General features: G+C 44.5%; 3 protein-coding genes, 1 long non-coding RNA gene, 1 other non-coding gene and 1 pseudogene across 5 annotated transcripts in view; 4 read left to right on the top strand and 2 right to left on the bottom strand.

Moving 5' to 3' along the window:
• Positions 1–11822: 11822 nt before the first annotated feature.
• LOC149461631 (NACHT and WD repeat domain-containing protein 2-like) lies at positions 11823–25489 on the top strand. Its single transcript, XM_089678031.1, has 5 exons — positions 11823–12009; positions 14714–14802; positions 19310–19426; positions 21189–21392; positions 25361–25489. The coding sequence occupies exons 1-5, from the start codon at positions 11823–11825 to the stop codon at positions 25487–25489; spliced, it is 726 nt and encodes a 241-aa protein (XP_089534157.1).
• Positions 25490–29312: 3823 nt separating this feature from the next.
• On the top strand, positions 29313–37322 carry LOC149461630 (NACHT and WD repeat domain-containing protein 2-like). Its single transcript, XM_089678028.1, has 2 exons — positions 29313–29567; positions 31683–37322. The coding sequence occupies exons 1-2, from the start codon at positions 29328–29330 to the stop codon at positions 35388–35390; spliced, it is 3948 nt and encodes a 1315-aa protein (XP_089534154.1). The 5' UTR covers positions 29313–29327; the 3' UTR covers positions 35391–37322.
• A 4524-nt stretch (positions 37323–41846) lies between these two features.
• On the bottom strand, positions 41847–48653 carry LOC149461629 (uncharacterized; annotated as a pseudogene).
• A 6895-nt stretch (positions 48654–55548) lies between these two features.
• Positions 55549–71911, top strand: part of RPS3 (ribosomal protein S3) — an 18228-nt gene continuing 1865 nt past the window's right edge. The window contains exons 1-5 of the mRNA XM_089678008.1: positions 55549–55640; positions 58055–58185; positions 59607–59700; positions 60669–60763; positions 67547–67734. Coding sequence (XP_089534134.1) covers positions 55611–55640; positions 58055–58185; positions 59607–59700; positions 60669–60763; positions 67547–67734 — 538 coding nt within the window. The 5' untranslated portion in view covers positions 55549–55610. The remainder of the gene's footprint in view (positions 55641–58054; positions 58186–59606; positions 59701–60668; positions 60764–67546; positions 67735–71911) is intronic.
• Positions 59014–71911, bottom strand: part of LOC149461625 (uncharacterized) — a 37797-nt gene continuing 24899 nt past the window's right edge. Inside the window, exon 3 of the long non-coding RNA XR_016312813.1 lies at positions 59014–59936. This is a non-coding gene — a long non-coding RNA (uncharacterized LOC149461625). The remainder of the gene's footprint in view (positions 59937–71911) is intronic.
• Positions 71708–71857, top strand: LOC149461628 (small nucleolar RNA SNORD15). The gene has a single exon (XR_016312817.1). It is a non-coding gene; the product is annotated as a small nucleolar RNA SNORD15 (small nucleolar RNA).

The raw sequence follows: 71911 nt of genomic DNA, 5'->3' as shown, positions 1-71911 counted from the left end.
AGCAGGCTTCTCTCAGTGCATGGAATCAGAGGATCCCAGAGTTATAGGGGAGCAGCGGGATCAAGCTTGTCCTAATACATGGGGTCAGGAGTTACAAAAATTAGAGCGGTACAAGGGGAGCAGTCTTCTAGTAAATGGTGTCAGGGATCCCATAATTAGAGGGGTGCAGGGAGAGCAAGCTTATCCCAGTATAAGGAGTCAGGGAAACCCAGAAAAGAAGGGGCACAGAGGTTTCAGGCTTTTCCCAGTGTGTGGAGTCAAGTGATCCAAGAATTAGAGTGGTATAAGGGAAGCAGGCTTCTCCCAGTACATGGGGTCAGAGGATCCAAGCGTTATAGGGGTACAGGGGGAACGGTCGTCTTCCAGTATGTGAAGCCAGGAGATCCCACAAAAAGAGGAGGGAACAGGCTTTTCACATGGAGTCAGGAGGTCCAAGAATTAGAGAGGTATGTGGGGGGGCAGGCTTCTTCCAGTACATGCAGACAGGGGATCCCACAAAAAGAGGGGTGCATGTGGAACAGGCTGTTCACAGTACATGGAGTCAGGGGAACCTGTCATAATGGGAAGACTTACTGTTGAAATGTCCTGCTAGATGCCAATTTGAAAACTAGATTTTTTTATGTACTCAAGGTTTTTAAAGCAGTATGGCAAAATGTGGAAATGCCTTTTAAGTTATTTTCCACAAGTTGGCTAAAGATACCCAGTAAGATATATCTTTAAAATACAAACCAGACATTTTCACTCAGATGTGCTTGTATTTTGATGTTACAGTTGGTGCAAGCAACAGAAGACAGGAAAAACAAAGCCCAATATATCTTTCTAAAAAAAAAGCACACACACAAAATAAAAATGTAAGGGTAACATTACAGTAGTAGGATAAAAATAAAATAGTCACATGGACATTTCCTCTGGATAAAATTAGAGAGGTAGATTATTCCTTACAGATACTTCTGTTCCTGGAAAAGATACACAAACTCTTGGTATCATATTTAGCTAGAAATTACATACCACTCCACACAAAACCTCAAATCCCAGGTTTTCTCTGTACTAAGAAAAGTTCCTCCCTTCCGCTGGGTGCAAAACTTCCTCATGGAACCTGCTAGCTCAGTCATTGCTTCCCTCCATGCAGGAGACATTCTGGCCTCTGTGGACATCAAGAATGCCCATTTTACAAGTTCCCATCTTTTCAGCCCATCGATGTTATCTGAGTTCTGTTATGGGCATGGAACATTACCAGTTTGTTGCCCATCCCTTTGGACTGTCCATTGTACTTTGGGTCTTCACCAAGATGCTAGCTCCTGTTCTTTGTTTTGTACTCAGGACCTTCCTCCGGGTGAACAAGTGACTCAGGTTTTGTTAGTCAATGTCTATCAGACTGTACAAACCGTACCAAAATTCAGGTGGATCCCAACTTTCCAGAAATCATAGCTGAAACAATCTCATCAATTGGAGTTTCTGGGGCTGATCTTGAATACAGCCCTGTCTGAGGTTTTCTTTCCCCTGGACAAACTGTAGGCTCTCTCTATTCCCACAAATTTGGACTCTGTGGTCCTGAGGGACAGGGGCCTTTTGGACTCAGTTATCCCTACGCTCTTAAAGCTAGGGAATTGAGTTTACGTAAAGTCTTCCATGGCACCTGGAAGGCATACATCTCTTGGTATGAGACAGAGAAATTCCATCCCAAGAAGTCCTCCATAGAACTGATTGTCTTTTTTCCAGTCTCTGGATCAATGGTTGGCCTTGAGTACCATTGAGGGCAAAAGCAGCCTTAGCAGTTCTTTTTCAGAAATTACTTGCATCTCACTTCTTAGTGAAGGCCCTCCTAAAAGTGTCACTTACAATATCCCTCTTGTTCATTCCCCAGTGTCTCCTCAGGAGCCTAACCCAATTCTGTTAGTACTTCAAAAAACAACCTTTGAACCAATTAGGATATTTTCCTGTCCACCCTTACTCGCAAGCATGCCTTTCTCATTGCAATCACTTCACAAGGTAAAGCTGGACAAAGATGGGTTGAAATTGGCATGTTCATAAGGAACTAGCCAACTTTTGAACCATCTATGGCCATTACCATTTAGGAGGAGTCAGTTATTAGAATGACTCCCAAATGTGACTGTTGGAAAATGTTTGTTCAATCAGCACATGCAGCGCTGGTCCATGTATTCTGACAATGGAGAAGTCCCACTTTCAGAATACAATAGCACAGCAGAAAGATTTCCCCATCCATTTCAAATGTGTGGATAGGGGCAATCTGGTCAGTCTTTTTCGTTCAGCCCGCTGGCTGAAAAACCTGATCAATATATACTATGTTGTCAAAAGTATTGGGCTGCCTGCCTTTACACACACATGAACTTTAATGACATCCCAGTCTTAGTCCGTAGGGTTCAATATTGAGTTGGCCCCGCCCTTTGCAGCTATAACAGCTTCAACTCTTCTGGGAAGGCCGTCCACAAGGTTTAGGAGGGTGTCTATGGGAAGGTCTGACCATTCTTCCAGAAGAGCATTTGTGAGGTCAGGCACTGATGTCGGGGGAGGAGGCCTGGCACGCAGTTTCCGCTCTTATTTATCCCAAAGGTGTTCTATAGGGTTGAGGTCAGGACTCTGTGCAGGCCAGTCAAGTTTCTCCACCCCAAACTCGCTCATCCATGTCTTTATGGACCTTGCTTTGTGCACTGGTGCACAGTCATGTTGGAACAGGAAGGAGCCATCTCCAAACTCTTCCCACAAAGTTGGGAGCATGAAATTGTCCAAAATGTCTTGGTATGCTGACGCCTTAAGAGTTCCCTTCACTGGAACTAGGAGGCCAAGCCCAACCCCTGAAAAACAACCCCACATCATAATCCCTCCTCCACCAAACTTTACACTTGGCACAGTGCAGTCAGGCAAGTACCATTCACCTGGCAACCGCCAAACCCAGACACGTCCATTAGATTGCCAGTCAGAGAAGCATGATTGGTCACTCCAGTGAACACGTCTCCACTGCTCTAGAGTCCAGTGGTGGCATGCTTTACACCACTGCATCTGCTGCTTTGCATTGCACTTGGTGATGTAAGGCTTGGATGCAGCTGCTCAGCCATGGAAACCCATTCAATGAAGCTCTCTATGCACTGTTGTTGTGCTAATCTGAAGGCCACACAAAGTTTGGAAGTCTTTAGCTATTGACTCTGCAGACAGTTGGCGACTTCTGCGCTCTAGCAAAGAACACCAAACTGAGCATGTGCAGAGTGACTCCTAAAACTCTGTACTATCAGCAGATGGACTGGGGACAGTAGAAGAAGGGGAGGATCAGAGAAGACAGGATTAAACAAATGTTTTAAACAGAGCAGGGGATTAAACCGTTAGGTTCCACAGTGAGTATAACAAGCATGCTTTACTGCATATACAGACTGATTGTACTGTTGTGGGTTTAGTAACACTTTAAACAAAGTGTCAAAATGTTTAATTGACTCCAAAGTGTCTGTGTTGCGAGATATATGCGGGAATACAGCTAGCCTGTGTTATGTGCCAGTCTCTATAGAAAAACTATAGAGCTGATCAGCTTGGTCTGCATGTACGGTAAATGTGATATACTGCATATACATTTGAAATAAAAATATATTATCAGTGCATGTAATAATACAATCAGTACAATAGTAGGTTTTTAAGTTAACAATTGAGAGTAAGTCGATATTAAAAATATATTCCAAATTTTCAAATATGTTATACTTTGGTATTAGCATTCTCTGGTCCTTCTGAGACAATCTGGTATACAATGTGCCTAGTGCTGCAAGGTTGCAATTATCATTTCAACTGTGCACAACTTCTGACATGCAAACGCCGCTTGAAGTTAAAGTGATTGTAAACTGGCACCTTCTAAAACAACCTAATCTGTTTATAATAGAAATGAAAGGCAAAACTTGTGTATAGATATAAAAAAACATTGTATACACTTTTTGCCCCCTTTTTTTATAAGTGATTACATTTCCTCTGTTCTCATCTGCATAAGAGCTGGTGAAGGAGAAACAGCAGCTCACTTATCTTCCCAGTGAATGACTGTGCAGGTTGGGGGGGGGGGGTCAGGACAAGTCTGATCATTGAAGGGGAGAGCACACTGCATTTTCAGCACAGCTAAAGAACTCGCCTCACTGTGTTCTCCTGCCTAGTGTGGTTGTAGGTTGTAGTTCTAAAACTAGGAAACTCCAGAAATGGACATTGCAGGAAAACAAGTGATTTATTAAAAACAGTGCTCATGCCTGCAAAGCTGAGTGAGTTGTATCCACTTCTTACAAGCGTATATACCAATGATTACAATGCATATTTTTCCTCTTTCACTTTCTATACTGTCAAAAGACTTTCTAAACTCTGCAGAATATAGCCTTGAATTCCAGCTACAGATAAGAGTGCTAGCTACATGATGAAACACATTACTTTACAGGAAATAAGGGAGGGGGGAAGTGAGCTGAAAACCTTGCTTTGCAAGCAGATACTGTTAGAAATGTTAACGTTTAACTAGTTGCCGACTGCAGATAGCAGATTGACGGCTGCATTTCGGCCAGCCAGTTCTGGGAGGGCGTCATATGACGCCCTCCCAGAATGCACTCAACTGCGCACCCCCGGGGGAATACATCCGGCGATCTGCGTGATTGCTGTGTCCTACAGACACAGCTGATCACATGATGTGGTAGAAGGCCAATCACAGCGGCCTTTTACCACATGATCAGCCATGTCCAATGACACGCTGATCATCAGCAAATGCAATTGTTGGTTCTCGGCTGCACTTTCTTCACGCTGTCAGAGCATGAGGAAAGTACTGCCAAGAACCAGCAGTTGTCAGAGCAGGGATCGGCACCGATCATCAGGGCACTGATGATCAGTGCCCTGATGATCGGTGCCCAGCAGTTCCACCCACAAGTTCTGCCCACAAGTGCCCAGCAGTGCCGCCCAGAAGTGCCACTCACCAGTGCCCATCAGTGCAGCCAGTTGCGCCAGTCAGTGCCGACTATCAGTGGCACCTATTAGTGCCGCCTATCCGTGCCCATCAGTGCTGCCTATCAGTGCAGCCTCATCAACGCACATCAGTGAAGGAGAAAAATTACCTGTTTGCAAAATTTTATAATAGAAACAAAGAAACTTTTTTTTTCAAAATGTTTGCTATTTTTTTTATTTATAGCGCAAAAAGTAAAACACCCAACGGTGATTAAATACCACCAAAAGAAAGCTCTATTTGTTAGAAAAAAATGATAGAAATTTAATATGGATATAATGTTGCATGACCGCACAATAGTCATTCAAAGTGCAACCGCGCTGAAAGCTGAAAATTGGCCTGGTAAGGAAGGGGGTATAAGTGCCTTGTAGGCAAGGGGTTAAAGGGGAACTCTGCAATATCTGGGTGCTGCCATATGGTCAGTTTTTAATAGGAGAGCAGAAGGACTGGCAGGATCACCAGGGATTTCACACAAAGGAAGCAATACAAAGAGAACAGGATACTTTTTCATACAAGTAAATGGTAAGGCAGGCACATATCAGGAATAGGTAATGTTTGGTGTACACATTCTTTAATAATATGGTGCACTCAATTTATCATTATAGTCGGTCTTTCAGAATAATATACAATATACAGAAACAGTATAATTTTTCTGAAAAAGTTCCACCTTTTATCATAAAGAGACCATCTTTGAACTCCAATCCAGTACATTTGCCAGTGTCATCAGTAGGCTGCAGGCAGGAAGAAGCATTTCCTCAGTCTTCTCTCCCCCAGTGATCAGACTGTACATTGTAACAAATCACAAGGGGAGAGTCTGCAGCAGGGGATGATCTGTGTCAGGCAATTTTGAACACCGCTATTAACTTCACCTGGATTTACATCATTGTGACATCTTAGACCTGGCATCTCAGTCTGGGAAGTAGATGGTGACTTTGGATGATGCCTCAATAAACATGGTTCTGTCATCCTAGGGAAACACAGCTGAAGGCATTGTCAGGGGTGATTCCTGTGAGAGGTAATAATTAAAGTGATGAACTGACACATTACTAAGCATGTTGCACTTTACATGGGAATAAAGAACTGATGCTACATCTACTTTAACCATTTGAAAACCGCACTATAGCAGTTTTACTGCTACAGGGCATCCCTCCTGTGGAAAATCACGTATACATACGTGATTTTGCACTTCTGCCATAGGGGGCGCATACACACTGCAGGCATCTCACGTCTGCTGTGAACACTTACAGCAGAAGCTGATCTGCGAGTGCCGCTGAGCAGATGTTCGCAGGCACCTGCCAACCGTCGGGCAGGAGAAAGAATAGAGCTTTGCCTAAGTAAACAAGGCAGAGCTCTGTTCTGACAGGTGGGGAAGTGAAAGATTGTACATCCCTGCAAATCTCCAAACACGATCCTTCACTTTCTGTAGTAACAGCACCACCTAGTGTACACCAAGCACATAGCGAGGCGCACAGTTAACCCTTTGATTTCCTTAGATGTTAACCCCTTCCCAACCAGTGTCATTAGTACAGTGATCAGTGCATATTTTTAGCACTGATCTCTGTAGTAGTGTCACTGGTTTCCACAAAGTGTCAGTGTAAAAATGTCAGCCGCAATATCGCAGTCCTGCTATAAGTCTCTGATTGCCGCCATTACCGGTATAAAAATTTAAAAAAAACTCCAGAAATATGTCCCTTAATTTGTAGACGCTATAACTTTTGCTCAAACTAATTAATATACACTTATTACACAAATATGCACATTTGGCCTAAATTTATGAAGAAATTAGATTTTTTGTGTGTGTGTTTTACAGTAAAAAATAAAAAATATATATTTTTGTTTTTCAAAATTGTCGGCCTTCTTTTGTTTATAATGTAAAAATTAAAAGCTGCAGAAGTGATCAAATTCCACCAAAAGAAAGGACTATTTGTGGGAAAAAAGGACACAAATTTTATTTATGTACAGCCAGGGGCGGATTGACCATTTGGAAACTGCCCGAGGGCCCGGGGTCAGTAGGGGGCCCCATGAGATGCCCCTGGTACCTTTTTCATAGGCTTTTTTGAGTTTGGGCAAAGACACAGGGGCCCCATGATCCCCTATTGCCCAGGGGCCCAATGAGTTGTCAGTCCGCCCCTGTATACAGCATTGCATGACCGCACAATTGTCAAAGTAACTCAGCGCCATATGGCAAAAAAAAGGCCTGGTCAGGAAGGGGGGTTAATCTCCCGGAGGGCAAGTGGTTAAAGAGGTTGAAAAACCCCTACATATACCCAGTGAAGTGACTGGATTCAGATGATACACGGAGATTAAACAAATCCTCCTACATATGTTGTACCTATTTATCTGCAGTATTCTCTTCTCTACATCCATTCAAAGTGCAGAATTTACACAGAATATCTTAGCTTTGAAAACCTGGAGGCGGGGAGCTGAAGTTACATCAGGAGAGCTCTGGGAGCTCATTGGAGGGAAGGGAAGGGACCAGCCCCCCTCCACACAGCACACAGATTAAACAAATCCTCCTACATAAGTTGTACCTATTTATCTGCAGTATTTTCTTCTCTACATCCATTCAAAGTGCAGAATTTACACAGAATATCTTAGCTTTGAAAAGCTGGAGGCGGGGAGCTGAAGTTACGTCAGTGAGGAGAGCTCTGGGAGCTCATTGGAGGGAAGGGAAGGGACCAGCCCCCCTCCACGCAGCACACAGGAACAGAGTTGCGGCTGCCAAACTGCTGTCACCATTTTTTTCTTGGTGTCAGGGAAAACTCATAAGTGACTCATACTAATAGCATAGGAACAAAGCAGCAGAAAAGAATGACACTTGGTGCTCTGGATTGAGACAAGTACACCCTATGGAGGGATATGCTTTGTTCATATTTAATGTCTGAGGTTTACAACCACTTCATGCAGGAGTCAATTGGCTCTCGCATTGAAGCCGACTCTGAACATCTGCAAATATTGTTCATTGCTCCGTTACATAAGCCATGTTTGGTTAGAGGTATTGGCTGTAAAGGAAGCCACATAAACGAAGTCCAAGCCAACTGCAAGAACAAATATTCTGCTTAGCTAGTTGGTCAGGAGCTCAGCTTGTTTTGACATTTCAGCATGGGACAGTCAGAGCTCAGGAGGCAACAGGAAAGCCGAATGTTGTCCAAAATGAGGAGTTTTGCTGAGCAAGCAGAACACAATGTTGTCGGAGAAGTATGAAGAGGAAATTCCTGGATCGCAGCTTTTGAACCGTGGGCAGCAAGTTCCAGCCTTCTTCCCCATTCTATCACTGAACACAGACAGCTGCATACATCCATTTTTTTCCTTTTATAAAAGTTTGTAAAGATTTAGCGGCTCCCCATCTTATTCCCCCGGCGGCCACAAGTCCTCCAAAGACACCCAGCTATTACATCCCTATCTTTTCCTTTGGATCTGTTTTGAAGTTACTTGCTGCACCATCTGCTGGTTTGAATAGCAAACTGCAGTGCAGGTTCACTTTAGCATGCCTGTCATATTGCTAAGAAAAAAAGGCTTCTGTTTATTTCTTGTTGTTTGGTTGTAGATTTTGATTTGGTTTTGGGCAAAGTGCTAGATCCTGCAGAAAGCTCACCTCACCTGGAAATAATCACCTTTTCCACACTCCCCCCAATGCTTCAATGCTCTGTCAAAACCCTCAGCAACACCATATGCTATTGAGTATGGGGAATCCTTCCTTTTAACAAATATGGAGCTTACTCTGGGTTTAGAACCATAGCTTTGATGGAGGTAAGGGTACCAGGGGGTATGTTTTCAAAACGGGCATTCACACAAGTTGATGTGCTTTGCATTGCAATGCATTACACAGCCCATTTAATAGGTAGGAAAGGCCCTTAAGCCTTGAATGGGCCAAGTGACAGATTCCCTATAAGCTCACCTTTTTTTTTTTCAAGGCGGCCATTAAAAATTTGTGATGTACTGTATAATGCTATGAAGAATGTCACCAGCACTCCTAGCTGAGGCAATCTTTCATTATTTAAAGCGGAGCTCCACCCAAAAAGGGAAGTTCCGCTTTAAGTCTTTGTCCCCTGCTCCCCATTAAGGATTGGCACCTTTGGGGAGCGGGTACCCGAATTTGAGAGGTACCTGCTCCCACGTCCGCTTTGATCGTCTAAGGTAATCGGTAGCGGAAGTTGTCCTCCCTTCCCAGTAGTCCTCTAGGACACGATATGTCCCAGAAGACTATGGAGCCATTCACAAATCGCAGCGCTACTCACGCATGCGCAGTGGGCACCCAGCTGTGAAGCCGCCAGCTGTCACAGCCGGGTGCCCACACTGAAGATGCCAATGCCGGGAAGAGAAGATGGCTGGTGAAACCAGCGGTGGTGAGGACTTCGCTGGACCGAGGGACAGGTAAGTGTCTGTATTTTAAAAGTCAGCAGCTACAGTTTTTGTAGCTGCTGAGTTTCATTCATTTTTTTTTAGCTGGAACTCCGCTTTAACTCTTCTCTTCTCTATTCTGCTACTGACCACCTCTTTGACAATATCGCTCCCCTTTCCTGTCCTAACCTGGCCACCTCTGTCTACAACAGTTCTCTCTCATCTGCGCTGGACGCACTTACTCCTCAAACTACATGAAGAATCAGGCCCCCGCTATTACAACCCTGGCAAACTGACAACACCAGAAATCTCAAGAGACGTGGTCGTGCTCTTGAAAGACTGAGGTGTAAAACCAAATCTGTGCAGGACTTCACCCCAGGGGCGGACTGACCATTTGGAAACTTGGGCACTGCCTGAGGGCCGGGGTCAGTAGGGGGCCCCATGAGATGCCCCTGGTATCTTTTTCATAGGCTTTTTTGAGTTTGACAAGGACACAGGGGACACAGGGGCCCCATGATCCCCTATTGCCCGGGGGCCCCATGAGTTGTCAGTCCGCCCCTGCTTCACCCTATACAAATCTGCCCTCCTAAATTACAATTCCTGCCTCCATGCTGCCAAACACACCTACTTAGGCTGGCCATACATTATACAATTATCTGGAGATTTTTGGTTTAGATTTACCAAAAACCATATAATAGGAGGGCAAACCTAAACAACACTTTCAGTTGTATCCAATTAGGCAGGCCCTTGCACTACACAGTTGAAGGTAAATCTAAAGGAAATTGGGCAGAAAATTGGAAGATAATTGTATAATGTATGGCCAGCCTTAGTTCCTCTTATTAACACCTTGTCATCCAGTCTTCGTACCTTTAACTCTCTGCTTTGTCCTCCTTTATCCACTAACTCACTCACTGTCCAAGAGATTGCAAATCACTTCAAAGACAAGATTGATGCAACACGTGAAGACACATCCACTATACAGATATCTTCCCCACTTAACATACCTTGTCAAACAACACAGTCAACACTTTCCTCTTTTGAACTGACTACTACTGAAGAGGTTTCCAAACTTTTCATAGATGCCTACCTAACCAACTGTCCCTTAGATCCTGTTCCCTTTCAGCTATTAGGGTCACCCTCTTCTTCTATCCTGTGCTCTCTCACATCTTCAATCTCTACCTATCTCCTGGCACCTTCTCCTCCCCCCTAAAGCATGCACAGATTACTCCAATACTTAAAAAGCCCTCACTGAATCCCACCAACCTAAAACCCATCTAGCTGCTCCCATTCACCTCTAAACTTTTAGAATGCTTAGTCTACAACCATCTTAGCTCCTACTTCACTGCAGTGGCGTAGCCCTGGGTGCAACACTTAGAGGGGCGCAGACAGGTCCGGTGTTGAACACATGATGAAGAGCCGCTTGGACACTGTGACCAATGATGCTGCAGATCCGCTGGGACCGGGATTAGTGAAAACTGGAAACCGCCACAGGCTGATGAAGTAGATTTCTCTTTGAAAGTGTGCTCCTAGTTTTATCAAGCTTCACAGTGGTGCATCTATGCGAGGAAGCCTCTCTCTGATGGTGGGTTCCAGCAGGGGTGGACTGACCATTTGGAAACTAGGGCACTGCCCGAGGGCCCGGGGTCAGTAGGGGGCCCCATGAGATGCCCCTGGTACCTTTTTCATAGGCTTTTTTGAGTTTGAGCAAGGACACAGGGGCCCCATGAGTTGTCAGTCCGCCGCTGGGTTCCAGTCATCGCTGATCCCAATCCCAGTGGATTTACAGCATCAGAGGTCACAGCATCCAAGCGGCTCTGCATCCTGTTCTCATACAGCCTCCCCACCCATCCATTCACCTCAGAGAAGTTCCAAAAGTCAAAAATTTACTCCACTTACCACAGCCTGGCTACAGTGCCAATGTGTCAGTTCCGCTGCACCTCCTTCACCTCCTGGTTGGAGAGTCCAGCCACTGATCACAGAGTCATCCCATGCTCAACTGGCTATAGGATCTCCATGGAGCTAGCCAACTTCTATGAGGTTGAATCCCAGCCATCCTTGAGTGCCAGTGGTGTATTTAGGTTTCGTGCTGCCGTAGGCAACACAAAATCAGATGCCCCCCCCCCGCAGAGAGAGCCTGACACCGACCAACAGTGGACCTCCCACCCCCTTGGAGAGAGCCTGACAGTGACCAACAACACTCCTGCTCCCCCCCCACCCGAGAGAGCCTTCCAATAACACCCACCCTCCCCTGGCAACAGAGAGTAAGACACTCATCTTCACAGCTACGGGCATCCCTGGGAACAAGAGTCAGGCTCTGCATACACCAATAAGCAGCCCGCAGCCTCTTTTGGATCCCACCTGGTCCCCGTGCCGCATATGTCCCTTCTTCCTGGGAGGGTGCTGCCCCCCTGAAAAATGCCACCCTAGGCAAATGCCTTGTTTGCCTTGTGGTAAATACACCCCTGATGAGCGCCCAGTCTCACTAGCATGCTGCCTACAGGAACCCCTCTCTGCCTGGAACATGACTGAGCTGTGCGAGAACAGGTACTCCATAGACATCAGCACCTATATTAACCAGACTACCTTCAATGACGAGTTCCTGGCTGATCTCTTCCATAACAGCAAGCAGAACAGAACCAAGGCCACCACAGACTACCACCAGGGGCTTGGAGGGATGCTGGATATCTGGGGGTGTAATCAGGGTGGGGGTATCTAAAAGTCGGGTTAGGGGTGCAAATTACTTGCCTTGCCCCAGGCCCTGACAATCCACGCTACACCACTGTCTCACTGTAAACAACTTTTTTGACCCTTTACCAGGGGCGGACTGACCATTTGGAAACTCGGGCACTGCCTGAGGGCCCGGGGTCAGTAGGGGGCTCCATGAGATGCCCCAGGTACCTTTTTTGGTAGGCTTTTTTGAGTTTGGGCAAGGACACAGTGGCCCCATGATCCTCTATTGTACGGGGGCCCCATGAGTTATCAGTCCGTCCCTGCCCTTTACACTCTGGCTTTTGCTTGCAGCACTCCACAGAAACTGACCTACTAAAACTCACCAACAATTTACTAACTGTTAAAACCAATAGCCAGTACTCCATACTCTTACTTCTAGACCTCTCTGCAGCCTTTGATACTTTTGACCACCTGCTCCTTCTCAATAACTGCCACTGCCTTGGTCTCCAAGAGTCAGCTCTTTCCTGGTTCTCCTCCTACCTATCACAGCACTCCTTCAAAGCTACCTATAACTCTGTGTACTCCTCTCCACTTCCTCTCTCTGTAGGGGTCCCCCAAGGCTCTGTTCTTGGATCCCTTCTCTTCTCTATCTATACTCCTCTCTTGGTCACCTGATAACCTCCCATGGCTTCCAATACCATGTCTATGCCGTTGACACCCAGAACTATTTCCCTACTCCTCACCTCACTCCTTCAATCTCCTCTCACATTTCTAACTCACTAACTGACATACAGGCATGGATATTGCTGCGCTATTTTAACTGGTAATTGTGCAGTCATGCAATGATGCACCCAAACTAAATCATCTATCATTTTTTTCACACATATAGAGCTTTCTTTTGGTTATATGTGATCACCACTGGGATTTTTCTTTTTTTGCGATATGAACAAAAAAAAAAATTAAAAAAAAAACTATTTTTAACTTTTAGTTATAAAACATGTAAAATTAAAAAAAAATCTAAATTCTTATTACATTTTGGCCAAACTGTATTCTGCTTCATCTGTTAGATAAAAAACCCCCCAAAAAACAATAAGTGTATATTGATTGGTTTGCATGAAAATTTAGCATCTACAAACTACGGTATATATACTGGATTTTTAAAAAATGTTATACTACTAATGGCGGCAATCAGCGACTTACAATGGGACTTGAAAGGGAAATCAGACACTAACTGCCACTGACTAACTGCCACTGACATCATAGTGACACTAATACAGTGATCAGTGATAATACTATACAATGTTACTGTACTAATGACAATGGCTGGGAAGGGGTTACCATCTAGGGAAGGGGTGTCAAACTGGTGGCCCTCCAGCTGTTGAGAAACTACAAGTCCCATCATGCCCTGCCTTAGGGAGTCATGCTTGTAACTGTCTATCTTGCAATGCCTCATGGGACTTGTAGTTTGGCAACAGCTGGAGGGCCGCCAGTTTGACACCCGCGATCTAGGGTGATCAAGGGGTTAAAGTGTGCCTAACTTGGTGTAATGTGTGTAAAGTGTGCTGCTTTTACTAAACCATCTCTAAGTTTCTCATCCCTGCTTTTCAGAGAAACTTACAGATGGCTCCCTCTATACAGAGCTCTGTGTTGTTTACCAACATAGAGCTCTGAACTGTGATCATACACAGTCAATTAGCAGGTCCCAGCTGTGAATCATTGACCAGGACTTGCTGACAGATGGGAGGGCACACGAAAACCAGAAGTAGGCAGCAATGTACCCATACGTTGCTTTGCCTACAGCAGCTGTCCTTCCTCAGTACGTTGCGGGCTGGCGGTCATGAAGTGGTTAAATACTGTTGTTAGATAAATGCAGTTCATTACTGCTAGCCAGAACACTGCGGGTGTTTTACCATATCTCTCAGAGTAGTGGTATTGTCCTACTGATTGTTTGTACGAGTACACTTGAAAATACTCTCCTTTGGGACCCGTACATGGGTCGAATTCCAAACGATTTTTCAATCTAAAATCGATAACATCGTTTGTTCTGTAATCTGATGGTGCCACCAATGACTTCGAAAATTGGTTGTATTACAAGAATTTTTCAGCATGCCCGATAAACGAACTGGGGAGGAACCACAAAAATTGGCCGGTGTCATTGCCCCACTAACAGAGCGAAAATCGGCCGATTATTCTTAGTTCCGATTTTCGAACGAAAAATCGTTCGAAAATAGACCCGTGTATGGCTGGCCTTAAGCTATGCTTGGCCTAATCAATTCTTTGAAATATCTCAAGGTGTGTCAGTAAGTGCTGGGTGAGCAAGGCGTCATCTTCAGGTGTCCTGTGAGATCCCAAAACAATACCAGCATTTTTCCCACTGACCCTCAATACATTGGTTTTATCAGGGGTTTACAGAGACCTAGACGTTATTTCAAGGGTTCCTCTAGGGTAGAAAGGTTGGGATAGGCTGATGTTGACAATCAGCGGCGGACTGATAACTCATGGGGCCCCCGGGCAATAGGGGATCATGGGGCCCTGTGTCCTTGCCCAAACTCGAAAAAGGTACCAGGGGCATCTCATGGGACCCCCTACTGACCCCGGGCCCTCGGGCAGTGCCCGAGTTTCCAAATGGTCAGTCCGCCCCTGTTGACAATGCACAAGTAAGGGTGTCAGTTTTGTGAAAGATCTGTAAGATCAGAATTCTCTTTTAAACATGAAAAAAGTCTTGTAATAACTGTTGCTCAGATTCGGAGTGGGAGAGAGCTGCACTACGCACAGATGTCTACCCAAAACTACGAGAATACTGCAGACACACGCAAGGCCTGGAATTCCAGGTAAGAGCTCGCTAAAGGTTTCTTACTAACCATATATACAATATGCATATATATATATATATGTGTGTGTGTGTGTGTGTGTGGCCAGCAATCCCATATGATTTTAATTTCCAGAAAGAAGGAACCCACATGGAAAAAAATATATTTTAAAAATATTCTTCCCAAATATATTGAGATATATTTGAAATACTACAATTTTGGCCGTATTAAATATATTTATATATATATATATATATATATATATATATATATATATATACATACATACATACATACATACTGTATGTTGAAATGCGTTTTTTTTATATTACAAAATATATGAAAAATATTTTTACAAATACATTTTCAAATATATATATATATATATATATATATATACACACACATACATACTGGATGTTGAAATGCGTTTTTTTTATATATTACGGAATATATGAATAATATTTTAAAAAATAAATTTTCACATATATATATATACACACACACATACATACTGTATGTTGAAATGCGTTTTTTATATATTACAAAATATATGAAAAATATGTTTACAAATACATTTTCTCATATATATATATATATATATACACACACACATACATACTGTATGTTGAAATGTGGTTTTTATATATTACAAAATATATGAAAAATATGTAAAAAAAACCATTTTCAAATATATATATATATATATATATATATATATATATATATATACATACACATACATACTGTATGTTGAAATGCGTTTTTTATATATTACAAAATATATGGAAAATATTTTTAAAAATACATACAAAAAAAAATAAATATATATATATATATATATATATATATATACAGTATATATATATATATATATGTATTTCTTTAAAAATACATTTAATCTACATTTTTGGAATGAATTTTCAAATATGTGTAAAAATATATGTTAAAATGGCTTTTTTATATGTTAAAAAAATCTGAAGAATATATTTAAACAATATATTTTGAAAAATATTTTTCATATATTTTGTAATATATATAAAATGCATTTCAACATACAGTATATATATAAATATATTGAAAAATTCTTTTGAAATATATTGAATACGGCCAAAATTGTAGTATTTCAAATATATGTCAATATATGTGGGAAGAATATTTTTAAAACAAATTTAAAATATATCTTTTCTTCCATGTGGGAATTTAACTAACAATTGATAAACTGTGGTTGTTAATGGGTGGAGTTTAGACTGTTCTCTTTCCCAGGATGTACGGTAATCTAATCGTGGTGGCAAGACTTTGCTGAAGACAGGTGAGACAGAATCTCCTAGATCTAAATTGACTTCAAAGGCAGGCATTGCACTGCTGGATTACAGGGGAAAATCCTTGGGGTCAGGCGGTGGTTGAAACATACAATATAATTGGGACATCTACAATATTTTTTCCTTTCCTGTTGTGAACGTCACATCTTTTGTCCTTTCTTTGGTGGTTGCAAGATGTGAGTATTGATTATTTAGGGCCCAAAAGCGCCAACGTTTGGGGACCTTCCTGACAATAATGGCTCCCTCACTGTTCAGCACAGGGGCAGGCAGAAACAAATAATAAGCAAAGTAAAAGGATGGTGTGTGCAGGAACAGTGACTAAGGGCACTCACCATAAAGGCAGATTTTGTACTGAAGGTGCCTTTAAATATAACTTTGCCCAATCAGGTGTAGCACCCTCCCAATTAGAAAAAGGGATTCAAGGTAAATTTAGTTTGGCTCCTCTGTAGCCAGTAGAGCAGTTGTTGATTGCTTTAGCCAGCTCAGTATTTCACAAGCTCCTGGTCTGATTATTTCCCCCTGCATTCTAGAGGGTTCTCGAATCACAGTCAAAGGAAAGGCAGTAGGGTAGTCTGAATATTTATGGGGACCCAGCCAATTCCCGGGGAGGTGTGTCCAGTAGGTGGCTGGAGAGCCCATAAATAGTCTGGGGCCTGGAGCAGACCTTAGTTTTGTCCTGGGACCAGTCCTGCAGGAGGAGCCCCTAGCCTTGAGGGTCTCTGACCGATCCTAAGGGCAGTTCCCTATGGGGCATGCTTCAAGGATGCTAGTGTGGGGTTTTTGAATCTGGAAAGCTCGCTGGAGAGTGCGCAGTGGAAGTTGGAGGAGGGTGTCTAGTTGTCTTGTGGTATTGTAAGCTTTGTTTCTCCCTCACTGAAGAGTGCCCAGTGGTTATTGTAAGGGGGCACTGATGATCCTGTGACCTTGTGAGTACTGACGTTACTGACTGACTGGCATTGTAAATTCTGAGCCTGTAGTGCACAGGCACTATAATTTACATAAAAGTGCAGCGCTATGCATTCAAAAGTACTAATAACCATAAAAAATATTACATAAAAAATTATTTTTATGTATGATTATTTTTTATGTATTTTTTTTAATGGTTATTAGTACTTTTGAATGTATAGCGCTGCACTTCTTTGTTTATTAGTTTATGCATTGACACCTGCGGGACTGTGCTGGCTGCTTTCATTTTGTATTGAGTGGTATTTTATCACATATAGCGTGGAAAAATTCAAATTGTTTACTATAATTTACATGACTGTGAAATCTCTGAGCCAGCTTCTCTGCACAGGAAGTAAATGGAGACCATGGAGGATGCCTAAGCAGATATGGCTCCGTCGTTCTGGAGAGAAAAGCAGATGAAGGCATTGTCAGGGGCAGGGGCGTATCTACCGCAAGGCAAACAAGGCGTTTGCCTAGGGCGGCAGTTTTTAGGGGGGCGGCACTGCCCCACCAGGAGAAGGGACCTTGAGAGCAGCGGTGGACAGAGCCATGCAGGGCCGTCAGCAGAGGGGTACCTTCGGTACTCTTGCAGTGGCCCGGACAGCAAGAGGATCGATGTGAGGGAGGGCAGTTGCAGAGCGATGCTCCTGTACCTCTCCCTCCAGCAGCTGACGAGCCGGGACCAGGGGACAGCCTGGAGCAGGGAGAGGAGAGGATCCGAAGGAGGTGAGCTGTGCTGTGGTCTGTGGGATCTCCCTGCCTCCCTCCCTACACTGACAGATCGTATAGGACTGCACACACACACACCTCCCCCTCCTCCTTCCTGCTGCACAGAGATCAGTAGCCCTTGGAGGAGGTATGTGTGTGTGCAGTCCTATACGATGTGAGAAACGGACAGGGAAGAGAGAGAGAGGGGGGGAGAGAATAAAGAGAGAGAGAGAGGGGGGAAGGGGGAGAAGAGAGTGAGGGGAGAGAGAGGGGGGGAGAAAGGGGGGAGAGAAGAGAGAGGAGGGGAGAGAAAAGAGAGAGGGGGAAGAGAGAGAGAAGATAGAGGAAAGAGAGAGGGAGAGGGAAGAGAGAGATGGTGAAGAGAGAGAGGGAATGAAGAGGGGGAGAAAGAGGAGAGAGGGAGAAGAGAGAGGGGGGAAGAGAGAGGGGGGGAGAGTGAAGAGAGAGAGGGGGGAAGAGAGAGACAGGGAAGAGAGGGGGGAGAGAGAGGGGGAAGAGAGAGAGAAAGGGGGAAAGAGAGAGAGGGAAAAGAGAGAGAGAGAAGAGAGGGGGGATAGGGAAAAGAGAAAGAAGGGGAAGAGAGGTAGGGGGGAGAGAGAGGGGGGAGAGGGGGGGAAGAGAGAGGGGGGAGAGAGAAGAGAGAGGGGGGAGAGAGGGGGGAGGAGGAAAGAGAGAGAGGGAAAAGAGAGGGGGAGAGAGAAGGGGAAAGAGAGAGAGTGGAAAGAGAGAGAAGGGAAAGAGAGAGAGGGGGGGAGAGGGAAAAGAGAAAGAAGGGGAAGAGAGGTAGAGGGGAGAGAGGGGCGAGAGTAAGGGGGGGGGAGAGAGATAGGGGAAGGGAGAGGGAGAGAGAGAGAGAGATAGGGGGGGGGAGAGAAGGAAGAGGGGGGGAAGAGAGGGAGAAAGAGATAGGGGAAAAAGAGAGAGAAGGGAGAGAGAGGGGGGGAGAGGGAGAAAGAGATAGGGAAGAGAGAGGGATAGGGGGAAGAGAGAGAGAGGTAGGGGGAAGAGAGAGAGATAGGGGGAAGAGAGAGATAGGGGGGAGAGAGAGAGAGGTAGGGGGAAGAGAGGGAGATAGGGGGAAGAGAGAGATAGGGGGGAGAGAGAAGGAAGAGGGGGGAGGGAGGGGGAGAGAGAGGGAAGAGAGGGAGAAAGAGAGATAATCATATATATATATATATATATACACGCTTATTGACTCTCTCACGATCTCATTGGTGGGGAGGGGCCGCAAAATGTTTGTGTTGCCTAGGGCAGCACAAAGTCTAAATACATCACTGGTCAGGGGAATTACTGTAATTCTAGGTCCATGGTAACTGAAAGCAAATGATCCTCTTTCTTTTCCAGCCTATTCCACAAGCAGCCCCAGTTCAGTTGCAGTGTCTAGGGTGAACAATCAATGAGCAGAGGGTATTAGTAAAGCTGTAGAGGTAATAATAGGTACAATTTAAATATGTATGGACGATAATTGTACAGGACAGTGAGGTTCTCTGCTATATCTATTGACTTTGACTGTGAGAATACTCTGATGCCAGGTGCTGGATGGCTATGATGGAATACACCCAGATGACCTCTATAGTGCTAAGGTTCGGAAGATGCGCCAGCAGCTGCTGGAAGAATGTATCAAGTCCTCGGCTGGACCATGTTTTGTGGTAAGACTTTGATTTATTAACAAAAAAGTGCAGTGCTACCAATTCTGACTCCAACTGTTGTATTAGTTGAGTCTGGACTCACCAAACACCTGTTGTTTCATCCACAAAATCTTTTATTGAATGCAACAGCTTAACAGCAGACGACAGATGAGACAGATGATTGAAAGGACAGTATTTGCAGGTCAAAACATGGTTATGTGTTCTTATATGACTAGCAGCCATATTCATCCCAAGAAGACAGAGTGAAAAAGGAAGAGGTAATGCATCAATAGCTAGTGGGAGGGGACAGGATGGAAGACAGAAAAGGATGGTGCAATAACCAAAATATCCATAAGATGGCAGCATAATAACATTTACCATAACTATGCAAAATTATTATACTAAGTCCTAGTGTAAAGTCAATCACATATAAAGTGCTCTATAGTCTATATAATCACATATAAAGTGCTCTATAGTCCATATAATCACATATAAAGTGCTCTATAGTCCATATAATCACATATAAAGTGCTCTATAGTCCATATAATCACATATAAAGTGCTCTATAGTCCATATAACCACATATAAAGTGCTCTATAGTCCATATAATCAAATATAAAGTGCTCTATAGTCTATATAATCACATATAAAGTGCTCTATAGTCCATATAATCACATAAAAAGTGCTCTATAGTCCATATAATCACATATAAAGTGCTCTATTGTCCATATAATCACATATAAAGTGCTCTATTGTCCATCAAGTGCAACATAAATTGTTTCTTCAAAGAATGCACAGTTCACAACTTCTTTTCTTCCATATGTGCAAAAAAGTGCAAAACCGATATAAACTTCAATCTCAATATTTAAATGCTGCCTTCAGTGCTTTTCACTCCACCACTGTGCACCACCACCATTCTGGAAAACTCACAAGACAGCCATGACCTTCTCACTTCAGAGTTGGCCTAGATGTGATTTTGTAATAGATTCCCCAATCTGATAAATCACTTTGTAGGAAAAACCTCTCCTCTTCCAACGTATCACCACCGAGTGGTGAGACACATCTGTACAGCAGAACAGCCCACACTAGGCTTAGTGGAGCCGGACAGAGATAACAATAGGTGGATATACCCAAGTGCAGGACGGAATGCGCCATTCAATGTGAGCGCAATAGTGGATGTTTTAAAATGTATTGAGTGTTTTAATATAAGGTTTTACACTTTTATAGTCTCTTTTCCCTCCCTATATCATGATGTTCCTCCTGGTGATAAGTTGTAAGAGGAGAGGTTCTTCTTGCAAGTGATTTATCAGATTGGGGAACCTTTTACAAAGCACATCTAGACCAACTCTTAAGTGAGAAGGTCATGGCTGTCTGGTGAGTTCTCTGGAAGGGTGGTGCTGCACAGTGTTGGAGTGAAAAGCACTGAAGGCAGCATTTGAATATTAAGATAGAAGCTAATATTGGTTTTGCACATATGGAAGAAAATCATTTATGAACTGCACATTCTTTGAAGAAGCACTTTATATTGTAATTTGTGGACTATAGAGCACTTTATATGTGACAATATCCATAGCAGCAGGAACAGCTGGAGTCAGAGTTAGGCAAGAATAAGCTCTGAAAGGTAAAGGGCTGCTCTTGCTCTTCAGTGCTCTACCAGTGAGTAGGAACACTCCTCTCCCCAATATAACTTTTATCAAGGGAGAGCATGAGCAACAGTATATTGGCTGATAAAAATCCAACCTAATGATTCATTCAGATCCTGATGGCTATATGGTGTTTCCAGGCTCTTATTGGAGAGGAGTATGGGAAGTCCTGCCTTCCCACGGCGATCGAGTCCGATGAGTTTGAGAAAATTATACAAATAGCTGAAGAGCATGGAGTCTCTACAAGCATCCTGGAGAATTGGTACCATAGAGATGAAAATGGGATCCCACCAGTGTATAACCTGCTAGACAGGGAGGAGGTGTCACAATCTATCAGCCACCAGGTAGGTATGTCTGCGGCATAAAGGGGTATTATAAAAAGGTCATTAGCAACTGATATTTTGGGAATCTATGATTTAAGGTCTCCAAGTTGGAGCAAAAAAGAAGGGACTCACACAAGGTATTTTATTATTATTATACAGGACTTATATAGCGCCGATAGTTTGCTCAGCGCTTTACATTATGGAGGGAGACAGTACAGTAACAATACAGTAAAATACAAGAGGGATTAGAGGGCCCTGCTCCTTGGAGCTTACAATCTAGGAGGGAGGGGATAGTGGTACAAGAGGTAATTAGCTGTGGGGGATGGAGTGGTTGGGGGTGTAGGGGATTCCAGTAGTTAGCCAGGGTCGGGGTAGGCTTCCCTGAAGAGATGAGTTTTCAGAGTGCGCCTGATAGTGTGCAGAGTAGGCAATAGCCTGATAGCTTGGGGTAGGGAGTTCCAGAGGATGGGTGAAGCCCTTGAGAAACCTGGAGACAAGCATGGGAGGAGGAGACAAGGGAGCTAGAGAGTAGGAGGTCTTGCGAGGAACAGAGAGTACGGTTTGGGTGGTATTTAGATACAAGGTCGGTGATGTATTAGGGGCAGTGTTATAAATGGCTTTATACGTCAGTGTTAGTGTTTTGAATTTTATCCGCTGGGCAATTGGAAGCCAGTGGAGGGATTGGCAGAGAGGGGTGGAGGACACTGAGTGGAGGGATTGGCAGAGAGGGGTGGAGGACACTGAGTGGAGGGATTGGCAGAGAGGGGTGGAGGACACTAAGTGGAAGCCAGTGGAGGGATTGGCAGAGAGGGGTGGAGGACACTGAGTGGAAGCCAGTGGAGGGATTGGCAGAGAGGGGTGGCAGATACAGAACGGTTAGTAAGGTGGATGAGTCTGGCAGCAGCATTCATGATAGACTGAAGAGAGGATAGCCTGCGATGAGGTAGGCCAGTGAGGAGGGAGTTACAGTAGTCAAGGCGTGATATAATAAGGGAGTGGATGAGTTGCTTAGTGGTTTCCAAGGTTAGGAACGGGCGTATCTTGGAGATGTTGCGGAGGTGAAGTCTACATGATTTTGTCAGTGATTGGATCTGGGGCTGACAGGACAGATGGGAGTCTAGGATTACACCTAGTACCCTGGCATGAGGGGAGGGACTGATGGTGGTGTTGTTGATCTTGATGGAGAAGTCGGGGGGGGGGGGCACGGGCTGGGGGGAATACTAGGAGCTCAGTTTTGGAGAGGTTGAGTTAAGGAAGTGGAGTGACATCCAGTCCGATATGTCACTTAGTAGGCTGGTGATGCGATTGGAGACTGAAGGGGTGAGGTGGGGGGTAGACAGATAGATTTGTGTGTCGTCGGCATAGAGATGGTAGTTGAAGCCGTGGGAGTTTATCAATTGTCCAAGGGAGGAGGTGTAGATGGAGAAGAGAAGGGGTCTGAGGACAGAACCTTGAATTACCCCAACAGAGAGGGGGAGTAAGGGGGGGGTGGTAGCGTTATAGGTAACACTGAAGGAGCGCTGCGATAGATAGGAGGAGAACCAGGAGAGAGCGGAGTCTCTGAGGCCAAGAGAGTGCAGTTTTTTGAGGAGGAGGGGATGGTCAACCGTGTCAAATTTCATTTGAAATGAGTTTGATTAAATTGTTAAAGTGGAGATTATTGTAGTAAATCAAACTATCTATTGCATAATGTGTTGCATGACTAAACGTCGCTTCTTAAATTATTGTTCTTGGGTTGCAGTGGAGTATCATAGACTTCGCTGTCTGCCTGCCCAACTGGTTCAAACATGTTTTGTCCAAAATAACTTTGCGCACATATTGAGTACTGTTTATTGCTGCTATAGGGTATCTCACAGCAATGGGACCAGATAATCAAATATACTATCACAGTCAGACAACATACTGTACATCTTTTAGGGTCAGTTTGTTTTTGGATCCTACAAGGTCTATGAAGCAAAAGGAAGAAATTCACACAAATAAATGGAACATACAATATATGTAGTGCTACTCCCGTAGCAGCTGCAAGAACACTGTCAAGATCTTCCCCAAAAGCTTTGCCCACAGCCAGGCACACAGCCTCTTTCACACGCTTCTTCAATGAGCAGTCTAGGGTTGTTGTTTTTTGTTTTTATTTTTGGAGAACTTGTATAGGGTTGAAGAAAGTGAGTCCAAAAACAAGAACTATGTGCATTTGAGGACTTCGTTAGGACAAGTCTGTGCTTTCAAATAATAAAAGAAAAAACAAATCAACACAAACAAGATACATTAAATGAACCTATTACTTGCAAGCTGATTTTTGCGCTGATTTGTGCTTGCAACAAACAGTGGACTTCAGCTTTATAGTAGAAGTAGTAGTTCAAAGCTCCAAGAGCAATGTCCCTTTTAAGAAGGAGGATGAATGGACAAAGCTCTTCAGGACACCAGCTGATGTCCCTTCAACTGGACCCACAGCTGACTCCCTAGCACCAGAGGGGTTAAAGCAGCACAACATCTCTAAGATCCTTTACGGATGTCTGTACTCACAAGGCCCAAAAGCGCCTTCTTCTGTGATACCAGACCAGATTTTCATTAGATGGCCCCTCAGTCAGCTTTAGCAGGACCCGGTTCTCAGCATTCAGCATTCAGGCCCTCAAGTCACTTACCTGAGGCCGCACAGCAGCAGTTGCTTGGGAGGGCAGCATGCCCCCTTCAGGCAGGACCAACCCTATACAGGAAAAAACCCAGAGCACAGTGTGCTCAATGAATATATACAGTCACCCTGCATGCCATCTGCATAGCTCCACACCTATCATCCAGAAACTTCTCAAGTTTTATGGATGCAGAGGGAGCTATCAGCCTGGCAGGAGCAGATCACTCTGAGCGGACGTAACTAGCAGAACAAGGCATCACCAGGGGCTGACTGACAACTCATGGGGCCCCCGGGCAATGGGGGATCATGGGGCCCCTGTGCCCTTGCCCAAACTCAAAAAAGCCTATGAAAAAGGTACCAGGGGCATCTCATGGGGTCCCCTACTGACCCCGGGCCCTTGGGCAGTGCCCGAGTTTCCAAATGGTCAGTCCACCCCTGGGCATCACTGATTACGGTGTGCAAGTTATGCCTTTACCTAACAGCAAATTACAATCACACTGACTAGTGTGATAACTGTATTTACCTATCAAAACACAAACTAAAGCTAACTATCTAAACCTAGAACCTACAGTATATAGGGGGGTGCTGCTTAAAACTTTTATGCATATGGTGCTTATTGTGGAAACCATGTGCATAGAATAAAATGTGGAAACTTGCATTTACAGAACTGTTTATACAGTTTATCTGACCTCCTGAATCATGTCTCCAGATAACGTGAGATGCTTGGTGGCCTGAAGACAACTAAGGAGTTTGCCTTATGTCCCAAAGTCAGCAAGGCCCCAAAAAGTACATTCGTATTTTTTTTTCTTGTCTAGGAGCTTGATTTTGATAAGACCTTTTGGTCTGGTAAATATTCCTGCTTTTAAAAGTTTTGTGACATTTTTATTTACTCATATCATTGTTCTTTAAAAAAAACTATGAAGAAATGTGGTACAGCAGGGACTTTTAACCTCTCTACCCCATGTACTTGTTTTCAGGCATATATGACCTGTCATGGAAGACTTATAAAAAAAAAAAAAAGATGAATCAGTTACATTTTGGCTAAGGCTTTGTGGTACCAGGGGCGGACTGACAACTCATGGGGCCCCGGGCAAGAGAGGATCATGGGGCCCCTGTCTTCTTGCCCACACTCAAAGCACACCCAAAAAAGCCTATAAAAGGTACCAGGAGCATTTCATGGGGCCCCCTACTGACCGCGGGCCCTCGGGCATGCCCGAGTTTCCAAATGGTCAGTCCGCCCCTGTGTTGTACTGATAATTTGTCACTGATCCAAAGGTTTTGGTGTTCATGTGTTTGTTTAGATGCATTTTTGGAACAATAGCGCTATTCTAAATTCACAATTCTGACATTCTGCCTACAGAAGAGAGATGATCTGAAGGCTTTTCAGAAAATCAAGGGATTCTTTGATGTTATAGTTCCATTGTCCATGCAGAAGGGAATTCTGGGCAAAGACAAGGCAAGCAAATATTTTTCCTCAGGTAACGTATAAGCTCATGTACTCTAGTTAGTTCTTCCCTGATTTTCCTCATCCCCTAGAACGATAAGTTAACTGCCATTTTGTTATTGTATTTTTGTTATACATGTGGTTTACATTATTTTGTCCATAAATGAGTAGTTCGAAAGTAAAGCATTGTGGTTGGCCCATTGATGATCCACCAGGCCCAGTTTGGTCACTTGCTATGACCACTCCCTCTTGTTTTCGTAATTTCTGAAGAAATTTGCATTCTTGAAGCTGTCCCTCCAGTCGGTATCATGGGAATAGAAAGAAACCATGCAGCCATATAGCCTCTCTCAAACATTTCACCCTAGAGGAACCTTTTAAATAATTTCTAGGTCTCAGGGAAACCCTACTAAAACCAATTCATTGGGGGACAGTGGAAAAAAATGGCCCTTGCATTGGTATGCAGTGGAAAGAATTTGGCTCTGTCAAGTGGCATTGACACAGGAACTACTGTATACAGGTACCATCAAATGGGTCAATCAGCCACCGCTCAAGGAACCCCTAGAAATCATCAGTATTTGTTTCAATAAACTCAAAATAGAGAGAGAGAAAAGGAAGGCAGAGTGACATTGGGCAAAAGACAGAGTGCCATCAACCCAAACCAACAAATGACTACAATAAGGTAAAACTAGAGACTATCTAAGATGGCATCCAAGGATACAGATTTAACACATAAGTATAAAAAATATTTCCAAATTTAATAGACATATGATACAAACATTTTAAAGAATCACATTTGATGCTCAACACAGTATTCTTTTTTTCTGACGAACAACAAATATATATTATGAGTGTCCTATTTTATAGATAGCAAGATTCAATTCAATTAATTTCATAAATAAATCCAATCCATGCAATTCCACTGATGTCAATATAGTGGTCTATTTGGTTTATGGCATCATATCTAAAGATACACTCATCTCCCCAAGGGAATAGCTATATACTCCTACATGAGACTGAGGGGTAGAGAGGTCCAGGACTCAATGTTGTCCTATTATAAGGTGCTAATATTGGATGAAACCTCCTCCCTTTCCAATCCACAAAGTACAAATAAGCCATTAGATTCCATGGATAAGCGCTAATTTGTGAAACTCACAAAAGGAGCCATGGCTTTTAGATTTCATCATGCTTAGACAGCTAGTAATATCTGAATATTACAGTCTTAAACTGTTTGTAAACCCTAACAAAAAACTTATCTTGTTTGCTGCTTTTTTGGCCTGTTAAATATACCATGGAAAACAATTTGTTGCATCTGTAATTTCCTCCGGGTTGGTTAGGAAGTTTTTTTTTAGATAGGGGCTGAGTAACAGTCAAGGAACGAGCCAGCTTGATGACTTAGGTAGTTTGGTTACTTCAGGACAGGCAGGAAGGCTCTAACAGGTGAGGGCTTCTGAAGCCCTCCCACCTTTCCATAAATCTGAGAGCTTTCTGGAAGAGGAGTGGAGGAGGGCAGAAGGCCCAGATCTGCATGTTTGAGGAACCCTGGCCAATCCCCTGGCAGGAGGCTGGGCATGGCGACCAGGGCAACCCTCAAATATGGCAGAGCCTAGGGAGAGGTGTGCAGTGTCAGGTGGAAGATGGACTGAGAGGAAGGCTGGAATGAGGAGCCTGGAGAGGAGCCCATCTGTAGGCAGAATTCTGGAAGGGAGGATCTCCTCTGTCCCATCTCTCCTGGGGAGGACATCCTGTCAAGCAGGAAAGGAGCCAGCCTAGCATAAGGCCTGAAGGCAGGCACTAACCCACCAAGAAAACAGGGAACGACAGAATGAATACTCCTACACACCCTGGGCAAGATAAGGGGAGAGGGCAGTCAGGTGCAATACCCAACTATTCTTCATCCAGAACTGTTCTAAGTCTACAGGTCTTGGACCCCTTGCGCAGGGAATACCCTCGGGCAGCTGGGTGAAGAGAAGGTATCATCTGGGGTCTGAGGAGGTACACCAAAGAGCTTTGGATGCTCTTAGAGGAGAGTTGTCCTCAAGTTTGCAGTTTCCTTGGGCATCCCGTATATCCCTTGACCCCATCCAAGTTGTTAACCCCTTAATAAAACAACAAAACCAAGCTCAAGGACTGTTTACTATCTCCAGTCTGCAAAGTGTGGAAGAAAATGTTTGTTGCCTGATTGTGTACAGCTTTAGGGGGATTCAAAACTCAACGACTTCTAAGGGGGTGGTGCTAAATATCTGTTCTATAAATACAAAACATACCTGTTGATCTTGTCAAAAATTCAAACATGCCCTGTGCTCTATGCCTATGTTATTTCAAAAAACTATTTAACCCTCCCAACTCATATTGTGTCAGTTAGTTGATATGCTATGGATAAGAAGACAGTAGAAGTGGTAGTTTAGCAAAAGACAATGAGCAGGGCTGACACCACAAAACTGCTAATATGTTGTCAACCAACAAAAGGAAATTAAGAGCTGAGTGCATTTCTAGTAGATCAACAGATATTTTCCTTTACTTGTAGGGCCTGTAAAGCAGTGCCGGGATAAGGTCCTTAAGCACCAAAGGCAACATAAATTGCAAGTCTTGTCCTCTATGCAGCCTTCTTCTGCTGGAGCACCCAAGGCAGTCACATCTTCTGCCAACGCCTTGTCCCAGCACTGTTTTAAAGGAATAAAACATGAGCAAATGTGCATGTATTACAAAGATATACAGCAAATGTTTTATTCTTATTTAGCTTTGACATATGCTTCAAAGTATTTAGATGTTTTTCCTCTATTCAGTTGACTGCTCAGATTTTTGGATATCCCTCCCCTCCAAGTCCTGGTGACACTGGTCATGGGACAAATAAAAGCAATGTTGTCAATTTACTAAAAGGAAATAGGGTGTTTACTTGCAAGAGAATTTTCCCCAGAGCTTGGTAAATGCGGTGAAAATTCACTTTGCAAAAAGTATCTTTCACATGCAAGGAAAATAAAAAACAGTGTTTTTGTTTCCACATAATTGGATGATGGCAGCCAGCAGGGGCGGACTGACCATTTGGAAACTCGGGCACTTCCCGAGGGCCCGGGGTCAGTAGGGGGCCCCATGAGATGCCCCTGGTACCTTTTTCATAGGCTTTTTTGAGTTTTGGCAAGGACACAGGGGCACCATGATCCCCTATTGCTCGGGGGCCCCATGAGTTGTCAGTCCGCCCCTGGCAGCCAGCAAAGCTTCACCTCAGGGTAGGTGAAAATTCTCTTGAAAAGTAAACAGTCTATTTGCCTTTAGTAAATCAACTGCAATGCATCTCTCTGACTGTGACCTAAACAGCAATAAAGACCTGGCAGGGTTTCTAACCTGTCTCCACTCCATCCCTGAAAAAAGTTCTGACTTTAGTTACAGTTATAATTTTTAAGTCTTACTTGAAAAGATATTTGCCCCCTTATGTACCTTTACTTCTTTTGTCTGAGCCCAACTCTCCAGCTTGCATGGCAGAGAGTCATAACCTTATAACCCTTGTAGTAAACAGAGATTATGGTTTTACAAGTAATTTTACAATTGTTGTTATACTCTTCTTTTGAATGTCTTTTTAGCCCTTGAAGATGAGTTGCTTTATGTTTCACAACACTATCCTGACATGATGGAAAAATGTATCTGCTACATTCACAAGGTTCCATTTAAAGCTTACCAAAAACAAAGAGGAAAACCGGAACAAGCGGAGAGGGAATTCTGTGATGGGTACTCCAGGCTTTGTCATCTGAGGGACACTTTCATTCCATCACTGGTCAATGATGGTCTTCAGGTGTACACCACTACCACAACATGTGACATGAAGGTTGGCTATAGAAAAGAGAGGAAGCAGCAGTATGTTGAAGGTCTTTGCAGACAGTTCTATGGGGACATGGTGAAATTGATTGACAGTCAGCTTAGAAGATGTCAACCACCACTGAAGGATGGGATGGAGGAAATCTTGGAACACCTCTCCCTCTGTACCATGTACTCTGACCTGCAACAGTATGAGTTCCAAGAGGCAGAGGCCATTAAAAACTACATTCTTCAGGATAAGTCTTCAAAGCCAATGGTGGTAGTTGGAGAACCAGGTTGTGGAAAGACTGTCCTCCTGGCTTCTTGTGCAAGGAAGGTAATTAACCAATTTCATTGTCATGATTGTGTATTTTCACCCGTACAGAAATCTGTATGTGGTTCTATGTTAGATTTGAAGGCAGCCCAGATGTGAATCATCTTTTTTGTTCAATCAGTGGTTTGTCTGAAAAAAAATGACATGAATCCCCCATCCACACATTCAAGGTGGATGAGGGAACCCTTAAACTGAGCTATTGGATTCTGACAGCGGGGAGACCCTGCACTCAGAATACACTGACCTGTGCTGCTGGCTATAGCCTGTGGTCCTGACCAAGCGACAAAAATCCAACAGGCCCCTGCTGAACCGGCCACATTTTTGATCCATGTTTAGCCAGATTAACCCCTTCACACGGACTGTACGCAAATATGTGTCTCTACTGGAATGGCTGTTTTCTGTGAGGCCGCTAATTTGCCTACCTGCCTTTGTGCTGGGAGCATGAGACACCAGGGTCTCACTGAAAGTCCTGGGTCCTGTTCTAACCATCGGGACCTGTGACTCCTGATTCCGGGTCACCTGATTGCTGTGATAGTCTCTGACTGGCTATCACAGTGATCAGTCACTGTGAAACCCACCCCCATGTTTTCTCTCTCTGAATGGAGGAGAGAGATACATTGTATCTCTATCTGTCTTTTCAAAGAAGAAAAAAAAAAAAAGTAAAAATAATTAAAAAATAAATAATAATAATAAAAAAAAAAAAACAAAATCAATGTTTAATCAGTGGCACGGTTAGAATTTGAGTCAAGGTCGAGGTCAGTGTTATTATTAATTTTTTTTTTGGTCAGGATTTTTTTACATTTTTAAATTAGTATCAGTGTCAATGGCAGGATAAAAAAAAAAGCAAAAGGCGCATGTGTTTTTTCTTGATTTTTGGTTGATATTCTGTCTCTATCATATAGACCCTTCATTTCTTTGTAAGTAGGCACACTTACAAAATCTGCAGGGGATCAAATAATTATTTTTCCCACTGTATCCATATTTATTAAAAAAAATAATAAAGCCCAACTCCAACAGGAATAAATGCTTTCATTTTGGATACCTTAAATCAGGTATAGAGCTTCTCTCAGGTTTTTGCTGCTATCCATGTCCCTATTGGGAATATTTCCGCTCACATCCTTTTAAGAAGGGTGGTGCAGACAGACAAAAAGCCTACTTTTTACAGGGGAAGGGTTAGAACGTCTAAAAGGGTGTTTATTCATGTCTGTGTCTTCCATCCCTGGTAAGGATTGCTCAAGCTATTTCTGCTATAGGTATTACAAGGACAGCAAGTGATCTTCCCAATAGGAAGAAGAGCGGTGGAGAAAGCACGGGTCTACAGAATGGATGAAGCAGTAGCAGGGGGATCTTTGTACAGCAGGTCCTCTCCAGTAAGGAGACCAATCGGAAGCGCAATAGTGACATCCAGGGGCGGACTGACCATTTGGAAACTCGGGCACTGCCCAAGGGCCCGGGGTCAGTAGGGGGCCCCATGAGATGCCCCTGGTACCTTTTTCATAGGCTTTTTTGAGTTTGGGCAAGGACATAGGGGCCCCATGATCCCCTATTGCCCGGGGGCCCCATGAGTTGTCAGTCCGCCCCTGGTTACATCTCCAAATCTCACTCCAAATCTGGTGAGATTAGCAGTCTCACAAAGCAGTGCCTTAAGCCATCCATAGATGGTGCGATTTTCTTTCCTGCAACCATGGGTTGCACATTCCCCCATCCCTTTAAGGGAGCCATTTTGTTCTCCCTTTGGGGGGGCGAGGGAGCAGTCCTCACTGGGAGAACACAGTGATTACTGTTAGTGGGTATAATAGTTGCTAGCAATAATAGCATGTAAAATTGGACAGGTTGGTTGTACCCAAGTTGATCGATCAATCAACTTGGGTACATTCAGCTTGCCCATACATGATTTGAATCTCGGCTGGTCTCTGTTGAACCGACTATGGCCGGCTTTAGATTCCCTCTGCACACCTGCATGTCAGGAAGTGCAGACTTTTCACTTCTCACTGAGTAGGCATTCTAAATGACAAACATATTCCTTGTTTACTTAATGTATAGTCACAAAAAATGAAAACTAGTAAAATGTTTCTCTCTGTATTTAAATTATCTCTTTTTTTTTTCTTTTGTTTCCAGGTACGGTTATGGCTTAGAGATTGTGATCCAATAGTGGTAGTTCGATTTGCACCTGCATTTGGGGAATCACTAACTCTATGCAGGCTATTGACAGGACTGTGCCAGCAGTTATCAGACATCTACATGGCACAAGTTCCTTTACATCTTGATGATATCAATAAGATAACAGGATGCATTCATAGTCTGCTGTCACTGACCTTCATGGAAAGACCTCTTGTCCTAATAGTTGATGGCATAGATAACCTGACTCATTGTGACACTGGTGACATTTTTTGTTGGTTGCCTTCCCTTCTTCCAGAGTTCTCAAAATTGATTGTATCCATGTCCCAGGAAAGATTTTTAGATCAGAATGAGTGTCAGATATTGAGACAGATCTACTCAATCAAAGTGCAGCCAACAAGGAAAGAATGCAATGACAATCTCAAGGTGAATCTTTTAAAAGAAAGAAGGAAAATCACTTCTGGGCAACAAGTTTATGTTAACAGATCCCTGACAAATTGTGCTACACCTCTTCAGATGCATCTGGTGCTTAAGGACGTCATGGGATGGAAATCCCACCAAGATGTTGATGAACGATCTCTTGGCCAAAGCATCCATAAACTAATTGAGAGATTATTCCATAAATTGGAAATTAAATATGGTTATGAGTTTGTCTTCAGGGCATTAAGCTACATAACATTGTCAAGATCTGGGATTGGAGAAGAAGAGCTTGTAGATGTATTGTCAGTAGATAACATGGCCCTTGCCCAGTTATATTATGTATATGACAATGTGTCTAGCTTGAGAGTCCCTGACTGGCTTGTAACCAATATCTTACTTGACCTAAAGGGTTGTGTTTCATCTAGAATAATTATGGGCTGCAGATTAATATGGTGGACAAACAGGCTTTACCAGCAAGTTGCTGTTAAGCGGTATCTCAATGACCAGGAGGTAATAAGGAACATGCATGAAAATATGTGTGACTATTTTAGTGGACGTTGGGCTGGAGGAAGAGCCAAGTTGATTACTATGAAACCAAAACTAAGTTCACAAAGTGAAAATCATAGGTCAAAATCAATCCCCAATGCACAAAATAAGTTTTACATTGACCGACGGCTTCCGTCTCAACCTTGGCTTTTTGTTGTACATTCTGGGATGGAACAAACATTCTTTGCGAATACAAAAAAAGCTTTTGATTTACCTTATCATCTAAAAGAATGTGGGAAACTAGATAGTTTATACAATAATGTGTTGATGGTTCTTTCTTATTACAAAACCCTCTTAAAATCTGGTCACCTCAACGCCTTGATCTGGAGTGTAAAAGATGCAGCCACACAGATTGGAAGGGAAGAAGTCAACCTAATCTCCAACATACTTCAAGAAGCAAGGTGTCTGCTGACTGAAAATCCTAATGCTTTTGAAGTGATTGTACAGTCCAGATTGGTGCCTCTCTTGTCTGTATATCCATGTATTTTTACGTTTACCAAGCAAATCTTTTGTGAAAGCATCAAAAGTTCTTCCATGGTCATCTGGAATTCTGCCCATTTTAAAATACCAGCTATTAAAGTTCAGTTCCAAGAATCATCTCAAATTGTCAGCATCCTGAATGCGAAATCAAAACCTGAGCTAATTGTGGTTTTTCAAAATGGCCATATTTACACTTGGTGTAAGGGAAAGGATTTAGAGCGAAAGATAGAACTTGGCATAGAAATTATTAGTGCCACTTTGGATAGTGAAGGCTGCTATTTAGCACTTTGCACCACCAGACAATCAATCGTTCTTCTTGACTGTTCTTCCTGGGCACTTTTGAATGAATACTTTTATGCCCATAGGGAAACTGTGCTTACCCCCAAAAAATATCACTTAGCTAACAGTTGTCTGTTTGTTTGGTATGAAAACACTCAACAGGTCACAATTTTCAATATTGTTTCTGGTGAAAAACTGAAAGAACTTTATTTTGACCAGAAATGTAATTATTTTGCATGTATTGGTGATAAACAATATTTATCTCTGGTGGAATCAAACACACTTCACCTTTACAGCACTAAAAATATTTGCCAAAAAATAATCCTGCAGATGGACACTTTGAAGCATGCCATATTTGAAGTTTACATCCACAAACTGTGTGTGATTGTGATTGACAAATATGGCAATATCAGAATATGGAACATAGAAGATCCATGTAAGCCACAGCTTTTGGATGAACTTAATTCTACTGATGTACAGGAAGAGGTGTATTCTACAGAGTATGCTCCAAAGATGATTTTAGTCTGCAGATCCACCACCTTCGAAGTATGGAAAATGTCAACATGGGAGAAGGTCACTTTCAAGAGTCCACACCAAGACAAAGTTATGTTTTGCACGTTTTCTCACTGTGGAAATGGGATCATTGCTACAGTGGAGAATATTCACTCTTTGTTTGTCTGGAGTATTACAAATGGACAGTTGATTTCCATGATTAATCTTGAATCTCAAGTGTCATTACTCATAAAGAGCCTGGAATTCAATTTATTGGGAGCGGTAACCAATAGCAATTCACTGACGTTGTGGGATATGAAATCAGTCAGCATTCCAACTGCTTGCTTTCAAACGGGAAGGCCAATTCAGTCGTTAATTCTTTGTCCTCTCGGCAGCCATGCCTACACGTCAGATGGTTCAGATATTGTCTGCAAATGGAGCATTCCGAGCTGTAGAGTGTTAGCCTGTTTTCAGCACAGAGATGTTGTAGAAATGATGAGAGTAAGCCCAAATGCAGAACTTTTGATAACGTCAGAAACATCGGGAGGAATTTACATCTGGAAGACAGACTCTGGAATAAACACACATTGCATCCACAGCAGTCCTATATCTCAGATGCTTATAACACCAAATAGTAGTTTTGTGGTCACTCTTTGTGAAGGTGGGGGGTCAAAGGTGTGGAGGTCTCTAACAGGGTCTGCAGTATGCAAGATACATACATTTGTAAGTTCAGCACTCATAACTCCGGAAGGCACCTTTGTTGTTGGATTGAATAATAACAGACTTTTAGCTATCAGCTCATGGTCTGGATTTGTGTGTAAGAGCTTCTGCTGTGATGATGGCACTAGTTCCATTGTGGCATTTCAGTGTCTTGCCAACCACCCGGACTTCATTGTCATGCTGACTTCAAGTGCCGATCTCTACACATGGAATGTGGTGGAAGAAACGGTGTGCCACCAGGTCAAGCTATCCATTCAACTTTCACCTCCTCTTCCTTTGTTTCAAATCTCATCCAACGGAGATTTCGTTGTTATAACCCTCAGTGGAACAATCAATGTGATCAATTCGCTGGTAAGAAAACATTATGTCTTGCATTCGCCCACCTCTATATTGCATCAACATCTGACCAAAGATGGTAAATACCTCATTTATGTTTGTCATGAGCAGTCGAGTAAATGCAAGTGTGATTTTCATGTCAACCCTGTACTTAACATGACAGAAGTGCACAGCGGAAAAAAGATTGCCCAATACCACCTTGGTAAAATTCCATGTGTCATGATGGCATCGGATGAGGATGGTATGATGTGTGTTGGATTTGAAGATGGCACCCTTGGCTTGTTCTCAATAGCTGGAAAGAGGAAGGTTAATACGATGCTGAAAGACTTCCTGTCCTTCAACAGTAATCAGGAATCCACAGATATGGACTGTGTACAGATTTATCAGTGTAAATCATCTGCAGATATAATATGGGACGATTCTGTGAAATTCTGACCTCAGTCTTGGCTGTTCATCAGATGAAGACACTGTATTAGTAGACTGAGGGGGCGATTTACTAAAACTGGAGCACTCAGAATCTGGTGCAGCTGGAAAAATCTGAAGAGACAAGCGAGCGCTTATAACAAAATAAATCTGCTAAACACCAAAAGGTACCATATAAAACCTCCAAATAAATAGTAAAAGCAGGGTGTAGCGCTAAAAGACAATAAACGGTACTTATATCAAATGATGGAATAATAAAATCAAGTGACTGAATGGTGCAAGAACCGTGTCAATGGTGGATGCATGTCTACATCATAAAAAACGCATGAAACCAGCTTATATAAATAAATTGAAATAAAGTGCAGCATAAAGTGATAACCTTGTCACTGTTTAGTGACCAATCAAGTGCAAAGTGCTAGACTAAAAAATCAAGCAATAGTCCACAATAAAAAGTGCACAGGAGATCCAAACGATCTTCAAAGTCCAGTGGTCTAGTCTGGTGCTATGGTGATTAAAGTGATAAGATTGCGCACTCACCAGATGCGCAATCAAAATTAGGAAATATCAATTCCAGAGGACTGAAGATCCCTCAATGGTCTGGTCTTGGTCACTGCCTGGTATCCACTGCCATACGTGATGCAGCCGCTCTGTGGATATTAGTAGCTCACAAGGAGCTCCAAAAAAGGAGGCCAGATAGTGTGATACCTTCTAAACAGGCGGTGTTTATTCAAATATTGGGCATACAAAGAGTATAAGCAAACCAAAAAACACTGACCATCTGAAGATGGCCGCCGGGTCTCTCTTGGCGCCGGCGGCGTGACGTCACAACTCCGTAACAGGCATGGTAACCAGCTTCAAACTTCTGATTGTTCAATGAAGGTTTGGCAATAAAACCTGGGAGCTGACTGGTTTCTATAAAGAGTTCCGGCAGATTTTGCACTCTCCAATTTTAGAAAATAACCCCCTGAAGATTTAAAGTGAAGCCAATGTTGACTTGAAACTAAACCAGACCAAAAGCAAAAATACATAGTCCTTTCAAGTATCCAATATTGCTAATCGAAGTAATAAAAGACTGAGGGGGTGAGGTGGGGGGTTGAGAGGGGTTGGGCTCTGTTTCCGCCACCCCCCTCTGCCAATCCCTCCACTGGCTTCCGATTGCGCAACGGATCAAATTCAAAATCCTAACGCCGACGTACAAAGCCGTTCATAACACTGCCCCAAACTACATCACCGACCTGATATCCAAGTACCGCCCAGCACGCACACTCCGCTCCTCACAAGACCTCCTTCTCTCTAGTTCCCTGGTCTCCTCCTCCCATGCCCGCCTCCAGGACTTCTCCAGGGCATCGCCCATCCTCTGGAACTCCCTGCCCCAACCCATCAGATTATCACCTACTCTCCTCTCCTTTTGGCGCACCCTGAAAACCTATCTCTTCAGGGAGCCTACCCCACCCCCTGTTGACTTGCCGATCTCCTCCACTCTTCCTACCACTCCATCCCCCACAGCTATCTCCTCCTGTACCATGATCCCCTCCCTCCTAGATTGTAAGCTGGAAAGAGCAGGGCCCTCGATCCCCTCATGTTTTGCATTGTATTGGTATTGTTCTCTCACATGTTCTGTCTCCCATTGTAATGTACAGCGCTGAGCGAACTATTGGCGCTTTATAAATACTGTATAATAATAATAATAATAAAAGACAATGCTTATACCATTAAGGAAAATTCAAATTATTGCACTCACAAACTACTCAGAAATGGTCTTGGAAGAGGAAGCATTCTAGCTTTAATCTGCTGTGTTACCTGGAGACAGCTGTGGTATATGGCCAATAAAGATATTATTATTATAATACCGGATTTATATAGCAATGGTATAGGCAGCGATTTACAACATAAGGGCAGACAGTACAATTACAATGCAATTTAGTATAGTAGAAATCAGAGGGCCCTGCTCGTTGAGAGCTTACAATCTAAGAGGGGGGGGGGGGTGAAGAGATACAAAAGGTAACAACTGTGGGGGATGGGTTGTTGGAGAGAATAAATGTACAGTTGTTAGATGGGGACAGAATAGATCTCTCTGAATAAATATGTTTTCAGGGATCATCTAAATGTGGACAAAGTAGGAGATAATCGGACACATTGGGGTAGGGAATTCCAGAGAATGTTAGAGGCTCTAGAGAAGTCCTGAAGGTGAGCATGGGAGGATGAAACGAGGGAGTTAGAGAGTAAGAAGTCTTGGGAGGAACGAAGAGAACAATTTGGTTGGTATTTTGAGACATAGTGATGTAGCTGGGGGTGGATATGACAATAGTGGTGCCCAGGGGCGGACTGACAACTCATGGGGCCCTCGGGCAATAGGGGATCATGAGGCCCCTGTGTCCTTGCCCAAACTCAAAAAAGCCTATGAAAAAGGTACCAGGGGCATCTCATTGGGCCCCCTACTGACCCCGGGCCCTCGGGCAGTGCCCGAGTTTCCAAATGGTCAGTCCGCCCCTGGTGGTGCCTATAAGCACGTCTAGCCAGGGGCGGACTGACCATTTGGAAACTGCGGCACTGCCCGAGGGCCCGGGGTCAGTAGGGGGCCCCATGAGATGCCCCTGGTACCTTTTTCATAGGCTTTTTTGAGTTTGGGCAAGGACACAGGGGCCCCATGATCCCCTATTGCCTGGGGGCCCCATGAGTTGTCAGTCTGCCCCTGCGTCTAGCATGCCTATTATTTCTTACCTTGCTTTAATGGTTGCTACTTTATTTACTGAATAAATAAACTTTGAGTTTTGAGTCCTCTAATATGCTTGTATATTTCTGTACATAGGAACAGCAAAACGATATTACATGTAATATATGAACTAATAAAAAATATTAAAGGACTTTGAAATGTAATGATTACTGCTGCACCAAAGAGACCAAGAGACTGGGTGATTGTTTTTCTAATAACCCCATTGAACTACAGTAGATTTTCTATTCATATTTATGTTGAGCTGATATAACAAAGCTTGTGTACATTTGAGTGGTACATTGCTGCCACATGGTGGTTGCTCTAGGTATTACATCTGTGAAAGTTCTCATTTATCCAGGTCATGGTATAGTTGAGTGGTGGCCAACTTTCCTGACATGGAGGGCCTCAAGTGCAACCCCTGACATTGCCAAAGGGCCTGCACATATTATTCAGTGAGTATTTACACTATATTGCCAAAAGTATTGGGACACCTACCTTTACACTTACATGAATTTTAATGGCCCCCCAGTCTTAGTCCGTAGGGTTCAATATTGAGTTGGCCCCGCCCTTTACAGCTATAACAGCTTCAACTCTTCTGGGAAGGCTGTCCACAAGGTTTAGGAGGGTGTCTATGGGAAGGTCTGACCATTCTTCCAGAAGCACATTTGTGAGGTCAGGCACTGATGTCGGACGAGAAGGCCTGGCTCACAGTCTCCGCTCTAATTCATCCCAGAGGTGTTCTATCAGGTAGAGGTCAGGACTTTGTGCAGGCCAGTCAAGTTGCTCCACCCCAAACTCGCTCCTCCATGTCTTTATGGACCTTGTTTGTGCACTGGTGCCCAGTCATGTTGGAACAGGAAGGTGCCATCCCCAAACTCTTCCCACAAAGTTGGGAGCATGAAATTATCCAAAATGTCTTGGTATGCTGACGCCTTAAGAGTTCCCTTTACTGGAACTAGGGGGCCAAGCCCATCCCCTGAAAAACAACCCCACACCATAATCCCTCCTCCACCAAACTTTACACTTGGCACAATGCAGTCAAGCAAGTACTGTTCTCCTGGCAACCACCAAACCCAGACACGTCCAGGGGCGGACTGACCATTCCAGCACTCGGGCTATGCCCGAGGGCCCTGGGTCAGTAGGGGGCCCCATGAGATGCCCTTGGTACCTATCATAGGCTTTTTTGGGTGTGGTTTGAGTGTGGACAAGGACACAGGGGCCCCATGATCCCCTATTGCCCGGGGACCCCATGAGTTGCTAGTCCGCCCCTGGACACGTTCATCGGATTGCCAGACAGAGAAGCATAATTGGTCACTCCAGAGAACACGTCTCCACTGCTCTAGAGTCCAGTGGCAGCGTGCTTTACACCACTGCATCCGACGCTTTGCATTGCACTTGGTGATGTAAGGCTTGGATGCAGCTGCTCAGCCATGGAAACCCATTCCATGAAGCTCTCTACACACTGTTGTTGTACTAATCTGAAGGCCACATGAAGTTTGGAGGTCTTTAGCTATTGACTCTGAAGACAGTTGGTGACTTCTGCGCACTGTGTGCTTCAGCGTGCGCTGACCCCGCTCTGTCATGTTACATGGCCTACCACTTGATGGCTGAATTGCTGTTGTTCCCAGTTGCTTCCACTTTGTTATAATCCCACTAACAGTTGACCGTGGAATATTTAGTAGCCAGGAAATGTCACGGATGGACTTATTGCACAGGTGGCCACCTATCACGGGACCACGCTTGGAGTCACTGAGCTCCTGAGAGCGACCCATTCTTTCACCAATGTTTGTAGAAGCAGTCTGCATGCCTAGGTGATGATTTTATACACCTGTGGCCCTGGAGGTGATTGAAACACCTGAATCCAATTATTTGGAGGGGGGTCCCAATACTTTTTGCAATATAGTGTAGTTTCAGAGACAACAGACACACAACAGGATATAAAAACAAAAACTTAGTTTGTTTTCTACAAGAGGTGGCCAGAAACGGCAGAAATTATACAAGAGATGGTCAGAGACTATAGGCATGATACAAGAGATGGTTAGAGACTGCGTACATCCTACAGGAAATGGCCAATCTCATAATACAAGAAAAGGTCAGAGAGTGCAGCCATGCTGCAGAAGATGGTCAGAGACTGTGAACATACTAGAGCTGTTGGAAACAGGGGACATGGTTCAGGAGAGATAGACTGGAGGCACAAAACATGAGACTGATAAAGATAACTGCTTTAACAAGGCAATAGACAAACTCAGACTGGTGTCTGCATGTGCCCCAAGGGCCACCTAAAAAGTACCAAGGAGCCACATGTAGCCCCCTAGTATTAATAAGTCATCAAAACAGCATGAACTTGTTGGTAAGTAAGAGAACCAAAACCTTTGCTAAGTGGAAGGGTGAGATTGATAATAAAGTTGGAAGTACCTCCACCCAGGGCAGAGCCTCTGTGAACAAAGGGAATTCCCTCCCTGTGAAATTAACCAGTAATCTAAATAAAGTAATTGGGAGCAGAAAACCTACTGCAACCAGCATGTACTGTAACATTAACCATAGGTATATAGATGTACATAGCACAGAAATAATACAAGCTTTATAAAAGAAGAGATTAATAACAGTACATACAGCCATGGCCAAAAATATTGGCACCCCTGCATTTCTGTAATGCACCACTTCACCCAGAAAATTGTTGCAATTACAAACGTTTAGGAATTTTCATGTTCATTTTTTGTTTGTATTGGCATGACACAAAAAAGTGGAGAAAAAAAAGCCAAATCTGACACACAACTAAGTTTCTTACACCTCTCTACTGGAAATTTGGACCATTCTTCTTTTGCAAGCTGCTGCAGGTCTCTCAGATTGGAAGGGTTCCTTTTCCCAACTGCTGTTTTGAGATCTCTCCACAGGTGCTCTATGGGACTGAGATCTGGAATCATTGCTGGCCAGTTCAGTACTCTCCAGCGCTTTGTCTGGAACCATTTCTGGGTGATTTGTGATGTGTCCTTTGGGCCATTTTCCTGCTGTAAGACCCATGTTCTCTGATGGAGATCCATTTTCTGACACTGTTAAGGACCGACCAGTGGTAGACTCTAGCACTCCACAGACCGGGATTCCCCAGGGTGCGGAATCTAAGCCTCGACCTGCTTGTTCACCAGAACCCCTGATGGTGGGGATGGACTTGGAGCAGGCTGAAACCAGGTCGCGGCCCCAGAGTGCAACCAGCTGTGGTAGAAGCACTTGCCGGTGGTACGTAGCAGGTGAGAGCCTGATGTGAGGAGGCGGAGTGAGCGAAGTCAGACAGGCCAGGTCAGTAACGGTGGAGGCAGGACGGTACAAGCGGCAGGCAGAAGGATAAACGGGTCACAGGCCAGGTTCGGTAACAGGAGATCAAACGTACAGGATTAGACAGGAGAATGGTCAGACAAGCCAGGGATCAGAGCAGAAGATAGTCAACGAATCAGGGTCAGGCAGGGTCGGCAACAAGGCAATCTCTCAGGAACACAGGATACAGGAAAAGACCGTATGGCAATTTGAGCACAGTCAGAGCCTGTTTAAATAGGGCGCCCTGCGCTCTCATTGGTGCCAGGCGCGCATCTGCGATCGCCGTTGCCGTCGCGGGCGCCCAGGTCCTAGTGCACCCCGGCATACCATACATGCGTAGACCCGCACGCCGCGGTGAAGCCTGGGGTCCCTGACAGACACTGGGCCCTATATTGCACCCCACAATTCTTTGGTAGTCTTCAGATTTCATAAAGCCATTCACATGGTCAAGACATCCAGTGCCTGAAGCAGCAAAACAACCCCAAAACATTAGTGAACCTCCACCAAGTCTGACTTTAGGGACTGTATTCTTTTCTTTAAAGGCCTCATTGCTTTTTCTGAAAACAGTAGAATGATGGGCATTACCATAAAGCTGTAATTTTGTTTGGTCTGTCCACAGTACATTCTCCCAAAAGGATTTTGGCTTCCTCAGGTAAGTTTTGGCAGACTCCAATCTGGCTCTTTTATGTTTCTGTGTCAGCAGTGGGGTCCTCCTGGGTCTCCTACCATAGCGTCCTTCTTCATTCAGATGGCAACGCATAGTGCGAGCTGACACAGTTGTACTGTGTGCTTAGAGGTAAGCTTGAATTTGTCTGGAAGTTGATTGAGGTTCTTTATCCACCATTCGAATAATCCTTTGTTGCAATCTTTGTGCAAGTTTTCTCTTTCATCCACATCCAGGGAGATTAACTACAGAGCCATGAGCTGTACACTTCTTGACAACATTGCGCACAGTGGACGCAAGAACATTAAGATCTCTGGAGATGGACTTGTAACCTTGAGATTATCCATGCTTTTCCACAATTTGTGTTCTCAGATCCTGAGACAATTCCTTGCTGCTCTTTCTCTCCTCTATGCTCCATGTGGCACACAGAGACACACAACAGAAAGGCTGAGTCCATTTTTCACCATTTTAACTGGTTGTCTGTGTGATTTCTATATTGTCAGCACCTGTTAATTGACACAGGTGAGTTTAATTACAAATTACAGGAGCATCACAAACTTGGAATGCAATTATTTCTTACAATTTTGAGAAGGTGCCAATAATTTTGTCCAGTCCATTTTTGGAGTTTTGTGTGGAATTTGTCAGATTTGGCTTTTTGTTTCTCCACTTTTTGTGTCATACCAGTATAAACACAAGAAATAAACAGGAGAATGCCTAAACATTTGTAACTGCAACAATTTTCTGGGTGAAGTGGTGCATTATCTGACAGGAATTCAGGGGTGCCAATATTTTTGGCCATGACTGTACATCCAATGTACAAACAGGTATTATCAGCAAATGGCCCAACAAGAGTTCTGGTGGAATTGTACTCATACTGTATATCTGGGTATATATACTGTAGGTATCAATAAAGATACCTCCTGATGAATGTTGCAACAAAGATCTGTTGCAGGGACCCTTGAGGATGATTGTGTTGCTGTGTGCGTCTTTCTCTCAGACAGATGAAGACAAGATCAATGGTGATGAGGAGATCCTCCAACCATTGTCCACCAGGCCTGGAACGCAGCTTCTCACCTGCAGAAACTGTGATGTAGCACAACAACTCTAATCTGCCTCTTAATCCCTAGAAGTTTATAATCTGTAATGCAACCTGACCTCTAACTACCAGAAGTGGCCATTGGATGCCTAACCTGGCTTTATCCTGTGCTGGTTATTGAGCACTAACCTAAAACTAGCTATAGAATTGCAGACAGGGTTAACTAACATAACAAGAGCTGTCTATGAACTCTATCGGGTGGCTAAATGGGTATAACTTTCAGCTGGCAGCACTAAGGATGTTGGTTTGAATCTCTGCGTGGGTTTCCTTCCACACTCCAAAGACATGCTGGTAGGTTAATTGGCCCTAGTATGTATGAACATGAGCTAGGGACCTTAGATTGTAAACTCCTTTAGGGAAGGACTGATATGACTATAATATATACTGTATACAAAATGTAAAGTGCTGTGTAAATTGTCAGCGCTGTATGAATACCTGTATTAATAATATTGTAATAAACAGGTTCACCTAATAATATACTGGAAGGTGACCACTACAAATATACAGTAGCACAGACCTAGCTATCTGGCACTGTGCATGTGAATTAATAATAATAGGACAGGTTTGCTGTTCTCACCAGACTTTATATACACTGCTCAAAAAAATTAAAGGAACACTTTTTAATCAGAGTATAGCAACAAGTCAATTAAACTCCTGGGATTCTTCATCAGTTTCAGCTGCTTTGGTGTTAATGAAACAGGTGCACTAGATGGGCAAAAATGAGATGACCCCCAAAACAGGAATGGTTTTACAGGTTGATGAGTGTCACTACTAGTAGTATGAGGTGATAACTGGACCCTACAGAGGTTGCACAGGCAGTCCAACTCCTCCAGGATGGCACATCAATACGTGCCATTGCCAGAAGGTTTGCTGTGTCTCCCAGCACAGTCTCAAGAGCATGGAGGAGATACCAGGAGACAGGCAGTTACTCTAGGAGAGCTGGACAGGGCCATAGAAGGTCCTTAACCCATCAGCAGGACCGGTATCTGCTCCTTTGTGCAAGGAGGAACAGGATGAGCGTTGCCAGAGTCTTACAAAATGACCTCCAGCAGGCCACTGGTGTGTATGTCTCTGACCAAACAATCAGAAACAGACTTCATGAGGGTGGCCTGAGGGCCCGACGTCCTCTAGTGAGCCATGTGCTCACTGCCCGGCACCATAGAGCACGATTGGCATTTGCTATTGAACACCAGAATTGGCAGGTCCACCACTGGCGCCCTGTGCTTTCCACAGATGAGGGCAGGTTCACCCCGAGCACATCTGACGGATGTGAAAAGGTCTGGAGAAGCCGTGGAGAACGTTCTGCTGCCTGTAACATGGTACAGTATGACCGTTTTGGTAGGCATATCCATGGAGGGATGCACAGACCTCTACAGGCTAGATAATGCACCCTGACTGCCATTAGGTATCAGGATGAAATCCTTGGACCCATTGTCAGACCCTACGCTGGTGCAGTGGGTTCCTCCTGATGTGCGACAATGCCCAGCCTCATGTGGCAGGAGTATGAAGGCAGTTCCTGGAGGATGAAGGAATTGATACCATTGAATGACCCCCACGCTCACCTGACCTAAATCCAATAGAACACCTCTGGGATATCAGGTTTTGGTCCATCCGACACCGCCAGGTTGCACCTCAAACTGTCCAGGAGCTCAGTGATGCTCTGGTCCAGATCTGGGAGGAAATACCCCAGGACACCATCTTTTGTCTCATTAGGAGCATGCCTCAACTATGTCATTCATGCACAGAAGCACTTGGGGCCATACAAGTTACTGAGCACCATTTTGAGTTACTGCAATAAAATTTCAGCAAAATGGGCTAGCCTGCTGCATCATTTTTTCTTTACGTTCCTAAAACATTACCCAGTCCATATCAGTATAGATATCCAGCATGATATTTTTCCCCATTGAGATCTAATGTGCTTTCAAAGTGTTCCGTTCATTTTTTTGAGCAGTGTATAATACAATTTTTTTTAATATGAAAGATGATGTTACACCAAGTAAATAGATATCTAACATGTCACACTTTAAAATTGTGTACACTCGTGGAATGTTGCCAAACTACGATGTTTATAAATCTCCATAGGCAACGTTTTTAAAATGTTTACAGGTTATCTAATGATAGAATTATTTCTTACTATAATGTTTGCTGCGATACCTCATATGTTTGGTGCGAACACCGTTTACATATGGGGCGTGACCTACGTATGCGTTTGCCACTGAGTGTGAGCACTAGGGAAGGGGTACTTTAACATTTTTTTTTATATTATTTATTTTATTACTTTTTTTATTTTTACACTGTCTCTTTACATCTTTTTTATCAATTTTATTGCTATTGCAAGAAATTTAAACATTCCTTGTGATAACATTAAAGCATGACAGGTCCTCTTTTTGGAGAGATCTGGGGTCTATAAGACCCAGATCTCTCCTCTACCCTTGAAAAAACAAACATTGATCTGATGCTTTCCCCCCAAAAATGGCATTGTTTACATCTGCCCTAAACTTAAAATTACGTCATGGCGTCGTTTCTGGCCTCCTAGATCATAGAGGTGAACAGAGACAATCTGGTCTCCCTACACCTCTATGGCTGCAACTGCCGGATCGTTTCCTGGTCTTCCCGATGAGACAGGTAAGCCCGAGAACCACTGAAAAGTTCGGACAACCCCTCCCGCTGCATATAAAAGGGATCCAGTGGCTAATCAGCCACTTGGATCACTTTTTTGAGAAAGAGCAGCAGCTGAAAAAAACGTAATGCTGGGAATGCTGCTTGCCTGCAGCGGGACTAAATGCAAATAAAACCCCTGCATGTCCTAGGTATTAGGCGTTATGATTTGTACATTTCTATATTTGAAAATTCATCAGTCCTGATGTATTGACTGCCTGTCTCATTTCTTGAGGCCCTAAAATGCTAGGACAGTACAAATACCCCCCAAATGACCCCTTTTTGCAACATAGACAGTCAAGGTATTTAATAAGAGGCATGGTGAATGTTTTGAAGTTGTAATTTTGTTGTCAGAATTTTTTGGAAAATAAAGAAATTAAATAAAATGTGTTTTTTTTTCACAAAGTTATAATTTTAAGCTATTTCTCACACACAGCATGGGCATACTTACAATTACACCCCACAACAAACTCTGCTATGCCTCCTGAGTATGGGGATACCACATGTTAGAGAAGTTTTCACACCCTAGATCAGGGGTGGGCAAACTTTTTGACTTGAGGGCCGCAATGGGTTCATATATTGGACCCGGGGGCCGGACCAAGAGTAGATGAATGATGTGTATGTGTCATCCATAGTAAGTATAGTAATATTCCCCCACAGTAAGCATAGTAATTCATCCCCCATATAGTAATTCATCCCCCATATAGTAATTCATCCCCCATAGTAATTCATCCCCCATAGTAATTAATCCCCCATATACTGTAGTAATTCATCCCCCATAGTAATTCATCCCCCATACAGTAATTAATCCCCCATATAGTAATTCATCACCCATAGTAATTCATCCCCCATAGTAATTCATCCCCCATAGTAATTAATCCCCCATATAGTAATTAATCCCCCATATAGTAATTCATTCCCCATATAGTAATTAATCCCCCATATAGTAATTAATTTCCCATATAGTAATTCATCCCCCATATAGTAATTAATCCCACATATAGTAATTCATCCCCCATATAGTAATTCATCCCCCATAGTAATTAATCCCCCATATAGTAATTCATCCCCCATATAGTAATTCATCCCCCATAGTAATTCATCCCCCATATAGTAATTCATCCCCCATAGTAATTCATCCCCCATATAGTAATTCATCCCCCCTATAATAATTCATGCCCCATATTAATTCATCCCCCATATTAAGTCCCCAAGTCCCCCCTGTGTCAATTTACTTACCTTTGCTCTGCGCGTTCCTCTCGCCGTGTTCCCACGCCGTTCCGGTCTTCAGGACGGACTGTGAGAGGAGCCTAGCTCCCCTCACGTTCGTCACGCTGCCCCGCCTACACACATCCTGACAGCCATCCTGACAGTATCACGCTCCACGGGCCGGATTAAAAGGTCCGCCAGGCCGTATACGGCCCGTGGGCCGTAGTTTGCCCATTGCTGCCCTAGATGCATAGAGGGGCCCAAAATCCAAGGACCACCTTCAGGTCTTCAGGTGTTCTAGGGCCATAAATTATATATAAATTACACATCTAATTTTCTGATTACCTATCACATTTTTTGAGACCCTGGAGCACCAGGACAGCAGAAACATCCACAAAATGACTCAACTGTGGAAAGTAAACACTCCAAGGTATGTTCTGAAAAGCATAGTGAGTCTTTTGAAAATGGCTTTTGAAAATACTGGAAAGGAAATTTTTTTTTTTTTACACAGAGTTGTCAATAATATATATCTAACACACATCATAGGCATACTTAACATTACATTGTAAAACACATTCTGCTACTCCTCCTGAGTATGGAGGTACCACATACATGAGATTTTACACTGCCTAGCCTCACAGAGGGATCCAAGGATCACCTTCAGGCTTTTTAGGAGTATAAATTAAGCATCTAATTTCCTGACTACCTTTCACATTTTTGGAGGCTCTGGAGCACCAGAACAATGGAACCACCCACAAAATGATCACATTTTGGAGAGTAAACAACTCGATGTATTTTTTAGAAGGCATTGTGAGCCTTTTGAAGACTTCATTTTTATGCCACAAGTTTTTGGAAAATGCAGAAAGAAAATTAAAATAACTTTTTTTACACAAAATTGGCAGTTTGATGAGATATTTCTCACACACAGCATGGACATACTTAGAATTACACCCCAAAACACATTTTGCTACTCTTTCCAAGTATAGCTATACCACATTTGTGAGACTTTTTAACTATCTTGACTGAACATGTAACAAACAGTGTATATTGTGCGTCACATAAATCAACTAATTGCATAAAAACCATTGTACTGTAATGGTTACCTCTGTACAAATAATCAGGGAATGTAGCTTAGTGTAGCATCACCTATAGCAGTCCCAGCACCTCCATTCATGGAGGCTCAGGATCACACCTCCCCACCTGATCATCCCTGTTTTCCCCTCTGCATCTGTGGACACGGTCCTGCCCGCCGGACCTGACAACGAGATCCCCGACCCTTCCAACGGTGTGGATGTGTCCTCTGCTGCTGCTGCCATTGCAAATGAAAAGGCGCTGGTGGATGCACTTATTACTTCAGTACAAAAAAAATTAAAAATGGAGAATGCCTCTGAAGAGGCAGTGGACATGGTTCTCCCCCTTGGTACTCACAAGCCGTCTTGTGTGGCTAAGGTGTTTCCCTATCCCAATTAGATTGACAAATTTCTCTACAAACATTGGGAATGTCCAAAGCAACCCTTTGTGGTACCAAAATGTTTTGCCGTGCGTTAACGAGGAATCCCTTCTGAAGAAGTAGACCGCTCCGCCTCTCATGGATCCTCCCATTTTCAGGTTGAACAAAGCAACCATGATACTGGTGGAGGAGTTTCCTTTTATATGGATCTGGCTGACAGGTAGAGGGAATCGGTCTCCTGCACCATGTTTACTATTGCCTGTACAGCTCTACGGCCTGTTTTGGCCACAGCCCTGATATCCTAGACATTCTATGAATAGGCTAAGCTCATTCACCATGGCCTGGGTGGGGAAAAAGTTGCTCCGGCTTACATGGAACTGGCAGACCAGTTGCTCCCAGGTCTCAAGTTTGTGTGTGATGTGTCCTTGGATGTGGCCCCTTTGCTTTCCAAACGGAGGTGCTTCGGCGTGTGCTGTGGCTCAAGAGTTGGTCTGCAGACCAGACATCAAAAAAAGGCTCTCATGGATTTGCCCTTCCAAGGTGAATTACTTTTTGGAGTTACCCTGGATGACATCATCAAGAATGTAACTGGGGAAACAGTCCAGGAAGAGGAAGAAACCATGTAGCAAGGGGTCCTGCTCCTGGTCTACCAAACCTACCAAGTCTGTGGAAAAGTCCTCCTCAGTATGAAGGCTTGCCCCCACCTGTTTCCAAGGTGGGGGGTTGACTTTGCTGGAATCCATTCAGTCCATGGTGGCCTCCTCTCATCAGAGAAATTTCTTGGCCTCTATAGACATCAAGAATGCCTACCTGCACTTTCCCGCTTTTGCCAGGAATCGTGCTTTGCGGTAGGAGAGGCTCATTATCAGTTTGTGGTGGTGCTGCCCTTTGGTGTCACCTCAGACCAGGTTTTCACAAGACCAGCCAAGGTGCTGGCTTCAGTTTTGGCCCTTCTGAGACAACAGGAGATTGCCGTGATTGATAATCTGGATGATCTGCTTCTGAGGACAGAGTTTCACTCGGCATTAAGGGACAATGTGGTGATCACGTTTCGAACCTTGCAGGAGCTTGAGTGGATCCCGAACTTACAGAAATATGCTCTGACCCTGACCAGGAAGCTGGAATATTAGGGGTACACTCTCGACTCAAGCTATGGAAGCTTCAATCGGCGATTCAACTACTGCTGTCCCACAGGTGGTCCTCCCTAAATCTTGCACACAGGTTCTGGACCTGATGGTATCTACTTTCGAGGCAGTCCTGTACACACAGTTCTATGCAAGGGTCCTTCAGAAGGAAATCTTGTCCAAGTGGGACAAGTCCACCCTACTCCTTGAATGCCCAGATCCATTTAGGTAAAAAACCAGGGTATCGCTGATTTGGTAGCATTGGTCTCGGAGGGGAAATAATTTCTTCACTTACATTGGACAATAATCATGACAGATGCCAGCCTGTGCAGCTGGAGGGGAGTTTTGGGGTCAAGCTCAGCCCAGGGTTGCTTGATGCTGGAGGAACCTTGACCGGCAATCAATGTTCTGGAAATTCAGGTGATAAGGCTATGCCTGGAGCAGTGGACAGAGAATCTTTGGGGCACCCAGTCCGGATCCAGTCGGATGATGCTGCAGCAGTGGCCTATGTCAATCATCAAGGTGGGACAGAGAGTGTGACAGCGGTGCTGAAGGCTTCCCGCAGTCTTCACTGGGCAGAACGCCACGTGCTGGCGCTCTCTGCTGTACACATTCCATGCATGGACAGTTGGCAGGAGGACTACCCCAGCTGTCCTATGTTGAATCAAGGAGAGTGGTCTCTTCATCCGGAAGTATTTTGTCTGATTTTTCTGTAGTGGCTCACTTCAGATGTGGACCTTTTAGCATCTCATTTCAACAGGAAGGTGCCGAGATTTGTGAAAAAAATTAGGATCCCCAGGCAGATGCAACAGATGCCTTGGTGGTGCTGTGGAGCAAGTATCACCTCATTTATGCGTTCCCTCCTCTCAAGCTTCTATCCCGCTTACTGTGCAGGATAGAGGACGAAAGGATTCCTGCCATTCTGCTGGCTCCAGATAGGCCTCGCTGACCCTGGTACACTGACATGCTGTGCTTGGTTGAGGACATCCCCTGGCTGCTGCCTCTTAGGGAAGATCTGATTCATAGGCCGATCTTCCACCCTGCTTTACTGTCGCTGGCTTTGACGACTTGGCTATTGAAAGCTAGGTTTTGAGGATCAGGGTATGGTCAGAGTCAATGATCCCTACCATGCTAAAAGCACAAAAGTCTACCTCTAGGAATATATACCATCATACTTGGAAGGCATACATATTGTGGTGTGAGGCTGTAGGTGCCCATCCATGTTCTTTTTCGGTTGCTTGAAGTTTGACCTTTCTTCAACGGGGGGGTTGTGCAAAAGCTGGCCTTAAGTACCATTAAGGGCTAGGTGTCTGCTCTAGCAATTTTCTTTCAATGTCCTCTGGCCACACATTCTTTGATTCGTACCTTTATCCAATAACTTCCACATGCAGAGTGTTGGAGCTGGCAGCCTTGTTATGTAGGTGTCCTTATTTGGTTGTACACAAGGATAAGGTTGTTTTCTGTCTGTGTGCTTCCTTTCTTCCAAAGGTGGTATCTAATTTTCATTTAAATGAGAACCTACGAAGTCCTTTCAAAGGTTATATTCTTTTTTTGTGATCACGGAAGGGGCAAGGAAGGGTCTGGCGCAGGGGTGGACTGACAGCTCATGGGGCCCCCGGGCAATAGGGGATCATGGGGCCCCTGTGTCCTTGCCAAAACTCAAAAAAGCCTATGAAAAAGGTACCAGGGGCATCTCATGGGGCCCCCTACTGACCCCGAGCCCTCAGGCAGTGCCCGAGTTTCCAAATGGTCAGTTCGCCCCTGGCGGCATCCTCTGCCACCATTTCTAGGTGGATTAGGCAGACGATGGTTCAGGCTTATACCATTACAGGTCAGGTTCCTCCCTTCCCTGTAACGGCGCATTCTACTAGGGAGCTTAGTTCCTCTTGGGCCTATCTGACATCAGGCATCTGTGTCTCAAATCTGTAAGGCGGTTACTTGGTTACTTGTGCACACCTTCACTAAGTTTTACAAGGTTGATGTTTTGACATCTTCGGACGTTTGTTTTGGCTACAAAATGTTGCAGGTTTGAGGTTTCAGTTCCCTCTTGGATTATGTCTTTCATGGATGGCTCCTATTTTCCCGTTTGAGCTCCTGTTGGCCTGTTTTGGCTTGGTTTCTCCCAAACCTTACCTTTTGACATTGCTTTGTGACATCCCTATGGTTGAGAATAGGAAGCTGTGTCCATCAATGAATGAAAGAGAAAACAGGATTTTTTTTACTCACCTTAAAATCCCTTTCTCTGAGTTCGGACACAGCACCTGCCCCCCTTTGGTGTTTCTTTGTACTGCTTTGTTACCAATTGGTTGGCCTACAGCAAAGAGAGGGTTTACAACAGCTAGGACTGCCCATAGGTGTTGCCGAATTTCTTTTCTGCCTAGTGTCCTACTCTTGTAGGTGGCGCTATAAACCCTATGGTTGAGAATAGGAAGCTGTGTCCGTCAATGAACAATGAGAAAGGGATTTTATGGTGAGTAACAAAATTCCCTTTTTTTCTGCTTTCAACACATCAACTGCAGGGACAACATGTTCTACAAAGCCGTTCACAACACTGCCCCTAACCACCTCACCAACCTGATTCCCAGGTATCACCCTACCCGTACCCTTCGCTCTTCACAGGACCTCCTTCTATCCTGCCCCCTGGTCTCCTCCTCCCACGCACGTCTGCAAGACTTCTCCAGGTCCTCCCCCATCCTCTGGAACTCACTACCCCAATCCATCAGACTGTCACCTTCCCTCCTCACCTTCAGGCGTTCCCTGAAAACCCACCTCTTCAAGGAAGCCTACCCCACCCTCACCTAACTGCCGCTCTCCCTCATTCCTCCTACCACTCCATCCCCCACAGCCACTTCCTCCTGTACCACTACCCCCTCCCTCCTAGATTGTAAGCTCGAAAGAGTAGGGCCCTCTAACCCCTTGTCTGCTGTTTGTAGTTGCTGTACTGTTTCATGTAATGTATTGTTCCCCCTCTACTGTACAGCGCTGAGCAAACCCTTTGGCGCTATATAAACTCGATGTAATAATAATAATAATATTGCCTAATATATTCCACCCACATTCAGGTGCCATTGTAAACAAGATAATCAATGTTATTCAATTTGCCTATCAGTGGTCCTAATATTATGGCTGATTGGTGTGTATATGGTATTAGCTTAGGGGAGACTTTTCCCATATATTTTGGACCTGCCAGAAAATATAAAAATGGGGATTTTGGTAGGATGTAGTGGACTGTATACACTTGAACCTTACTCTGAAAATCTGCCTGTTGGGTCTAGTAGAGGATATGGTTCCCATTGCAGCTGAATGGACGCTCCTTGACATGCTACATTTCTATGCTAGAAGAGTTATTGTTGTGTTATAAAAGATCAGATCCACCATCCATCTTGTTTTGGAATAAAAACTGGTAAATTCCAATCTGCCACGTCATAAAGAACGTATGAGAAAAGTAGTTGTGCTGAAATGTTTTTTGAATGTCTGGGCAATGTGGTTTGATACTCCTTCAACCGCTATGGATTCAGCTCCCTGACCTTCTCCCCCAATGTATTTGAGCAATTATGTAATAAGTAGGAAGAGAAACAAGATTTCTCCCCCACCCTCCTTCCCCTTCCAGGTTGAGAACTAGAGAGGACATTGTTTTTTCTTTGCTTGTCCTCCATCATTGTAGTACTTGAGCCAACTCTAAATGTTGTTTTTGGATCTGTAGAACCCACTAGATAAATAGGATTTGTTGTTTTTTTAGTTAGAGGCTTATTAGAAGCCTGGGATGAGTCAGCCTGGCAATGAGGTAGTGAGTTTACCTCAGTACAGGCTGGAGGCTCTACAGGTCAGGGCTTCTGGAGCACTCCCACCCTTCCAGAAACTTATTGCACTTTCTGGAAGAAGGGAGGGGAGGAAACCCAGATTTGCATATTTAGGGGAACTTGGCCAATCCCCAGGCAGGAGGCTGGGCAAGGTGGCCGAGGGCAACCCTTAAATTTGACGGAGCCTGTGCAGCAGGGGAGTTGGATGGAAGATGGACTGAAGGAAGGTGCTGGAGAGTGGATCCTGGGAGGGGGCTCCAGGGAGGGGAGCCTGCCTACAGGCTGGTTGCTGAACAGAAGGATCTACACTATGCCAAGTGTCCTAGGAAGGACACTTCTGTCAGCAGGGAAGAAGCATAAGGCCTGAAAGCAGCTGCAACCCACCAAGCTAACAGGACAGGGCAGTGTGAGTACGTCTACACCACACCCCCTGGGCCAGATAAAGGGAGAGGGTGATCAGGTTCAAGACTCAACAAGTTTTCAGGACCATCTTAATAGCATCATGGGCCCCTGTGCAAAGTAATGCACAGGGGCCCCTACCAGCCTGCCCCAATTTGTGCACCTACTCTCATTAATTTAATGTAAACAATAATATGCAGTGCTGATAGTCAATAAAAGATGACTGATAAGTAATGAAGTAAATAATGGTGAGTATCAATCAGTCAGTGACAAATAAAGTTGGTGGTGAAAACACATCAAATTCCAGTCCTGTGATGGTGCTCCCTGTGCATATGATACAAATGTGCACTAACCAGAAGCGTATTTGAAATACGAGATGTATATAAATCTCATGAAGAACTGTGGGAGGAGTTAGGGTGGGAAATTTGGCTATAATAATAAGAATATATATGTGAGATAACAGTAAGTTGTCTTGCCATGCAAGACCACTTACTGTTATCTCACATATATATTCTTATTATTATAGCCAAATTTCCCACCCTAACTCCTCCCACAGTTTTTACACTACATAGACAGTAATATACTGAAACGTGCGGATTGTTCCCAATTGGTGTGCTATTACTTTGTGGAACGTTTCACCAAATGGTTCACAGAATATCGGCGTTTTTGTGGTGAAATTGGTCCCATAGGAATGAATGGCGGAATGTTCAAAACTAGAGTGGGAGCTGACAAAAGCTAGAGTGTGAGCTGAAAAATCAGGAGATGATTTGTAAACTGCCATCACTCCCTCATTTTCAAGCCCACCTACACAAATCGTATATCAAAACGTTCAGCTATCCCTGCTGCCACTAAAAATGTCCACGGCTAAGCCATAGTCCTGATAGTTTTCACAATATGACCATTTGTTTGCAACTCACGCCGCCCATTGACATTCATTGAAACTCCACTCTAGCCACCTCAAATTTGAAGGGCAATTTCTAAACTGTGACTGTGCCTTCATGTTTAATATTTCAGAGACATACTATGCATCAAAATGTAGGTCCGGGTCTTGTGATTCTCACTCTATCAAGCTTGCCATGCGCACTTTTTAAATTTGATCAATTAATTGGTTAGTGGAATGTTTACTATCTTTACTCACTCCAAACACTCCACATAGTTACTCTGCCCACTCCATAAAGTTACTCTGCCCAGTCCAACCTTTTCACAGATACTCCAGCCACTCCAACCACACAACACTTACTCCGCCCACTCCACCCAGTTACTCTGCCCACTCCACCCAGTTACTCCACCCACTCCAGTTGTAGACTACTGGTGGAGGCAAGAACACTTCACACAATTTCCCCAGAAATTGTAGCTTTTCTAGATATCATTATTATTATACAGGATTTATATAGAGCCAAGTTTGCAGAGCGTTTTACAACAGGAGGGCGGACATTCAATACAGGAGGAATCACAGGGCCCTGCTCACCAGAGCTTACAATCTAGGGGTTCATACACCATTACTCCGCCAAACCCCCCTCATGTGCTCCTCTCATCCCCCAACCCTGACATGGGGAATATATCGCTGGCACATTCACAATCTTTATTATTATCACTGTTCTTGGAGTTCGCTCATTGTGTACATATCACTTCCACACACTCCCCTATGGAACCTGACTGAACACGGCCATAACTAGCACTATGACCCGCCAGCACTACATCTCCCGTCATCCCCCCCGGTGGGAGTCAGAATACTTCCGGCGGCCTGCCTCCCTATATAGTGACTTCCGCCGGAAGTGCTCTCCCTTTCCTTCCAGCAGCGCGGAGCAAGATGGCGGTGCAGATCTCGAAGAAGAGGAAGGTAAGGGCGGACAGAGCCGGTATCGGTGGAGAACACAAGTCCAGGGGGATGGACGGGGCTGTGTACAGTGCCGGGGAGGGGGGTCCAGGGGGTGAGGCGGGAAGGCGGAGGAGGATGGCGGCGGATGGAGTGTGGCCTGGTCTGACCGGCTGTCATGGCGGCTGGGAGGACTGAGCACCCCGGGTACTGTGTCTCGAGTGTAGGGGGGCATTGTCTATGGACAGCTCTGCTTCTATCAGTGCCTGGACACACGGAACGTGACCGCTTCCACCGGCTCCTGTGCACACGGGACATGGCCGCTTCCACCGGAGCCTGGGCACACGGGACATGGCCGCTTCCACCGGAGCCTGGGCACACGGGACATGGCCGCTTCCACCGGAGCCTGGGCACACGGGACATGGCCGCTTCCACCGGAGCCTGGGCACACGGGACATGGCCGCTTCCACCGGAGCCTGGGCACACGGGACATGGCCGCTTCCACCGGAGCCTGGGCACACGGGACATGGCCGCTTCCACCGGCTCCTGGGCACACGGGACATGGCCGCTTCCACCGGCTCCTGGGCACACGGGACATGGCCGCTTCCACCGGCTCCTGGGCACACGGGACATGGCCGCTTCCACCGGCTCCTGGGCACACGGGACATGGCCGCTTCCACCGGCTCCTGGGCACACGGGACATGGCCGCTTCCACCGGCTCCTGGGCACACGGGACATGGCCGCTTCCACCGGCTCCTGGGCACACGGGACATGGCCGCTTCCACCGGCTCCTGTGCACACGGGACATGGCCGCTTCCACCGGCTCCTGTGCACACGGGACATGGCCGCTTCCACCGGCTCCTGTGCACACGGGACATGGCCGCTTCCACCGGCTCCTGTGCACACGGGACATGGCCGCTTCCACCGGCTCCTGTGCACACGGGACATGGCCGCTTCCACCGGCTCCTGTGCACACGGGACATGGCCGCTTCCACCGGCTCCTGTGCACACGGGACAAGGCCGCTTCCACCGGCTCCTGTGCACACGGGACATGGCCGCTTCCACCGGCTCCTGTGCACACGGGACATGGCCGCTTCCACCGGCTCCTGTGCACACGGGACATGGCCGCTTCCACCGGCTCCTGTGCACACGGGACATGGCCGCTTCCACCGGCTCCTGTGCACACGGGACATGGCCGCTTCCACCGGCTCCTGTGCACACGGGACATGGCCGCTTCCACCGGCTCCTGTGCACACGGGACATGGCCGCTTCCACCGGCTCCTGTGCACACGGGACATGGCCGCTTCCACCGGCTCCTGTGCACACGGGACATGGCCGCTTCCACCGGCTCCTGTGCACACGGGACATGGCCGCTTCCACCGGCTCCTGGGCACACGGGACATGGCCGCTTCCACCGGCTCCTGGGCACACGGGACATGGCCGCTTCCACCGGCTCCTGGGCACACGGGACATGGCCGCTTCCACCGGCTCCTGGGCACACGGGACATGGCCGCTTCCACCGGCTCCTGGGCACACGGGACATGGCCGCTTCCACCGGCTCCTGGGCACACGGGACATGGCCGCTTCCACCGGCTCCTGGGCACACGGGACATGGCCGCTTCCACCGGCTCCTGGGCACACGGGACATGGCCGCTTCCACCGGAGCCTGGGCACACGGGACCTGACCGGTTCATCAGGTACACTAGGCTAGTCCCACCCTTCATGCTGCAATTTAAATTGCCTCTTTAAAGGATAAGTTCACCTTTTATAAAAAATACATACAGTTTTGCAGGGAAAAAGTGCATTTGTTCATAGGAGCCTGCAAAGCATTGCAACTGTGATCAGTGGATGGCGGGTGTTGGACTCCTGCAGACTCTTCCTCTGTACCAGTTTTGAGTTAATGAGCGGGAGGAAGTGTCTGGACCACAGGCGCTCTGATCGAGGCCCTTATATTCCACTGGGGACTACAAGTCCGTCTGCCATGAAGGCAGGTGAGACTTGTAATTTGTTCATTCACAGATCTCTCTTGAAATATCAAATTTGACAGCTACTGCAAGGGAGAAGAACCCTGCATGCTTTGTACCCATGATACAACCTAAATGCAGATGTTACCTGTTGCCATCGGAAAACCTTTACAGTACATTTAAAGGGGCCCATTAATGCCAGCGCCAGGTTTTCTTGGCAAGCCACATATCCCTATCCACTGTATAGTATTCACCTTTTCTGTTCTCCTCTATTGCTGTTTGGGGGCCCTCAGAAATACCTGATACTCCTGGGTGTGAGAGGATATGCTGCCCAAGGCCTGAGCAATGCATCCTGAGAATAAGTGGTCAATAGTGGTTAAGCCATTTATTGGTATAGTTCAAGACTGGTCAGTAGTGTAGAAATTTCTTCATGAATTAAACTTTTTTAAAACTTTGTAATTTGTGTTTTTACAGTTTGTCGCCGATGGCATCTTCAAAGCTGAGCTGAACGAGTTCCTGACCCGCGAGCTGGCTGAAGATGGCTACTCTGGTGTGGAGGTCCGAGTCACCCCAACCAGGACTGAGATCATTATTCTGGCTACCAGGTGAGCAGGATTGCTGGTTGACCAAGTGTTTGTAGCTTCTACTTAAAGTGGAACTAATGTTAAAAATGTAAAAAGTGCCGGCAGACCGGCTGTTATTGCAAAACGGGACATGAAGTGTCTTTTCTGTCGTAAAATAAACCTACCTGCCTGCTGGCAGTCTTCAGAAGAGAATGTATACAGAGTAAAAAAGAACGAACCAGTTCCATTTTAGATTGCTGACGGTGGCAGAGAGGTTAAGGCCCCTTTCACATGAAGGGTCTGCTTGTCAGTTTTTTCAAGCAGACCTGATTGGACGGTCTAATCACCCCTAAAGAATGGTGGGTGTAAACGAACACCCAGATTTTCATTTACGCACCTACCTCCAATCCGGTCCACTTGGAAAAAAAAACTGAAAGGGATTCATCCTCTTCTTTCTATGTGTATCAAAGGCCAGCCAGGTGTAAACTGACAGCTGAGTTTGCTTACTCCTGGCCCTCCATAGAGCAGAGCAGGCTCCCTGTGTCCACTCTGCATAAACTGAGCAGACACGGACATGTCATCTGCCCACACTGCTCTGATCAGTGGCCAGATCCCCTGCCGAGTAAAGCAAAGTCCTCCTTTTATGAAAGGGATTCTGGTGATTCAGGTGACTGATGGTCCAGCTAAACTGGGAAGCTTTTTGTAGGTTGATTTAACTGTGCATTGATGCCAAAGAAGTTGGGGCTGTTTTTACCAACACAAGTTTCCCTTTATACACTCTGCTGTTCCATGCAGCAGTGAATGACCCCCATTCACAAAATGTCACGATTAGAATTTGCTCAGTTTGGAAATACAGTATACATATATATATATATATAAACATTTTATTGGTTTTCACGTGTGTGTACACATGCACACGTACACACACACACTTAAATTGAAAGAGGGAGCACATCGATGGTTACTAACATAATGTCACATAGCAACAGTGGGGAGGCCATCAGAACCGTACATTTGGAGAAAGGTGGGAGGAGGTGAAATTATCCCATGGGTGCCACACTGCCACGAACACAGCAATCAAACAGGCATGTAGAGCAGTCAGGTATTCCATCCGTCTCACATCAGGAATAATTTTAAACAGAGTTGGCACCGAAGGAGATATAGAGGATAGCCAACATATAGGAATGCTTCTAGCCGCAGTCAGAATGTGTGGTGAGTTTCCTGGCCATTTTGGGAAGACCTGGGAATGGCAGGCTCAATAAAAAGTATAGAGGCTCACAGTATACACCTTTTTATCACCTGTCCATTTGCAGCGCACAGATGTTATGGTGGCTTTATTTACTATTTTCCTGTGTTAAGAGGGGGAAGTATTGCCAAAAGCTCCAGTTTTCTACATTTTGTAACCTAGTATTCTAGCCCATGCTGCTTTTAAGCTGGCAAGCTAATATTTTGTCTACTTGCAGGACCCAGAATGTCCTTGGTGAGAAGGGGCGCCGAATCCGTGAGCTGACTGCCGTAGTCCAGAAGAGGTTTGGGTTTCCTGAGGGTAGTGTGGAGGTGAGTTTGTTGGACGATCCGGTGGTGGTAGTATTTGCTGGATGGTTTCTGTGATGATTCGATGACGAGTCCAACTTCACTCCTAGCACTGGCAGTGGTATAGATGGGTAGTGTTCTGCTGCCCACCTTCACTCCTGGCATGTGTGACTGGTGTTGTGTGAAGACTAAGATTCGAGGCATTTGTCTGAGAAGCCTCCACGTTTCCTTTTTCAGAAGCTGGTCCCTGTACACATTCCCTGTATGAAATGAAAATGGATATAACATTTGTGTACCAAATTTTAAAAAAGGGTTGAATTTGAGGGTTACTTGGGGTTGTTTAAAAGGAGAATTTATGCAAGCAACATTTTAAGGGCTCATTCACACATGCGGAGCAGTGACTAGTGTTTTTCCCGCACTGGGTGAACCGCAGTCATCACTAGGGCATATAGAAAACTGTTTTCTCTGGAACAAATTCCAATTGCTCTGCAGTGCAACTTGGAGGTGCGGTGCAGTGAGTTGCAGACATGCTGCATTATATCCTAGATTGTAAGCTCCAAGGATCAGGGCCCTCCTAACCCTCTTGTATTGAACTGTATTGTTGCTGTATTGTCTCCCGTTATATTGTAAAGCGCTGAGCAAACTGTTGGCGCGATATAAATCCTGTATAATGTAGCACAATGGTAGGCACTGCATGTTGCTACACAGCAGAGCAACACACTGGGCTGCTGTGCAGAGACATCATTTTGAGCACTTCAAATAAAATAAACAAGGAAACTGATGCGCCAAAACACTCATCAGACCACCACCCTACCACACCTCACTGCAGTCCAAAACTGACAGCTGCCCACACACTAAATCTGTTTCATTGTGAACGGGTCCTTTACTATTCAGGATTTCTTCAGCTTTGCTTATGTTCATTTTGCCTTCCTTGCTTCTTTTTCCTCTTATAAACCGAATAGCTAAGAGAATGATTTTTCTTCTTCCTTTAGCTGTATGCAGAGAAAGTTGCCACAAGGGGTCTGTGTGCCATCGCTCAGGCTGAATCCCTGCGTTACAAGCTCCTGGGAGGACTGGCTGTGAGGAGGTGAGATGAAAACACATTGGTGGGTTGACAATATTAGACTGGTCTGCTGGAGTGTTGCCCAGGCTTGTCTTTGAAAGCAGATGCCTTCTGTGAAGTGCGATAATAGAATGGAGACTTTTGGTGATTTTCATGTACTGTATTGAGTATTCTCTAAAGTGAAAAGCAGTACTGTGTGCTTTGGTGATGTCAGGGTTTAGTGTTTATACTGGCATTTGATTACAGGAACATTAGGATTAACTACTTCTGAACCAGCAACGTACCCGAATGTTGCTGGATTTTCGGTGGTTGTACTGGTGCTGGTTTGTTAGACCAGCGGTTGGGTCTCTTGTACAAGCAATTAGAGCAGCTAACTAACCCTGCTGCCTTCTGCCACTCTCTCGGGATCTCCCGTCCCACCAGGAATCCTGAGCAACCAGCTAGAACGTCCAGTGCCTGGCCAGTCTGCTGAACAAGGGCAGAATCATCCTTGATCAGCTCTCACTTATAGTAAACCAGAAGCAATGACCTGACATCCGGTTTACTCGGAAATTACCGGAGCCATTTTTGAAAATCTGAAAGAAATTAAAAACACTGATGGTGTTTTGAATGCTTTCACGTGCAGAGGAGCTATTTGCAGTCTTACAGACCCCAGATCCCTCAAAGAGTACTTGGCACATGTATTTGTGTCACAAGGGATGTTTACATTCCTTGTGACAGCAATAAAAAAGATCCAAAAACAAAAATTAAAGCGATAGTGTAAAAATGAATGAAAAAAAATTACCATGCCTGGGGGCACATGTGTCAGTGCAGCATGCAAACAGTGACAGTCTCACACGTGAGGTTTTGCCACAAACGTCTGATCATGGTCGGCAATTCTAGCACCAGACCTCCTCTGTAAATTTATAGTGGTAACCTGTTAAAGCTTTTAAAGAGTCGCCTATGGATAGTAAAATTTAAGTCATTTGTCACCCTTGCACAGGTGTGTGTAATTTTAAAGGGCGACATGTTTGGTATCCAGTTGGTGTAACATCTATATATATATGTGCCAGAAAAAGCCTGGGGCTGCAGTGGTTAAAAACTGCTGGCTTGGAAGTGTGGGAACTTCTTTGGGTTGTGTTGGCTGTACTGCAGATACAAATGGACAATAGTTTGAAGGAGAGGGGCAGCTATAAAGTGATGCGGAGTATAGGCCATTGCACAAACAAGGCAAAGACCTCATCAACCTACCAGACTATATTTAAAGGATACGCTCACCTTAAATATGTTCCATGTGACCGTGTTGCCCTCCCCTCATCCTTCTTGTGCCAGTGGGCGGAGGATCTTCCCCTTGCACTTGCTGTTACAATTTTTAGAAAATGTATAGAGTGTACTGTGAATGGGAGAACTACAACTACCGCCAGCATTTGTGGCCGTCTGCTTGGAGCTTTCAATCAACTACTTGTGTGCATGAGGCCTGAAGCTGAACTCCAGGAAAAACAAGAAGCAGTTGTGCTTCTCCTTAAAACTTGGTGTGCTTGTATATTCAGATCTGTGTAATAATCCAGTGTGAGACTTTACCTCTGTGCAGGAGCTTCCTATAATAAAGACCGGCTGCTGCTGCTCTTTCTCCTTGTGCAGGGTGACTGGTCTTCTCTGCCCCTCTTGTAATTTTCTAAAGGCAGATTGTAATGAATGGGCCTGCTGGGTCCCTCCTACACCTCTGCTCTCTCCCCAGACTGCAACTGAATGATCATGCCACTGCTACTTTTACAGGGTAATATCTAGGTTTGGAAAGGCATTTGGTTCATACAGTGGGTTTTTAAATCTTTGTCACTATTGGAAAAATATTTCCTTAAGTTTGTGCTTGCAATGCAGGATCATATGCTAGTGGTATATACAGGGATGTCATAGTATGTATTGTAGGAGTAATGGCTGCCTTTTAGATGCTTGGATCCTGCACAGATAGTAAGTCATTTTGGCTTTACAGTGATTGGCTTATTTCATCTAGTCAGTTTCTGTATAACGTATTTTTGGGGGAATCATAGCTTCAATTATTGTATTGTTAGCCTGAATGTGCTCTTAGTTGTGGCTTTTACATGCTTGCACTTCTGTGTTGTAAATCTCCTCCCTTGTTTAATCACTTGTCCTCCGCCCTATAGTATGTGATTTGCATTTCCAGGTAGGGTGCGCGCGTGTAGCCCTACCTGTGCCGTTATTGCCGGCTAGAGATGTCAATTGTCGGGTCCCAGCTGACGATGGCTAGCACTTGGCGATCATTGGGGAAAGCTGACGGGAGAGACCTGTGTGGAAACACAGGTCTCTCTCCTGTCAGCGTGAACATGCTGTTTTGTATTTCTCTGTACAGCAAAGATACAAAACACCATGGCACGGCAACCGTCCCAACCTATAACCAGCCTTAGCAGTAAGGTGCACATGGAAGGGCAATGCACATCACAAAAGATTTCCCAGCAACTCTTACCAGCCAGCCTGCAAAACAACCAATTTGATCCTGTCTAACAGTTTGAGTTAAAAACTGAGGGTTTTGTTTGCACACATTTGCAAATACATGCGTAAGTCCCACGTCAAGGGTCCTCTGTATACTGTGGACCTAACTAAAATTTCCAAAAATAACATAGTAGGAGCACATGGATAGGTTAAGAGCCAGTGTGCCTGGAGGAGCCCATCCCTCCTTATAGGTACAGGGACACACGTGGCACCCAGCTATACCAAAATGACAGCAAAGGCATCCAGTGCGTCCAAATTAGCCAACTACACAAAAAATGGCAACCGTCCCAACCTATACAAAACAGCAGGTCTCCCTAGTAAAACGCAGCACACAGTAAACACTTCGACCGCCCCAGATGTTAACCCCTTTTTGCCCAGCGTCAATACAGGGTCAGTGCTTTTTATTACTGATCACTGTGTTAGCGTCACTGGGGATGTCAATGGCAGCTAGTCAGTTTACACCCAGTGTCAGAATGCCTTCTGCAGTCCTGCTATAAGTCACTGATTGCCACCATTGCTACTATCAAAAAAATGGAAAACAAAATTCCAGTATCTACCGCCGTAGACGATATAACTTTCACATAAACCAATTTCCACGTATTGTTTTTTTTTTTTTTTTTTTTTTTTAAGCAGACGTAGCAGTATACACTTTAGCCTAAATTTATGAAGAAATGTGTTTTTTTTTTTTTTTTTTGTATTGAATATGTATTATAGCAAAGTCTCTTTTTCTAATTGTCAGGTTTTTTCTTTATAGCGCAAAAAGTGAAAACCGCAGAGGGGAGCAAATACCATTGAAAGAAAGCTTTATTTGTGGGGGGAAAAAAGACAATTTTCATTTATGTACAGTGTTGCATGACTGCGCAATTGTCAGTTAAAGTAACGCAGCGCCGTATTGCAGAACATAGCCTGGTCAGGAAGGGGGGTAAATCCTCTACAGGGCAAGTGGTTAACATTTCCTATGTGCATCTATTGCCCATTAAAGAGTTGTCTAGTGCCAACGCCTATATGCAGTTGCCCTGCTCCCTCGCTGATGGTGCTTCAGAATGTTGGTGTACATTGGTCAGCTGCACAGTGGTTTGCCTGGTTAGAGAACGATTGTCCTGAATACATGAAGTGGCTGAAAATGTGGTCTGTACAGTCCTAAGCACAGTTGTACAAAGTGGAACTGGATCCTAGAGTAACTGCCCTCAGAATTACGTAGACTAATATTTGAAGAGGTCTGTAAGCCTAGATCTACATGAGACTACATTGTCTACTAAAATACTTGGCAGTCATCTGTTGCAGCAAAAGAGGTCACAGGCAGCTCATCTCATTTGTGATGACATTCAGATGATAAATGTATGCACACAACAAATTGTCTGCTGTAAGAATTGTACAATCAGGAGCTGGTCCGGTCCTCTGACTCGCACAGAAATCAATTACATTCCATTTGAATGACAAACAGAATGGTTATGGTCCTGGTGTTGACTTTGCAGGTTCAGCGTAGGGATGAAGTACTTTCAGGTGGTGCTCCTGTTGCTTGCCCTACATCCAACTACTTTTTTCCCTTTTTGGCTCAATGTTTACTGTGGATTCAGGGGGTGGAAATTGTTGAAAAAAAAAACTACTTGTATGGGGACTAAATTGGGGCCACAATCTACTTGTCCGGATAAAAAAATGTTTTTATAACCAAAACCGTATTTAAATCGGAGGTGACTTTAGGAATGTCGGGGGCATTTAAAAACAGGCTTTATCTCGACTTAAAAGTGTACTGTTTTTAACATTGCTCTGTTTCTCATCCTCCCCTCCCTACCTCTCTCCCGCACCGCCCCCGGGGACTGGGAGGGAGGATGAAAGATTGCCTGCTCGTCAGGAAAGGGTGGGTCAGGGCTTATACTGTATCCCTTTCGCTGCCATTCGTTTTTGCATTCGTTTAAAAATCATTTTAGGTCTTAAGATTACATAAAACCCCCAAACATATTTTCTGAAAGCAGAGACCCCAGAGAATAAAAGTGGTAGGTCCAATTTTTTGTCGCATGATTTTACCACAAAATGTTAGAAAAAATACAAGTAATTTAATTTTAGGACACAAAAAAGCAATAAATTACCCAATTTTTTTGTAAAATGTAAAAGATGAGGTTGCAGCGAGTAAATAGATATCCAACTTGTCAAACCTTAGGTTTGTGTATGCTCGTGAAATGGCGATGAACTTCAGTACCCTATATTTTCTATAGGTCGACACTTTTAAAGCCTCTTATAGGTCACCAGTTTAGTGTTACGGAGGAGGTCTGGTGCTAGAATTATTGCTCTCATCCTGGCGTGCGCAGCAATATGTGACATGAGTATCGCAATTGACTGTTTCATGCGTAGGCGCCCCAGCGTGTGCTTTTACGTTTGTATATGTGGGGGTGGGGGTCTCTATTTTTTTGAAGGAGAGGGGGAGATGGTATGTGCTTGGGTGTAACTTTAATTTTTTTTACAATTAAAGAAAAAAATTGTTTTACTTTTTTTTCACATAGGGGCTTTGTCCTCTGTGATTTTTGGTTACAAGTTCTCTTTTGAGACATCCAAGGTCTAAAAGACCCTGCATGTCTCCCCTCTGCTCCCCTGAATGTAATGTGATGCACATCGCACCATATTACATTTTTTCCCAGGGATTGCATTACAATCTCTCAACGGGACCTGGAAGTGACATTGTAACATCACTTCCAGGTCAGCACAAGAAGGGGAGGGGAGCTCTCCCTCCCCTCTAGCTGATGGCGAGCCGGGTCTGCAGATGTGCAAGCGAAGCCTGGGAAAGACACGAAGAGGCTGGCACTGTTTTGAAGCAATCGCCGGAAGCGCTGCTGCCGAATGCTTCCACCTGACAGGTGAGCACTGCTGCGTGCCTGCAGCAGTGCTACAGGTAGAAAAAAAAAAAACTCCACTGAATGTAATGTGGTGCGCATCGCACCGTATTATATTCTTACCCAGGGATTGCATTACAATCTCTCAACAGGGACCCGGAAGTGTCATCGTAACTCTAGCTGGCGGCGAGCCAGGCCTGCAGATGGGCAAGCGGAGCCTGGGAAACCTCATGGGGGGTGCGCAGTGAGGCTGGTACTGTGTGGAAGCAATCAGCGGCAGCACTGCTGCCGAATGCTTTCACTTCACAAGTGAGTCCGCTGCTTGCCCGGCTAAAGGTAGGAAAAAAATGACCTGCCTGACGCCCGGAACTACATGTCCCGGACATCGGGCGATAGGAATCCAACATCCCTGGGATGTAATTAGAACGAAGTGGGAATTTGCTGGGGGCAGGTTCCATAATGTGCACTTGCTGTGCTCCCTTGATGCACTGAAGATGCTTTTGACTTTCTTCAGAATTAGGGCATCCAGCTCTGATACAGGTACCATGAAGTTCCATTATCCCAGCACTATGCTCCACTGAAACCATTTTCTAGTAAAAAGGGGATACCATCTCCAAAAAAACAGTACCTATTAACCATTTTTTTTTTTTTTTTTCAGTTTAACAATTTTAATGGCCCCCTTCTAAAATAACTTGCTCTTTAGTGTTGGTATTACTTGTTTTTATTTGCTTCAGGGTTGCTATAAAATTTATTTATTTTTAACTAATGCAGGCCATAGACAAATCGAAAGACATATGTTTTGTTCAAAAAACAAAAATAGCTCACGCGATTGTGCCATTTCAATTTTATGAAAAAAAACGGCATGAATAATGTAATGGATTTGCGTCATAAAAATCATGTTTTTCACATCATTAGTGTATCAGCTGTGAAAAACGATTTGACAATCAACATGAATGAATTTTTTGGACTCCATACATCTCGTGTCCCAGGAGTGCACTGCTGTACCCCTGTGATCCTGAATCATCCGATAGCAGGCCAAACCTCTGATGACCTCAGAGTAAGAGAGGATCCTGACAGGATCAACCCACATTCCTGATTGGCAGCTGGCGCAGCTTCTCAGTGTGCCACTAAGAGCATGAGCTAACATCTCCTGCCCTCCCCACTTCCTCACACCAGTGAGTGCTGGAGGGGCAGAGCACAGAGTGGTGACTGACGGTCACCGTTCTCAGAGTGCACTCCAGAACTGAGTGATCATCAGTCACATGATCACTCGGTGTAGAGGCAGCTGGGGACTGCTGCAGCAGGTAGGTAAGTATGCATGCTATTTTCAATTCCTGCACGTTTGCTTTAAAAATGTACTCTAAAGTACACATTTACAAAAATGTGTAGATTGAGTATTTATATGATACCAAACAAAATTGTTCTTTGTAAAACGGCAGTGTATCGCTACACAATAGAGGTTTTAATGTGATCCTGATTTTGCTTCCTCTATTAGAGCCTGCTATGGTGTTCTGCGTTTCATCATGGAGAGTGGGGCCAAGGGCTGTGAAGTGGTTGTATCTGGAAAACTGAGAGGTCAGAGAGCCAAGTCCATGAAGTTCGTGGATGGCCTGATGATCCACAGTGGAGACCCAGTCAATTACTATGTGGACACAGCTGTACGTCACGTCCTCCTCAGACAAGGTGAGAAGCTGCTTATCCCTCATTCTACAGATTAGTTCCAATTGGTGGACTAAGCCATGACTCAGAAATGTAAGGTAGTTGGTGAAAGGTGCCGCTGTTTTGAGGGGGCAGAGTATGTCCGAATTAAAGGATCCATGTGACCAGCGCCAGCATGGGGGAGAATAGACTTCCTCATCCAGAGGAAAGCAGATAAATTCCCTGTTTCAACCATCTCCTTTTCATCCTTTACTCAGCTAGATGTGCTGCCAGGGAAGAAACTCTACGCCCTCAAATGGTTTCCCGTCATGGTATTGTATGCTCTGACCATTTCTAGGGCCTGTTCATCCATGCTTCCATCTGCAGAATCTATTCACGTGAAAAATTTGCAAGCTGCTGGTCTTCATTGACTAATATAATTATTATTATTATACGGGATTTTTATAGCGCCAACAGTTTGAGCAGCACTTTACAATATATAAAGGGAAGCAATACAATAAAATACAGGAGGGTTAAGATACACTTGTGTTGAATGCTTTTCTGGCCTTGACCTCAGGGAGTGCTCACTGATTCTAAAGGGTACATAACATACTATGTCTTTTCTCTGTAAAATATTTGTCCTCTTTATGATCTGCTTCCTTGGTGTTAATTTACATTAATCTTGTATATAGTCATTCCAACAGTGAGAGTGGAGCCCTCTATAAATTGTTTAACTTCAGCATCTTTCTGTACCAGTTTTTTAACCATCACCCCTTCCTGCTGCTGACTCCCGGCCCTTTAAGTGATCAAAATACCGGGAGGTGAGCATTCCGATCAAGAGACCACTGTGATTGGCTGGCACAGCGGTCAAATGAGCAAAGGTTCTGATTGCAAGTATGCATCGGGAGCTTTCTGTGACAGTTACTGTGCTCGGAGCCTGCTCTCCGCACAGTAAAATGTTTTCATGTAGACACGTTGATGTGGCCGTTTGCCATTAAAGCCCGCCCACTGAAAGGCTGCATATGAGTGCGGACAGAGGTTAAAGCAAAAGCTTGTTTTGTTGTCCCAGTTTCATCCTTCCCCTCTACATAATCATATTAATGACCGTCTTTTTTTTTTTTTTTTTTTTTTTTTTTTTTTTTAAGTAGCCTTTTATTTAAAAAAAAAAGTGTTTTCTTACATAAAGATAAAAAAGGGCCGTAGCAGACATAAAAGCTGTGTAACAGTTGTCATAGCTTATAGTTAGCAATGAGCTAAATAAAAGGGCATCAGAGTAAGAATATCCACGAATGATAACTTGGGCCTCTACAAGGACCAGATGTGACCCATAGGCAGGTGTAAGTCTGAAGAGGAATTATGGGGGGAGGGTCTTAGGTCCCCGATTCCTATGCAAGACCGCACGATTCAATGGTCAAAATGGACCTGGAGTGTATGGGACAAGTTCACCTGTCCGGTGTTAAGAAATCCTTACCAAAGTGGGTTCTAAAAAGATTCCTGGTGTTAGCCCAAGGCATAAATCACTCAGCCACTATGTAGCATGTGCTGCAGTAGGTACCCAAGAATCAACAATAAAAGAAACAATACAAAAGTGAACAGGCATCCGTAAAAAGGGAAAAACACTCAGTCGCTCTTATTGTAAGCACGCTGCATGGTAGAGATAGACAGCAAGTCTGACCAAGACATAGGCTTGAAAGGGTGTGGGTTTCAATACCATCTAGAGTCTTCCAAGTACATAAAAGGCCTGAAGTAGACTGTGGGAGATCGCCACACCACCTCCATGTGGGTTTGAGAGCCCTGCTGAGAGGGTGTGCGAAGTCCCTGAGGCCCCTGAAGTGTAATGGATCCACATAGCCCAGATGGTTTAAAACGTGCTACATTGATCCTTGCATGTAGCCATCCATTCCTCCACCTCCATTACATTATTCACCAGTTTTATCCACTCAGTGCTAACTGGAACTTAAACGCCATGCTGCATTTAATAGATGTGTTAAGATACTTTTCCTATAGTGGCTAAGAGGAATGGAGGGCACATGAAGGTAGAAACTGCAAGGGGGGGGGGGGGAGGAGGGGGGGGTCAGGAACGTCTATGTCAAGGATTAACTTAACTGCTTCCCGACCGCCCTATAGCAGAAATGCCGCTACAGGGCGGCACAGGTGCGAAAAATCACGTGTTTTGCTTTTCCAAATAGGGCACGCACGCCCTAGCCCTGCCGCCATTTGCGGCCATGGCTGTTAATCACCGGGTCCCGACCAGTGATTACTCGCCGGCGCCCAGTCATTGCCGAGGGTTGCCAAGGATCTGTATGTAAACAATACATTACTCCCTGTCGGCTTGTGTATGCTGCTTTGGATGGCTGTGCACAACACAGCCATCCAGAGCAGTGTGCTTACACTGACGCACACAGTCACCGCCCCATAGAAAAACACTCCCTGCACACCGTTAACTTTGTTTTCCCCTCATGTTAACCCCTTCCTGCCCAGTGCCATTAGTACAGTGTCAGTGTTGGGTTTTTTTTTTTTTGTTTAAGCACTGATCACTGTATTGGTGTGACACTAAGTCGGTTCCCCCCAGTGTCAGGATGCCCGCCGCAGTCCTGCTATAAGTCTATTGCTGCCAATACTAATACAAAAATTTAAGAAAATAAAAGCCCAGTATATATACTGGCATTTGTAAACGCTCAAACTTTCACATAAATCAATTAATTTACACGTTTTGGGATTTTTTTTTTTTAGCAAAAACATGTAGCAGAATACATTTTGGCCTGAATTTACCGAAATATGATTGTTTAAAAATTTTTTACTGGACATGTTTAATAGCAAAAAGTCAAAATATTTTTCTCAAAATTGTCGTTACCGCTGAAAGAAAGCTCAATTTGTGGGGAAAATGATGTATATTTCATTTGGGTGCAGCGTTGCATGACCACGCAATTGTCAGTTAAAGTAATGCAGTGCCATACTGCAAAAAAAATTGCCTGGTCAGGAAAGGGGGTAAATCCTTAGAAGGGCAAATGGTTAATTTGAGCTCTTAATGTCTTGTTAAAAGGGACATAACTTAGGACACCAAATAAGGGGAGAGGTACTGGGGTGACCACATAAGCCAGACAGGGAAGGGTAAAGCTTAGCCAATCCAGAAGGGACTCTATACCAGCAAATAGGCAATTTAAAGTTATTTTTTTGCATCTTTGTATAAACAGCTTATGTGAGTTAAGTGATACAGGTGGTCAAGTTGGGTTTCTGGAAAGTTATACTGCAAGTCTCTCTCCCATGCCTGTATGTATGAAGGTTTCTCAGCTGGTTCCTCCGATTGGAGCAGTTTATACAACACCAGGAGGGAATGAGGGATGGGGCATTCCCCATACAAAGCTTCTCAATGTGTCAAGGTAGATGATTTTGGGGGACAGGCTATGAACAGTTATAAAACTGACTATACTGCCAGATGTTCATTGGGAAATGCCAGTACTTTTTTTGTAATGTATCCAGGGCATCGCACCTCCCCGTCCACAACTTGAAGGATAGGTGTTCCCCAGGTTCAAACCAAGGGAAGCCCCCTAAAGGGGAAAGGAGGGTTATTGACATATATATATATATATATATATATATATATATTTTTTTTTTACATAACCTTGTTTTAGACCCAGTGATATCATCACTAGGTCTGATGTGTCTCCATGCAATGCAAGCAGATCATGGCTTTGGGCAGAGGTGCTGTACAGGAGACCATCCTAGGTTATGGCCACTTGTGGTACTTGGCCTCCTTGATTGAGAACTGAAATTCAGTAAACAGAAGGGGAAAGCCAGTGAGGCAGGCTAAGGTAAGGGCTAGGTGGTGCTGATACCCCCAAACAGAAGGTGGGCTCTCACTTGTTCCATTCTCACAGAATGAAATTGGACACAATGCATTAAGAGCCCAAAGTGCTTCTAGCCACCAAAGTTTGATTGTCCAGAAGATGCTGGAATTGTCTTTTGTTGACATCCTATAGCAATGATGAATTATGGTGGATTTCTTGCAATTCCTGTCCTTCAGTGATGATTCGATGACGAGTCAGACTGGACGTTTCTGGCGGAGGTTTCTCCTCTACAAAGCCACGTTCTGTGTCTCTGTATGTGGGGTCTCCCTCAGATACCTGTCCATACTCCTGATTGATTTAGAGGCATTTGTCTGAGGAGGACACCAGGAAAATTAAATGAAAGTCAGAAACTATTACAAATGCATGTTTTGTTT

This window comes from Staurois parvus, unplaced genomic scaffold (genome assembly GCF_062004578.1).
Source record: "Staurois parvus isolate SC_StPar_1 unplaced genomic scaffold, SC_StPar_1.0 ptg000196l, whole genome shotgun sequence".
In the NCBI taxonomy this organism is placed as follows: domain Eukaryota; kingdom Metazoa; phylum Chordata; class Amphibia; order Anura; family Ranidae; genus Staurois; species Staurois parvus.
Note: the sequence above shows the minus strand (reverse complement) of the source record. Positions and strands in the feature narration are given on the sequence as shown.

Excerpts from the sequence above, each read along its gene's own strand:
- LOC149461631 (XM_089678031.1), top strand. The coding sequence starts at position 11,823 with ATGACTGAGCTGTGCGAGAACAGGTACTCCATAGACATCAGCACCTAT. Across the intron at positions 12,010-14,713 it reads GGGGTGTAATCAGGGTGGGG|ATTCGGAGTGGGAGAGAGCT; the intron begins GTATCTAAAAGT and ends ACTGTTGCTCAG. Across the intron at positions 19,427-21,188 it reads CGGCTGGACCATGTTTTGTG|GCTCTTATTGGAGAGGAGTA; the intron begins GTAAGACTTTGA and ends TGGTGTTTCCAG.
- LOC149461630 (XM_089678028.1), top strand. The coding sequence starts at position 29,328 with ATGGTGAAATTGATTGACAGTCAGCTTAGAAGATGTCAACCACCACTG. Across the intron at positions 29,568-31,682 it reads TGGCTTCTTGTGCAAGGAAG|GTACGGTTATGGCTTAGAGA; the intron begins GTAATTAACCAA and ends TTTTGTTTCCAG.